Here is a 72,089-nt window from a genome sequence, read left to right on the forward strand (position 1 = left end):
CACATAATCTTTCCTTAAATCCAGCCCTACAAAGAATAATAGGTGGAATACAACAACACAAGGAGTGAAACTACACCATAGAAGAAACAAGAAAGTAATCTTACAACAAATCCACAAAAACATGCTTCCACCTCTAAGAATAAAACTAATAGAAAGTAACAATCACTTTACCTTAATATCTATTAATATGAAAATTAATATTACCATCATAACCTAATTGAATGAAATTCAAAAATATGAGGAATTAGAAATTGTCCGTTTTTCATTATGTTGTTCCTAATTTCGTAAATAGGATTAATAAGTCCAATATTGTATAATCCATATATTCTTTCTTCTTGTTTATACATAACACTGTATTGCTGTGTGCCACATAATGGTCTTGAAAACATGGTTCCCCTATCTCAGCCTCTGTATTAGTAGGATTGTTTATTTGATATTTTTACACTATACTATGGTTTTCAGAACAGCTTAAATTTTTCAAAACTCTTTATAAACCAAAATAAATGTAGACAATTAATTTGGGAGGTGGCTTATAAGAGAACAGCAAAGAGTGAGACTAAAGGCTTTGCTTGATATTTATTATTATTGTATAAATTCTGAAGAGGACTTTATAAGTTACTATTATTCTAAGGTGAATGCTTTTGATAAAACATCACATCCAATAAAACTGAATTCTATCATCAACTAACTTCTGTGACACTCTCCAAGCAGAAAATTCTTCATTGAAACAGTTGATCAATGACTTCATGGATAGACCATCTTAATAAACACCCATTCCATAAGTGAATGTACCCTGTTACATGTGGCCTGAGAATGACAACAATCACTCAAATCAAATAGCTTTGAACATAGCAGGAAATTAGTATCCAAAAATCATGCCTACAGTTCATTCCTTGCCACAGCAGATATATCAACTCTACCCTTAGTACTATGGAGGTAAAATACTTTGGTGATGTGAGGGACATTCAAGTACAGCCTTATTACAATGAAATCCAGTGTCCATAAATTGTTCTTCTTTTTTTCTTTTCTTTTTTTTTTTGTATCACAGTAAGCCAAGATTTTTTTTTAATTTTACAATTATTATATACTTTCTTCGTTTACATTCCAAAAGTCCCCTCCCGCCTCCCCCCTTACCTCTCCTTGATCCCCAACATACCTACTCCCACCTACATTCCCTAGCAGTACCCTGAGCTGAGGCATATAACCTTCACAAAACCATAGGCCTCTCTCCCCACAGATGGCCTACCAGGCCATCTCCTGCTACACATTCAACTAGAGACATGAGCTCTGGAGGTACTGGTTAGTTAATATTGTTGTTCTTATTTAGGGTTTCAAACCATCTCAGTTCCTTGGGTACTTTCTCTAGCTCCTCCATTGGGAGTCCTGTGTTCCATCCAATAGATGATTGTGAGCATCCACTTCTGTATTTGCCAGTCACTGGACTATCCTCACACAAGACAACTTCAGGGTCCTGTTAGCATAATCTGTAAGTCAAGAATTTTAAGATCTCCTAAAAACACAACAAACAAACAAACAAACAAACAACAAACAAACCAAAAGACTATTTATGTTCACCAAAAAAACTAATAGTGATATATTATTTTAATATATCATACAATTAATATATTTGCAGTTATTTAAAATTTATGAGAAAAAAGAATTTTCAGTATTGCTGCAGACAAATATATAAATTGATTGTTGTTTCTATCAAACAACATTTTTAATATTCATTTTTATTGTTACAATATTTTATAAATATTAAGGAACATGATAAAAAATGGAAGGTTGATAGGTTTTGAGTGGGCATCAGCTGGAAGAGTTGGGGTACAAAATAAAAAGAAGAATGTGATGTAAGTCTGTTTACTCAAAATATGTTTTTAGATGTTAACAAATTCAGATAAATTGAAATTATGTATATTTTCTTATCATAATGCAATAAAAATTAAATCAAAATATATTTCTAGAACTGGTGGGATTGCTCAGCAGTTATGAGAACCGGCTATTATTTTACAGTTCCTGAGTTCAATTCCCAGCAACAACATGGTGGCTTACTACCATATACTAAGTGATCTGATGACCCCTTCTTTCATGAAGGTGAACCCATAAAAAGAGGACTCATACATTTTAAAAATGATAGACTTAAACACATTAAAATGTTTCTATTATTATTATTATTATTATTATTATTATTATTATTATTATTATTATTATTATTAAAGTGTCTAACTACTTCCTTTCATTTCTTTCCACCAAACCAGCCTTGGAAATCTAATGCACAAGTAGGAAAACACTGCAAGTTAATGGGCGGAATGCTCTTGGGTACATGAAATACACACTAGACTAGTTGAAAAAATGGAAAAACTAGCTGTTAAGGGCAACTTTTGGTTAGGCAGTGTTGGTTCATGCCTTCAATCACAGCACTTGTGAGGCAGAGGACAAGGATTTTTGAGTTCAAAATCAGCCTGGTGTAAGTTCCAGGACAGACAGTGCTACACTGAAAAACCCTGTCTTGAAATTTAATAATAATAATAATAATAATAATAATAATAATAATAATAATAATAATAATAATAAAAGCACCTATTCTATGCAGAGGACCAGGCACAAAGCACCCACATTGTGGCTCATAACATATGCACAATCACAGTTTCAGAGAAACAGTGCTCTCTTGCAGCGTCCGTAGGCAACAGAGGCATAAGTGAGAGAGAGGGGCTGCTCAGCCTAGCACATAAGTGAGAGAGGGGACCTGGGCAGCCCAGCATATAAGTGAGAGAGAGGCCCTGCCCAGCCTAGCACATAAGTGAAAAAGAGGGCCTGCAAGGACTAACATCTAAGTGAGAGGGAGGTCCTGGGAAGCCTAGCACATAAGAGAGAGAAGGGCCCTGGGCAGTCTAGCACATAAGAGAGAGAGAGGACATGTGAAGCCTAGCACCTAAGAGAGAGAGAGAGAGAGAGAGAGAGAGAGAGAGAGAGAGAGAGAGAGAGAGAGAGAGAGAGAGAGAGAGAGAGAGAGAGAGAGAGAGAGAGGACCTGCCCAGCCTAACTCCTAAGTGAGAGAGTGGGCCTGAGTGGCCAAGCACATAAGTGAGAGAGAGAGGGCCTGCACTGCCTAGCACACTCTTCTATCAAGCTGAGGACTAGGAAAGTAGAGAAAGGAGAGTACCAGGGGTTGTAGGAAATCTGCATGTTCCCTTCTGAACTCTTAGGGCAGCATAGACTCTTCTGGTGTGCGTGTGTACATGCAGAAGTCCACATTATTAAATGTTTATGCACATAAATAAATAAAAAACCAAAAATGCTTACAAGAGCCTCTACAGCTGAAATTAAGTAGAGCCATTTGCTGTATTTCATATGTTACATATTTGTTCTGGATTTTCAAGTTTGTAAGCACTTGTCAACCAACAAACTGGAAATCATTTGTCTTAAAGCCAGTAGATTACTCCCACCTTCTAAAATCTCCCTTCAAAGTACTTGGTATTCCGTGAACGCATGCGCAGGGTGTATTCAGCCAATCAGCACAGTCCTTTGGTGAGACCTATTTGCTCCAGCTGGCATCACAAAGGATCCTCTGAGTCTTCTGTCTGGGTGTGGCCCCTGACAACGGTTTTTTTTTTTTTTTTTTTTTTTTTGCCATTGAGGAGCTAAGCACAGAAGGGTGCGGTTTGGAAGGTGTTCTCCTCTTAGATGAGCTGTAAGTGATAGTCTGCCCTGATCAGGGTTGTTGGACAGTTAATCGAGGTGTGACAGGGTGGGGAATCTCAGGCCCAGGAGCCCACTATGTGAGGAAAAGCCTCCTGATCGCCATTTTCTGTGGAATCTGAGGGTGAATGGAAGGTGGAGGACCATATTCATGGAAGAGGATCGAACAGGTCAGGGCCATAGAGAATTGGGAACCCTTGGAAGAGAAAAGCTTGGGGCCTGGGGATAGGATCAGAGAACCAGCTGCAGGACTGTGGGTCAGGGAACAGGGAGCCATTGGTGAGATGCCTTGGCGATTGTCCTGTGTGATATTCAGGATCCCTTAGAAACACACTGAGGATTCCTCCCTCCTCATTGTCTTCTCTATGGTGTGTTCCTTTAGTATAGACTGTATGAACATTGCAGACAGTAGAATGGCATAGGAAGATGAATGAAAAGAAGAAGAGGAGATAATTGTAAGAGATTCATAAGTCATTGGGGATGGATTCTGACCACAGATCTTTCTGTCTCAGTCTCCCATGTATTGGGATTAAAGACTTGCACCACCAAGTTCAGCTTTTTCTCTCAGTTTAGTTTCTGTAGGATGGGATCTATCTTTGTAGTTTCAGCTGGCCCGGCTTGGCCTGGCCTTGAACTTACAATCTTCAGATGTTTGAAATCCTCGGCTTCCCCAAATCCCTAATTTCTCCAATATAAGGTCTTTCTGTGTGGGTGGTGGTGGTAGTTCATGTTTTTTTGTAGACTTAGTGGTGGATCTTTTTGATATGAATATACAGTTACCATGTTCTTTATCTTTCTGGATAGAACTGTGAGTTTACGTTAGACTGAGATAAACTGGTAAACAGAATTGCTGATGTTTTGTTTAAAAATATTCTGTGGGAGATAGGACCAAAATTCAGATACCTCAAAGGTTAAAGGATGTTGCTCATCGTTTTTTGGGAGGAGGGGAGGACTCATATGTTGAAGGTTGGCCAGTTTTTGTCTCTTTTTAAACTGAGAAATGGCAGACTAATAATTTAGGTTCTAAAGGAGGTTTTTAAAGAAGTGAGTTAAAGAAGTTTTTAAAACAAGTTGTGAGGGAGAGGGACATGATAAATGGGATACACGGAGGAAATGGTACGGGTAAGTGTATATATATATGCATCACCATATTGAATATGTACACAGAACTCTCTGATAAAGGCAATTGATTAAAAATATACATGTTAAGTAAAAAAAGAAATGATCTTTCATTGAGCTAAAATAATTATTTGATTTTTTGTTATTTTTAATTATTTAAATGATAATTTTTAATCAGGTAACTAAGTTCTTTTTTTTTCCTTTTTATTTTTATTGTTTTTTTTTTTTAAACTAAGAAGACTACTGAGTTCTTATGAGAAGAATGGCTCTTAAGAAATTGAAGGTGATACCAAAGGAAGGTTACTTATTACTTTTGGACTTTGATGATGAGGACGATGACATAAAAGTTTCAGAGGAGGCTCTTTCGGAAGGTATCGCATTTCCAGTATTAATTGTGTCCTGCAGTTCATTAGACTTTACCTAGTCACCTGAAATGGAAGAAGTCTTTGTTAAGAGTTTACATATACTTCATTTCTAATTTTACCTATATCTCTCTATTCCTATATACAAGGTTTTGCAGCACATAAACCTACTCTTGGAACTATATCAGCATATGTTGAGAGAGAAGAACTTTCTTAATTTCACCTCAAGAAAAGACATGAACATTGTTCGTATAATATGTTTGCCAAACATGAATTTATTTCATAAAACTTGCAAATAAATTATTTCCTTTCTTTTTCTATTATAACTTTTCCTTATTTACATTTCAAATATTATCCCCGTTTCTAGTTTCCACTCCAAAAAATCTCCTGTCCTCTCCCCTCTCCCCCATCTCCCCAACACATCATCTACCAATTCCTAACCCAGGTATTCCCCCATACTGGGGCATAGGATCTTTACAGGAACAAGTGTCTCTCCTCCCATTGATGCCTGACTAGTCCATCCTCTGCTACATAAGAAGCTGGAATCATATATCCCATTATTTGTTTTCATTGATTGGTGGTTTAATCCCATGGAATTGTGGGGTACTTGTTAGTTCATGTTGTTTTTTCTTCTAGGGGCCTGCAAACTCCTTAAGCTCCTTAGGTATTTTCTCCAGCTCCATAATTGGGGACCCTGTGCTAAGTCCAAAGGATGTCTGTGAACATCCACTTTTTTATTTGTCAGGCATTAGCAGATCCTCTCAGGAGACAACTATATCATTCTCCTGCACCCAATCCCTTGTTGGCATCTTCAGTAGATTTGGTGGTTGTATATGGGATGGATCCCCAAGTGAGGCAGTCTCTGTATTCTTTTATTCTCAGCTCCAATCTTTGTCTCTGTAACTCCCTCCATGATTATTTGGTTCCCCATTCTAAGAAGGAACGGCATATCCACACTTTGGTCTTCCTTCTTCAGTTTCATGGGTTTTGCACATTTTACCTTGGTTATTCTGAGCTTCAGGGATAATATCCACTCATCAATGTGTGAATATCATGTGTGTTTTTTGTGATTGGGTTAACTCTCTTAGGAAGATATCATCCAGATCCATCCATTTGTATAAAAATTTCATGAATTCATTGTTTTTAATAGCTGTGTAGTAATTCATTAAGTAAATGTGCCATATTTTCTATATACATTCCTCTAAAGAGAGTCATCTGGGTTCATTTCAGCTTCTTGTTATTATACAAAAGGCTGCTATGGACAAAGTGAAGCATGTTTCCTTATTACAAGTTTGAACTTCTGGGTATAACCTTATCAGTTTTATGAGGTCCCATTTGTCCATTTTTAATCTTATAGCACAAGACATTGGTAGTATTTTTTTTCAAGAATATCCCCCCTTTGCCCATGTATTCCAGGCTATTCCCCACTTTCTCCTCTATAAGTTTCAGTGTCTCTGGTTTTATGTGCAGTCCCTTGATCGACTTAGACTTGAGCATTGCACAGGGGATGAGAATAGATCAATTTACATTCTCCTACATGCTAACTGCCAATTGAACCAACACCATTTGTTGAAAATGCTGTCTCCTTTCCACTAGATGGTTTTAGCTCCTTTGTCAAAGATCAAGTGACTAAAGGTTTATTTCTCTGACTTCAGTTCTATTTCATTTATCTACCTGTCTACCACTATACCTGTACCATGTAGTGTTTATCACAATTGCTTTGTAGTGCACTTTGAGGTCAGGCATGGTGATTCCACAAGAGGTTCTTTTATTGTTGGGAATAGTTTTTCCTATACCAGGTTTTTGTTTTTTGTTGTTGTTGTTGTTGTTGGTTTTTTGTTGTTGTTGTTGTTGTTGCTTGTTTGTTTTTTTCAAATTCCAGGAGAATTTGTAAATTGCCCTTTCTAACTCAGTAAAGAATTGAGTTGGAATTTTGATGGGGATTATATTGAATCTATAAACTACTTTTGGCAGAACAGCCATTTTTACTATATTAATCCTTCCAATCCATGAGCATGGGAGTTCTTTCCATGTTCTGAGATCTTGTTTCATTTCTTTCTTCAGAGACATGAAGTTTTTATCATATATATCTTTCACTTTCTAATTTAGAGTCACACCAAGCTATTTTATATTATTTGTGAGTATTGTGAAGGGTGAGTTTTCCCAAATTTCTTTCTCATCCTCTTTTTCCTTTGAGTAGAGAAAGGCCACTGATATGTTTGAGTTAATTTTATATTCACCTACTGCACTGAAGTCATATATATGGTTACGATTTCTCTGGTGCATTTTTGGGTCACTGATACATGCTATCATATATTCTGGAAATAGTGATATTTTGACTTCTTCCTTTCCAATTTGTATTCATTTGTTTTCCTTTTGTTGTCTAATTGCTCTGGTTAGGACTTCAACTACTATATTCAATAGGTATGAAGAAAGTGGGCAGCCTTGTCTAGTCCCTGATTTTAATGAGATTGTTTCATTTAGTTTAATGTTTCCTACTCGTTTGCTGTCTATTGTATTTTTTTTTTTTATGTTTAGATATGGGCCTTGAATTCCTGACCTTTCCTGGACTTTTATTATGAATGGGTGTTGTGTTTTGTCAAATGCTTTCTCAGCATCTAATGAGGTGATCATGTTGTTTTCGTCTTTGAGTTTGTTTCTATAGTGGATTAAGTTGACAAATTTCCATATATTAAACCATCCCTGCATTACAGGGATGAAGTCTACTTGACCATGATGGATGATCGTTTTGATGTATTCTTTTATTTGGTTTGCAGTGATTTTATTGAGTATTTTTGCTTCGAAATTCATAAGGGAAAATGGTCTGAAGTTTCCTTTCTTCATTGTGTTTTTGTATGGTTTGAATATAATTGTAATCTGGCTTCATAGAACAAATTCAATAGTGTTCCTTCTCTTTTGATTTTGCATATTAGTTTGAAGAATTTTGGTCTTAGGTCTCCATGTGTAAGACCCCGAAGATGGACCTCCTCTCAAGTCCAGTAAAGTCCCGGGATGAGCTGGCCAGCACCCCAATGACTTGAGAGAAATCGATACCTGATGCAAACTGCAAGAGTTTTTATTATCAGCTAGCTAAGGACAAACTCCTTCCACTGTGCAGGGCAGGGGCGTATGACTCTGAGATGTGACAGAAGAAGGTTTTTAATAGCTAGCTGAGGAATTGGGATGAGTTGGGAGGAGAGTTTGGAGGAGTTGGGAAGAGATGGGAGGAGTGTTCTTCTCTGCCCAGATGTCCTTGTCAAAACTCCAATTTTGAATCTCTAGCTGTAAGGCTCAGAAACCAAAAGGATTTTTGGTGGCTGTAGAGAACATAGAGTCTCTTTCTGGCTGTATTTTTATAAATCAGGGAAAACAATCTTGGAGAATGTCCAGGTGCTTTACCTTCCAGGGAGAAACGCTCTATGTTGTGGTCTCACATTTCCCACTCCTTCTAGTACATAGTTCTGATCTTATAAGTTAGAAAATTAAACCTCTGACCCAGCTGCCAAACAAAGCCAACATGAGGTCACAGCTTTAGGATATGTAAGATTGAGAACCTCAGAAGCCCATTGAATGAGACAAAAGAGCCTCTTGCCATTGGGAGGAGGGAGGGAGGGAGGTTCCTGTGCAGTGCCCACTGTGTGTGAGCAGTGCCAGGCCAGTGGGCCATGGCAGGCTGGATGCCAGAACTGGGCACATACTGGAGGTGTGGCAGCAGGGCTTGTGAGAATCATCAGGGAAAGTCCTTTTGATCTGAGTTCAAGTTTGCCAGAATGGTGGCACCAGACCAGGACAGGTACTCCTGTTTGAAATTTATGTGGCACCAAGATGGTTTCTGGTTCGTATGTTTTTTGTTTTTTTGTTTTTGTTTAAGTTTTTTATTGTGTTTCAACATTTCCAAGGCATCTTTTCTGACCAGTTGTAGGTCCTTCAAGTGAGCTAGTGGGAGTTCTGAAAAAGAAACATGAGGGTCAAACATTCCACCTGCTTCTGTTAAAGGGGGGGGGTCCCCAGTTGAGGAGTTCGAATGGTGTAAGTTTAAATTTCCCTGTGGTGTTCCATACTCAGAACAAGGTGAAGGGAAAAAGAGCTGCATAATCTTTTCTGCAGGTCTCTAAAACCAATTTAGTCAAGGTTTCTTTTAATGCTCTATTCATGTGTGTTTTTGAGCTTTACTAAAGTTTCTTTTATGAGTGTGGATGACATTGCATTTGGCGTATAAATGTTCAGAATTGGGAATTCATTTTGGCAAATTTTAACATTGATGAATATGAAGTGTCCCTCCTCTTTTTTTTTTTTTTGATAACTTTGGGTTGAAAGTCGAATTTATTTGATATTAGAATGGCTACTCCAACTTGTTTCTTTGTAACATTTCCTTGGATAATTGTTTTCCAGCCTTTTACTCTAAGGTAATATCTGTATTTGTCCCTGAGATTTGTTTCTAGTATGCTTGGTCTTGCTTAAACATCCTGTCTGTTATTCTATGTTTTTTTTTATTGGTGAATTGTGTCCGCTGATATTATGAGATATTAAGGAAAAGTAGTTGTTGCTTCCTGTTATTTTTGTTGTTAGAGTTGGAATGTGATTCATGTAGCTTTCTTCTTTTAGGTTTGCTTCAAGATCAATTTCTTGGTTTTTCTAGAGTGTAATTTCCCTCCTTATATTGGAGTTTTCCCATTATTACCCACTTGATGGGCTGGATTTGTTCGAGCATATTGTGTAGATATCGTTTTTTTTTTTTCACAGAATACCTTGTTTTCTCAATCTATTGTAAAATTTTTTGATGCATCTAGTAGCCTTGTCTGGCATTTCTTTTCCCTTAGGGTCTGTATGACATCTGCCCTGGATATTATGGCTTTCATAATCTCTGGGGATAAGTTAGGTATAGTTTTGATAGGATTTCCTTTATAAGTCACTTGACCATTTTCCCTTAGTGCTTTTAATATTCTTCTTTTTCTTTTCTTTTTTTTTTATTATGCATTTGGAGTTTTGATTTCTATATGATGGAAGAAATTTCTCTTGTGGTCCAAACTATTTGGAGTTTTGTAGGCTACTTGTATATTCATAGGCAACTCTTTCTTTAGGTTAGGGAAGTTTTCTTCTATAATTTTGTTGAATATATTCACTGTCCCTAAATTTGAAAAACTTACTTGTCATTGATACCTATTATCCTTAAGTTTTGTCATCTCCTTGTGTCCTGGATTTTCTCGGTGTAAATATTTCCTTTCTAAAATCTCTTCCAAAAATTTACATGGAGAGTTTTTCCAGATAAATTCAAATCGATAGTACTTTATTAACTATTACTTATATAGAATCCTTTCAAATGTTTCTGTTTTCTATTGTTAATACAGTAAAGAGCCCAGCATTTGATAAAAATGAGAATATATCGCCTCAAGCAGAAGCAGATGAAGATATGGGGTAACATTTTCAATATTTTTTGCCAGCTCAATAGATTACTTCATAAGTAGTGTTTGTATTACCTTCACTGGAGAAGTAGATTCAGGAAGATAGCAATACAAATCAGACACTGCTATATGTTGAGTTCAAGCCTAGCTTGAGGTCCTTCAGACCTTGTGATAACAAACACATAGCAACTAGTATAATATGACCACCTGCCTGAGATCTTCCAAGATATACACACAAAGAAAAGGAGAAAAATCATGAAAATAAGAGGGGGACCATCTGGCAAGAACAAGGGTCTCAGCAAGAGTGGGAGAGTAATGAATAAACTACTGTGGGTGTAAATGTATGAATTGGTAAAAGTAAAGGATACAAGATCACTTTGATACTCCACCATGTAATATATACATATATATATATATATATATATATATATATATACATACATACATACATATATAATATATATATCTACACATACATATACATATGTATATATATGTATATATATATATATATGACATTTGTTCTTAACCAAACATTATATATTTATTATAAATAATTAAAAGAAAGTTCTTTTTAAAGTTTTGTGTGGGTAAGAAAAATGCCTACCAGTCCACTATATTTCTTGCATTAATTTTTTTATTTTCCTTTCTTCACAGAGATGAAGTAGACAGTATGTTGGATAAATCTGAAGGTATGTGTTTTTGGAGGTATTTGCCTGTTTTTTAAAGAGGTCAGAAGAGGGCATCAGATTTCTAGACTGTATAGCAAAAGGGGATAATTTTGGGTTCACAGTAATTGTAGTTTCCTTTAAAACACATATGAGATAACTTCTCAGCAAACATTCAGAATGCAAGATTAGCTGAAGATGTAGCTCAGTGGTAAATCACCATTTAAAAGTGATGAGTTTCATCTTCAGTGGCAAAAATAAACAAACAAAAACAAACAAAGAAACAAAACAAAACAATAACAATAAAAACCCCAAAGAAACCAACAAATGCACCAAATTAACAAAAATCCTACCAAACAAGCAAAACACAGTTATAAGTCTTGCAAATGAAATGTTAGGTTGTCCAGTTTGCCAAATTAACTGCAAATTGTAAAATGAGCAAGAAACCCAGTTTGCTCTTGTAAGGAAACAAGCAAAACCAGCAATAAGCATTTTAGGAGCCTAAACTTAGGCATGATTAGAGAATAAAAAAAAATATACAGTGGCTACCACAAGAGAACAAACCTCTCAGAGGGGCTAGAGAGATGGCTGTTTTGGTAATGTGCTTTATTTGAAAGTATATAAATTAAGGAGGGGGTCTTAAATCGGCTTTAAAAATGCAGGCTGCAACCCAGTGAAAAGTAGTTGGAGACAGCTTGCTGGCTAGCCAGGCTAGTGGCATTGGTGAGCTGCAGATTCAGAGAGAACCTGTCTCATGTTTTAAATTTGGGCAGTCAGAGGTGGTTCATGCCATAATCCCAGCAGTTGGTAACCAGGGTGAGGTCCAGGACTACAACCCTGCCTTGAAAAAAAAAAAAAGGAAGTTGGAATGTGATTGAGAATGCAGCAAATGTCTATTTGTCGCCCTCTTATGCATACTTATACTGGAATGTATATACATCAGTTTTTTACAATACTCTTTATCTGATTTACACAATCCATTAAAATGATGGTTTTTGTCTTTTTGTTTTTTCTCTATGAGCAAATTGTCAATATTAAGAAAGTGTTATAATTTTGTAATCTCCACTGTATAGTACAAAGAAACATCTTTCAAGAAAAATGATCAGCACACCTTAAAAGACACAAAGGACAGGGATGGAAAGATGGCTTAGAAATTAAGAGCACTTGTTGTTCTTGGACAGAACCAAGTTTTAGTTCCTAGGACCCACACAATGGCTCAAAACCATTTTTAATTCTATATCCATGGGTTTTGGAATTCTCTTCTAGTTTCTATGTGCACCACACATGCATGTTTATAAACACAAACATGCAAAAACAAATTACTTAAATAAATAAAACAATTGAAAATTACAAACAACAGCACCTTCATCTGAAACAAAGTAGGAGAGTCTTGTTTGGGGTCCGTTTTATTTTAGCTTTCAAGTTAGTATTGTAAACTTGGAAAATGGAAAGCCTCTGGGTAGTAGTGGCAGCTAAAATACTACCTCCTTTTTGCTCTTCAATGACAGACGACTGATTGAGCCTTTCTCACCCTTAGTACACATGTGCAAACACTGCCAATCAGCAAGGGCCTTGGCTGAGATTGTTTTCCCGCTATCCAAACCCTGTTACCCAGTATGCTTTGTGGTAGTCATCAAGCCGAGTTCTTGTGGAAGCATGGTAGGGAGAAGTCTCAGTAGAGGTAGTCAATTGTCTGTTGAAAGATGATTAATACTGTTTGAGCTGGGGGCCTGTGTGGGGAAGAAGGTGGAGGGGTGGAGGTGTTACTTTAGGAGTAAGGAGAGGAGGTGACCCTCACTGGACTCAGGAAGGTACTGCTTCCAGGCTCACAATCAACTTTTCCCACTTAGTTCTCTGCTGAGAAAAACAGAGAACTTCGCTAAGGGCAGGGGTTTGAACAGAATTATCTTCTAACAGAAAGCAGGAAGGCCAGGGAATTGGAGACCCTGGAAGTCTTCTTGGGGCTTGGGGAGGTGAGGAGTGAGTAAATTGGAAGTCAGTTAGTGGAGCCAACAGACTAAAACCTTCTTTTAGCTGCTGCTGCCTGCCAGGAATTCATTAAAAACGAACTGAAAACCAGTCTTCATTTACCTCTACCTGTTGTTAAAATGGCAGATTCCCGAAATTTCTATGTATAGGCTCCAATTGCCTCAAAATACAGAGGCTCCTCTCAGCCTCAGAAGTGCTGGGACTTCAGACATAATTCAGGCCAGGTTGTTGTTATTTATTTGTTGTTTTGGTTTAGGACAGTAAGCTCTAACTCTATATCTCAGGATTGTCTGAAACCTCACCTGCAGCTTTGACTGGCCTTGAAACTGAAGTCCCCAGCCTTACAAATGTACCTGGGCCTGAGGAAATATGTGTTCTTTATTTTTTATATTTAAATTTTTGTTTGTTTGTTTGTTTGTTTGTTTGTTTTTTATTCCTTTTTTCCTTGTTGAAGATTGAAACCAGAGCTTCTTGCTGTAGCAGTAAAATATTTGTCCAGCCAGAAAAACTTTATATTTTAGATCTGCTTTAGATTTGTATTATGATGAAAAAAATTGAGGAGCTTGGTTATGATAAAAGCAACCATGATTTCATTTGGAGATTGAGATGCAAACACATTAACTCTAATTTATCAAAACCCTAGCAACAATGGGACCAAAATTTAGATCATCCTGTGATTGCATATAAACCCACTTGAAGTCACAGTTAAAGCCATCATATTAGGTGTGTGTGTGTGTGTGTGTGTGTGTGTGTGTGTGTGTGTGTTTATTTACATTTCAAATATTAGTCATTTCCTGGTTTCACCCCAGAAATTCCCTTTACCATTCCACCCTCCCTCTGCTTCTATGAGCATGTTCCCCCACCCACCAACACCCATGTCCCTGCTCTGGTATTTGCCTACACTGGGACACCAAACTTCACATGACCAAGGACCTCTCCTCTCACTGATGTTTGACAAGGACATCCTCTGCTATGTATTTAGCTGGAGCCATGGTCCCCCTCTTTGTTTGCTGGCTTCGTCCCTGAGTGCTCTGGGGGGAGGGGGGCGGTCTGCTTGGTTCATATTATTGTTCTTCCTGTAAGATTACAAACCCCTTCAGCTCCTTCAGTCCTTCCTCTAACTCCTCCACTGTGGACCCCATAATCAGTCTGATTGTTGGCTGTGAGCATGAGCCTCTGTTTTTGCCAACCTCTGGCAGAGCCCCTAAGGGCACAGCCTTATTAGGCTCCTTTCAGCAATCATTTGTTGGTATCCACAATAGTGACAGGGTCTGGTGTTTATATACGGGATGGATCCACAGGTGGGGCAGATTCTGAATGGTCGTTCCTTCAGTCTCTGGCCTGCACTTTGTCTCCATATTTCCTCCCAGTAGTATTTTGTTCCCCATTCTGAGAAGGACGGAAACATGCACACTTTTTTCTTCCTTCTTAAGGTTTATGTGGTCTGTGAATTACATTTTGGGTATTCTGAACTTTTAGGATAATATCCACTTATCAGTGAGTGCATACCATATTTTTTCCTTTGGGATTGTGTTACCTCATACAGGATGATATACTTTAGACCTATCCGTTTGCGTGTGAACTTCCTGAAGTCATTTTTTCTTTATGGTCACTATACATTTTTATCACTATTTCTCTATAATACAGCTTGAGGTCAGGGATGATTCCCCCTGAAGTTCTTTTAATGTTGTGAATAGTTTTACAATATCCTGGATTTTCGTTATTCTAAATGATTTTGCATATTGCTCTTTCTATCTTTATAAAGAATTAAGTTTGAATATTGATGGAGAGGGCATGGAATCAGAGCTTACTTATGGCAAGATAGACATTTTTACTAAATTATTTGGGACACCAATCTATGGCCATGGGAGATCTTTCCATCTTCTGAGAATTTCAATTCTATCTTCAGAGACATGAAGTTCTTGTCCTACAGAACTTTGACTTGCTTTTTTCGTGTCACACCAAGTTATTAAAATATGAGACTATTGTGAAGAGTGTTGCTTCCATAACTTCCTTTTCAGCCTGTTTATCCTTTGAGTAGAGGAAGGCTACTGATCTATATGAGTTAATTGTATATCCAATCACTTTGCTAAAGTTGTTTCTCAGGCTTAAGGGTTCTTTAGAGGATTTTTTGGGGGTCACTAAATATACTATCTTATTACCTATTAATAGTGATATTTTCATTTGTTCTTTTCCAATTTTTAACTTTTTGACCTCTTTTTGTTGTCTATTTAATCTGGCTAGAACTTCTAGTACTATAGTGAATAGGTAGGGAGAGAGTGGGAAGCCTTGTCATATATTAGTGGGATTGCATCGAGTTTCTCTCCATTTATTTTGATGTTGGATCCTGGTTTGCTACTATGTTTAGTTATGGGCCTTGCTTTCTGAATCTATCCAAGACTTCATCATGAAGGTGTGTTGATTTTTTTTAAATGATTCCTCAGCGTCTAATGAGATAATACTGTGTTTTTTTTCCTTGAGATTCTTTACATATTGGATTACATTGATGGATTCCCATATATTGAACCATTCCTGTATCCCTGGGATGAAGCCGCTTGATCATGAAGAATGATCATTTTGATGTGTTCTTGGATTGTGTTTAACAGGATGTTATTGAGTATTTTTGCATCAATATTTATAAGTTAAATTGGTCTGAAGTATCCTGTCTTCATTGGGTTTTTGTATGGTTTGGGTATAAGAGTAAATGTGGCTTCATAGAACAAATTAAGTAGTGTTCATTTTCTTTTGTTTTTGCATAATAGATTGAAGATTGTTGGTATTGGTGTTTCATTGAAAGCCTGATAGAAATCTGTACTAAACCCATCAGATACGGGGCTTTTTTTTTTTTTTGAGGGGGGAGCTCTTAATGACTGCTTCTATTTCTTTGGGGATTATGGGAGAGTTTACAGGGTTTATCTCAACCTGATTGAAATTTAGTACCTGACATCTGTCTAGATAATTGTCCAATTCATCCAGATTTTCCACTTTTCTAAGTTACAGGCTTATATAGTAGGATCTGATGATTTTTTTGGATTTACTAAGTATCTGTTGTTATGTCTCCCTTTTCATTACTGGTTTTGTTAATGTTGATATTTTCCCTGTGCCCTGTAATTAGTCTGGCTTATGTTTTATCTATCTTGTTGACTTTCTCAAAGGTCCAGCTCCTAGTTTGTTTGATTTTATGTTATAGTTCCTTTGTTTCCACTTGTTTGATTTCAGCCCTGAGTGTGATTAGTTCCTGCCTTCAACTCCTCTTGGGTGAATTTCCTTCCTGTTATTCAAGGGGTTTTAGGTGTGCTGTCAACCTACTACTGTATCTTCTCTCCAGTTTCTATTTAGAGGCATTCAGAGCTATGAGATTCCCTTTAACACTGCTTTAGTTGTGTTCCACAACTTTCGGTATGTAGTAACTTCATTTTTTTTTAAACTCTAAAAAGTCTTACATTTATTTATTTATTTTTTTTATTTCTTCCCTACCTGATTTATCACTGACTGGATTTTTGTTCACCTTCTACGTGTACATGGGTTTTCAATTATTTATATTATTATTTCAGATCAGCCTTAGTCCTTGGTGATTAGATAGGATGTATGAGATTATTTGGATATTTTTATATCTGTTGAGGCATGTTTTGTGACTGATTATATTGTTAATTTTGGAGAAGGCGTCATGAGGTGCTGAGCAGAATGGACAATTTTTGTTCTAAAATAAAATGTTCTATAGATATCAACTAATGTATTTGTTTCATAACTTCTGTTAGTTTAACTGTGTCTTTTTTTAATTTTTCTTTCCAGGATCTTTCCATTGATGAGGAGGGTTGTTGAAGTCTTCTGCTATTATTGTGTGTGGTGCAATGTGCATTTTGAGCTGTACTAAAGTTTCTTATATGAATATGGATGCCATTGCATTTGGACTATAAATGTTTAGAATTGAAAATTCATCTTGGTAAATTTTAACTTTGATGAATATGAAGTGCCACTCCTTGTCTTTTTTGATAACATTGGGTTGAAAGTCAAATTTATTTGATATTAGAATGGCTACTCCAAATTTGTTTCTTTGGAACATTTGCTTAGAAAATTGTTTTCCAGCCTTTTACTGTGAGGAAATATCTGTCTTTGTCCCTGAGGTTTGTTTCTGGTATGCTGGGTCTTGCTTACACATCCAGTCTGTTTGTCTATTTCTTTCTAATTGGTGAATAGAATATGGTGATATTAAGAGATACTAAGACAAAGTCTTTGTTTCTTCCTGTTATTTTTGTTGGAATTTTGTTCATGTAGCTATCTTCTTTTAGGTTTACTTCAAGATTAATATCTTGCTTTTGCTAGCATGTGATTTCCCTCCTTATATTGGAGTTTTCCCTTTATTATCCCTTGAAGGGTTTGGTTTGTTCAAAGATATTGTGTAAATATTGTTTTTTCACGGAATACCTTGTTTTCTCAATCTATGGTAAAATAGTTTTACTGCATATTATAGCTTTGGCTCTTATTTCTGCTCTCTTAGTGTCTGTATGATATCTACCGTGGATCTTATGGCTTTCATAGTCTCTGGGGAGAAGTTAGGTGTAATTCTGATAGGAATTCCTGTATATGTTACTTGACCATTTTACCTTACTGCTTGTAATATTCTTTCTTTGTTTTGTTCATTTGGTGCTTTGATTAATATATGATGGCAGGGATTTTTGTTTTTGTTGTTGTTTTTCTGGTCCAAACTATTTGGAGTTCTGCATGCTTCTTGTATGTTCATGGACATCTCTTTCATTAGGTTAGGAAAGGTTTCTTTTATAGTTTTGTTGAAGATATTCACTGGCCCTATAATTTGGAAATCTTACTTCTCATCTATACCTGTTATCCTTATGTTTTTTCTTCTCCTTGTGTCCTAGATTTCCTGGATGTACTTAATTTTAATTAATTTTTAAAATCTGTTTCAAAAACTCAAAATGGGCAGTTTTTCCAAAGAAATTCAAATTGATAGTACTTTATTAACTATTACTAATATTGCATACTTTCAAATGTTTACATTTTCTATTGTCAATACAGTAAATAACCCAGCAATTGGTAAAGATGAAAATATATCGCCTCAAGTAAAAGGAGATGAAGACATGGGGTAATATTTTCAATTCTTTTTCTTTTTTTCTCTTTTTTTTTCTTTCTTTTTTTTTTGCCAGTTCAATAAAGTACTTCAAAAGTAGTGTTTGTGTTACCTTCACTGGAAAACTAGATTCAGGAAGATCAGCATTTCAATGTCAGATGCTGATATATGTTAAGTTCAAGCCCAGCTTGGGATCCTTTAGACTTTGTGATCACAAACACATAGGAACTCATACAATAGGACCACCTGCATGTGATCTTTGACACACTCAAAGAAAAGGAGAAACATCATAAAAATAAGTAGGGGACTATCTGGGGGAAAAAAGGGTCTTGGCAATTGTGGGAGAGTTATGAATAAACTCCTTGTGGGGTGTAAACGTATGAATTGTTAAAAGTAAATAATTCAAGTTCAATTTGGTAGTCCACCATATATTTTATATGCATATGACATTTGTTCCAAACCAAACATTATATATTTATTATAAAAAATTAAAGAAGGTTCTGTGTAAAGTTTTGTGTGTGGTAAAAAAAAATGGCCTACCAGTCTACTATATTTTTGCTTTAATTTTTTATTGTTCTGTCTTCACAGACATGAAGTAGGCAGTATGTTGGATAAATCTGGAGGTATGTGTTTTAGAAATATTTCCCTGTTTCTTGAAGAGGCCAAACGAGGGAAACAGATCTCTATAGAACCTATAGCATAGGGGGATAATTGTAGGCTTCACAGAAATTATAGTTTTCGTTAAAAAATACACACAGATAACTTCTCATCCAACATTCAAAACTAAAGATTAACTAAAGATGTAGCTCAGTGGTAAAGCACCATTAAAAGTTATAAATTTCATCTTCAGTGGTGAAAACAAAAACAAAAACAGAAAACCAGCAAAAAAAAAACAAACCCAGCAAATTAAAAAAAAAAAAAAAAAAAAAAAAGCACCAAAGAAACAAAACACAGCAATAAGACTAGTAAATGAAATGTCAGTTCGTCCAGTGTGCCAAATTAGCTGCAAATTGTAAAGTGAGCAAGAAAACCAATTTGCTGTTGTAAGGAAACAAGCAAAACCACCACTAAGCATTTTAGGAGCCTAAACTTAGCCATGATTAGAGAAATAGAAAAAGAAACCAAACAAACAAAAAACAAACAAACAAAAAATTGCAGTGTCTATAGCAACAGAACAAACCTTGAAGAGTGGCTAGAGAGATGGCTGTTTTAGTAAAATGTTTTTCTTGAAAATAAAAGTGGGGGCCTAGAATCCACTTCTAAAATGCAGGCTGCCAACCAGTGCTGAGTAGGTGGAGACAGCTTGCTGGCTAGCCGAGGTAGTGGCATTGGTTAGCTGCATATTCAGAGAGAACCTATCTCAAGTTTTAAGTTGGGTCAGTCAGTGGTGGCACATGCCTTAATCCCAGACGTTGGGAGGCAGAGGCAGGGAGATTTTTGATTTTGATGCCACCCTGGTATACAGGGTGAGTTCCTGGTTAACCAGAGCTATACAGATAAACCCTGACTTGAAAAAAAAAACTGAAAATGAAAAAGAAATTTGGAATATAATTGAGAATAAAACAGATGTCTATATCTGGCCTCCTTATGCACCCATATACTGAAATGTATACACTCCATTTTTATCCTGAAACTATTTATGATTTACACAATCCATTAAAATTATGTTTTTTTTGTTGCTGTTTTGTTTGTTTGTTTGTTTGTTTTTCTGTTTCTGGAAATAGACAACATTAACAAAGTCATTTTTTATACTCTCCATTATATAGTAAAATTAAACATCTATCGTGAGAAATGGTCCAGCACACCTTAAAACACACACAGGATAGGAATGGAAAGATGGCTTAGAAATTAAGAACACTTGTTGCTTTTGTACAGAACCAAGGTTTAGTTCCTGGAACCCACATAATTCTCAAAATCATTTTTAATTCTAGATCCAGGGATTTTGGCATCCTATTCTAGTTTCTAGGGGAACTAGTCATACATGTTATATAAATACAAACATGCAAAAACACTTTAGTTTAAAAAAAAAAAACAAAAAAAAAAGAAACAAAAAAACAAAACAAACAAACAAACAAAAAAAAACAATTTAGAGTTACACAGAACAGTCCCTTCATCTGAAACAAAGTAGGAGAGTCGTCTTTGGAGTTCATTTTATTTTAACTTTCAAGTTAGAATTGCAAACTTAGAAAATGGAAAGCCTCTGGGTAGTAGTGGAAGTTAAAATACTACCCGCTTTTTGAAGCTTTAATCACAGATGACTGAAAGAGCCTCTCTTACCCTTAGTACTCATGTGCAAACACAGCCAATCAGCAATGGGCTTGGCTGAGATTATTTTCCTGCTGTTCAAACCCTGTTACCCAGTATGGTGGCTACAAAGAGTTCTTGAGGAAGCAAAATTCTTGAGGAATCATGGTAGGATGAAGTCTCAGTGGAGGTAGTCAATTGTCTGTTGGTTAATCCTGGTTCAGCTAGGGGTCTGGGTGGGGATGAAGGTGGAGTTTTGGAGGTGTTTCTTCAGGAGTAATGAGATTAGGTGACCCTCACTGGACTCAGGAAGTTGCTACTTCCAGGTTCACAATCGACCTTTCCCACTTAGGCCTCTGCTGAGAAAAACTGAGAACTTCACTGTAAGTGCAAGAGTTTGAACAGACTAGCTCCTAGCAGAAATCAGGAAGGCCAAGGAAATGGAGACCCTGAAAGTATTCTTGGGGACAGGGGATGTGAGGTGTGAGTAAACTGGACTTCACTTAGTGGATGAAACAGACAAAACCCTCTTCTGTGCAACTGCTTCCCACCAGGAATTTATTAAAAAGAAACTGAAGACCAGTCTACATTTTAACGTGTTGTGAAAATGCCACATTGCCGAAATTTCTATATATAGGTTCCAAACTGCCTCAAATACTAGAGGCTTCTCTCAGCCTCAGAAGTGCTGGGAATTCAGACATAATTCAGACCAGGCTGTCTTTATTTATTTGTTGTTTTGGTTTAGGAAAGTAACCTCTAGCTCTATATCTCAGGATTGTCTGAAACCTCAATTGCAGCCTGGACTGGCCTTGTACCTGAAGTCCTCAGCCTCAGAAATGTAATGGGGCCCGAGGAATCATGCCTTCTTTATTTTTTATATCTAAATTTTGGGGGTTTTTATTTTTCATTCCTGAAGATTGAAACCAGAGCTTCTTGCTGTAGCAGTAAAATATTTGTCCAGCCAGGAAGAATTTTATATTTAAGATTTGTCTTAGATTTGTATTGTGATGAAAAAGGTTGAGGAGCTTGGTTGTGATAAGAGCAACTATGATTTTATTTGGAGATTGAGATGCAGACACATTTACTCTAATTTATCAAAAAACTAGCAGGAATGGGAAAAATTTAGATCATCCTGTGATTAGATGTAAACCCACCTGAAGACACAGTTAAAGCCATCTGTGTGTGTGTGTGTGTGTGTGTGTGTGTGTGTGTGTGTGTGTGTGTGTATTTATTTACATTTCAAATATCAGCCATTTCCTGGTTTAATCCCAGGAAATCCCTATTCCATTTGACACTTGCTTTGTTTCTATGAGCCTGTTCACTCACCCACATACTCCACCTCCCTACCCTGGCATTTGCCTACACTGGGGCATGGAGCTTTCACAGGACCAAGGACCTCTCCTCCCACTGATGTCTGACAATACCATCCTCTGCTCTATATGCCGCTAGAGTCATGGGTGCCCCTCTTTGTTTGGTGGCTTAGTCCCTGAGTGCTCTGGTCTGTCTGCTCGGTTCATATTGTTGTTCTTCCTGTAAGGTTGCAAACCCCTTCAGCTCCTTCAGTTCTTCCTCTAACTGCTCCCCTGGGGACCCCATGATCAGTCTGATTGTTGGCTGTGAGCATCAGCCTCTGTTCTTGCCAAGCCCTGGCAGAGCCTCTCAGGAGACAGTCATATTATGCTCCTATCAGCAAGCACTTGTTGGTATCCACAATAGTGACTGTGCCTGGTTTCTGTATATGGGATGGATCCAAAGGTTGGACAGAATCTGGATGGTCATTCCTTAAGTCTCTGCCCTGATCTCCACATTTCCTATCAGGAATATTATGTTCCCCATTCTAAGAAGGACTGAAACACCTACACTTTTGTCTTCCTTCTTCTTCAGCTTCATGTGGTCTGTGAATTACATTTTGGGTATTCTGAGCTTTTAGGATAATATCCACTTATCAGTGAGTGCATACCATGTTTTTTTTTCCTTTGAGATCACACAGGATGATATATTTTAGATCTCTCCATTTCATGAAGGCATTGTCTCTGTACCATTACCATACATTTTTTTAATCACTATTTCTGCATAATACAGCTTAAGGTCAGGGATGATTCCCCCTGAAGTTCTTTTATTGTTGAGAATAGTTTTGGGATATTCTGGAGTTTTGATATTCCGAATGGTTTTGCATATTGCTCTTTCTGTCTCTACGAAGAATTGAGTTTAAATTTTGATGGAGAGTGCATGGAATCTGCAGATTGCTTTTGGGAAGACAGCCATTTTTACTAACTTAATCTATGACCATGGGAGACCTTTCCATCTTCTGAGATTTTTCAGTTTCTTTCTTCAGAGACTTGAAGTTCTTGTCATAGAAATCTTTCACCTGCTTGGTTTGAGTCACATCAAGGAACTATAATTTGTGACTTTTGAAAGGTGTTGTTTCCATAATTGCCTTTCATCCTGTTTATCTTTTGAGTAGAAGAAAGGTACTGTTTTGTTTGAGTTAATTGTATATCTAGCCACTTTGCTGAAGTTGTTTTTCAGGTTTATGGGTTCTCTGATGGAATTTTTGTGGTCACTTAAGTATACTATTTTATTATCTGCTAATAGTGATATTTTGATTTATTCCTTTCCAATTTTTATTCCTTTGACCAATTTTTGTTTTCTAGTTGCTCTGTCTAGAACTTGTAGTACTATAGTGAATTGGTAGGGAAAGAGTAAGAAGCCTTGTCTAGTCCTGTCTTGTCTTATTTTAGTGGGATTGCATCAAGTTTCTTTCCATTTAATTTGATGTTGGCTTCTGGTTTGCTTCTATATTTAGGTATGTGCTTAAAATTCTTAATCTATCCAAGACTATTATCATGAAGGTTTGTTGATTTTTTTTCAAATAATTTCTCTTCATCTAGTGAGAACTGTGTGTGAATTTGCTTCAATATATGTGTGCATGTTTGGATGTGTGTGTCTGTGTGTGTGTGACAGATACATATATATGTATCTGATGAATCCGATTGTTTCATAACTTCTCATTAGTTTCACAGTGTCTCTTTTTCATTTCTTTTTTTCCAGGACCTCTGCGTTGCTCAGAGTGGGGTGTTGAAGTTTCTCACTATTATTATATGGGGTACAATATGTACTTTGAGTTCTAGTAAAATTTCTTTATGAATTTGGTTGCCCTTGTATTTGGAGCATAGATATTCAGAATTGTGAGTTCATCTTTGATGAATTATCCTTTGATAAGCATGAAGTAACATTACTTACCTTAAAAAAAAAAAAGTACTTTGTGAACCTCCTCTTTTCACAGTAGGCCCTCTTGACTACTGAGCCTTTTTTGTAACAGCTTTGAAGGAATTTTAAAAGGAAAAAAAATAGATGTAAACATTTTCACAGTTCCATGTACTCATAGCTAAGTGATATGTATACAAAATTCTGTACATGAAACATATTTTCATTGATCCAGTGCTAATTTTATATTAAGTCAGTTTCTTTTCTAGGAGTCTTCTGTGCTTCCTTCTTTATATGGCACAGTGCAAAACTGAATTCTTTAATGTAACCCTTATAACTTATTTTTAAATTTTATGTTATGGTTATTTTTTTTTTCTTTCACGTGTGTATGTGCACAACTAGTGTGTCTTGTACCTGAGGAAGCCAGATGAAGGCCTTGAATCCCCTGAAACTGAAGTTATAGGTAGTGAGCCACCTTGTGTGTTTTGGTACTCCAATCTCAGAAAGCTGGAAGGGAACCAGTGCTCTTAACTGCTGAATCATCTCTCCAATCCCTTCATTGTTTTTTTTTTTTTTTTATGAAATGAATTATGTAACTGTAAGTGGAAGACAACTTACTAAACAATGAGAGAATGATACTCAGATTCTAAAGTATCTGTTTTAAATTATATGTAACTGAATGCTAAGTGAGCTTTCTCAGAAGACAGTAACTTGTCTTTGAGATATGGTGTCATTATGTAGTTCAGGCTGGCCTGCATTTTCCTATTTAACCTATGCAGTCTTTACACTGGAAATCTCCTGCTTAAGCTTCCAATACTAGGATCATACACACACAAAAAAACATCTTTACATGGCTTACTAAACAATGCTCCTAATACCTATTTTTGGACTTATTTATGTGTATTAGTGTTTTGCTTACAGTTATATATGTGCACCACATGTGTACCTGTTTTTCAGATATCAGTTGATTATTTCAGATACCTGGAACTGGAGTCAGATAGTTGTGAGCCACCATATGAGTGCTAGACACCAAACCTATGTCCTTTGCAAAGAACAGGAAGTACTCTTAACTGCTGAGCCATATCTCTACCCCCATGAAACAATATTATATTTTTAAAAAATAATATTTTGCTTCTTTCAAGTTACCCATTTTACCAAATTATTTTTTTTCAACTGAAGGATTTGCTCTATTTAGAGGAGGCAGAATAATCATTTAATAATCTGATTTTGTCTAGTACTATGGATGGTGAGAATATTAAACATGTACACCGAAATATAGCTTCATCCTAGTTACTGAAAGCTAACTGTGCATGCTAGAAAGGTACTAAACATTTTCTGAAGCATTACAATTTTCATGAACTGCAGCAGTTACTGATCAAAAGTTCCTACCATAATTTTCTTCAAGTGTTTTTTTAAAGGATATGTTCTGAAATATAATTACCAATTCACTTTAGAAATAATTTTATTTTGATTAAAAAAAAACTTGAAGATCATTGTTTTAAACATAGATTTTAACATTTTTATCTATTTTTATTTATATAGGTATTTTGCCTATAAGTATGTCTGTGAGTCATATACATATGTACCTGGTGCATGCAGAATTTAGAACAGGGCATCACATCCCCTGGAACTGGAGTTGGAGGTATTTGTGCACATTATGTAGGTGCTAGGAATCAAACGCAGGTTTGATTCTGACAGGGTCTCATTTGTAGCTCTGTCTGTCCTGGAACTCAGTATATTGACCAGCTTAACCTGGAATACACAAATATCTCTCTGCCTTTTCCTCCAGAATACTAGGATTAACATGGGAACCAATATGACCGGTTGCCCTCTTATTTTAATTGAATATTTTAAACAATGGGTCTAACAGTTCCACAGTCAAGTTTGTTCTTTCAGTTGCATCATCTTTTTTAGATTTGGAAAAGAATTAGCCTTTATTAAAAGTGTTTCCTTATGAAGAATTAAGTATACTTTTGATCCTTTGTTTTGTGCATTTGTTCTTTTGAAAACTGTTCTTGAAGCTCAAAATTATTTTCCTTACAGAAATTAAAATTCAGATAAGATTAGATATTTCTTATCCAAAATACATGGACTGTTTTTTTCTATGTTGTGGAACATTTCTGTAGACTTTACAGGTTGAACATCCTTCATCTGAACATACCAAACCCTAAGTATTCTAAAGTATGAAGCATGTTTGTGATATCTATCATTTAATTTTAAGTTTCCATAGCATTATTGAATGAAATTTATCTATATCTATTTTTACTTGAATACATGGAATCATCTAATTTTTCTTCAAAATGACTCTTTATTTTTAATATAGATGACATTTATAAGACGCTTCACATAAAGAGAAAATGGATGGAAACTTATGTCAAAGAATCTTTCAAAGGCAGCAACCAGAAATTAGAAAGATTTTGCAAAACGAACGAACGAGAGAGGTAGAGTTGTTATATTTGTAGGGTCAAATGTGTATCATTTTAAAAATTATATGTGGCTGCAGTTTAAAAAAATTATATCATGTCTGATTCTTTAGTAAAAATGTGTGGCTTTGATTTTGTCTAAACAGTTAACCCTATAACATCATGCCTTCAAGCAAACTAAATCTAATTCATAGAAATCTATGAAAATTTTATTTTCTGCTTTAAGTCAATGTTAATGAGATTTAAATTTTAATTTACATTCATTGTGGAAATACAGAAGTCTTGCACATAGTCTTAGGAATGTAATTTATGGATTATTATGTTTAACAATATTCAAAAGGAACAACTACAATTACATATGCAGACAATTTGTATATTTTAGTTGACATGTTTTGCACTGTCTTTACTAAGGCAATGTATGAAAAATAAATTAGAACTTATATTTGGTAGAAAATAATGAAAAAAAAACCACATTGAAATATAATTAAATTTTGTACATGTATATATATATATATATATATATATATATATATATATATATATATATGTGTGTGTGTGTGTGTGTGTGTGTGTGTGTGTGTGTTACGTGTGTGTTGTGTGTGTTTATATTTCTTTAATTTTGAAAAGCTAAAACGTAAATGAAAACCTCTCTGATAATATGTTAGCGGAAAAATCTATAATGATTTCCCATTAGATATTTTATACTGCTATTTTTCTTTTTATAGTATGAAATGTTCAATTGAATTTGTTCTGAGTGTTCATTTTCATATTGGTATGAAATGTGCCTGCTTTTGTTACTGTGCTTTACAGGAAGAACATCAACAACAAATTTTGTGAGCAGTATATAACTACATTTCAGAAGTCTGATATGGATGTACAGAAATTCAATGAAGAAAAAGAAAAATCAGTGGTTGGTACCATAAAAAAAACTTAATATTTAACCTAGTATTACTAAGTAGGAATGGAACAACTAGCCTTGAGTTGAGCATATGAAACTAAATTAAGTTCCATTATCTATCTATCCTTGCTTCTGTTCTAGTCTTACTGAGATATAAACTATTGATTGCATACTATATCAATGAAAACGACTAGGCATTTTATGGTATACCAGATCATAAATTTTCAAGAGGCAGACATTTGCAGAAAGATCAAGAGATGATTACCAGTGACTACAAAAAAAAAAAAAACAAAAAAAAAACAAACAAAAAAACCACAATATATCAGAGTTCAAAGAAGAGAGAAAGCTTATTTATTGGTTTCACCTGGACTCTGTTGTTTATATTAAAAAACCAACTCAATTTGGTAAATCAGTTCTTACAGTCCTAAATTTAGTAAAGATTTAGTAACAACAGAGGATGGAAACAAACAATCTCAACAGCCCTGGAAGAATTTTCCTGTGGAAGAATATCAGCAAACAATTTTAGATCACGTCTCCATTACTCTACCTGTAGAGTCATCACCTGGTTTCCAAGTAAGATCTGAGACAACGATAATCATATTAACTATTTTATTTTATTTACTGGTTAATAGTTTGGAAAGTATTCAATTTGAAAGGAACAGCAAATTCATTCTTGCCTCAGAAGGCATTGAGGAACCTGCCATTATGAGTCAGTTCTGGAAAGAGATAGGAACTAAAGATAAGTAATAAATACTCCAATTGAAGACAGTTTTTAAACATTGGACTCTGGATGACATTTCAAGGGAAAGTGATCATCCCTGTAAATAAGGAGTCTAAAGACAGAACAGCAGGGTACTTCAAAATTTGTAATTCTGCATATGGCAGCTGGTGAGAGGGAGCCAGTAAAGGAAGAGAACCACTGGTAGAAAGAAAACTACCATGAGTGAAGGAAAGTTTTAAAGAAGAAAAGATCCCTAAATGTGTCATATGCTGCATGTGGGCCCAATAAGATTGATTTACAGGGCTGGAAGATGGTTTAATTGGTAATCTTTCTCCCGTGTAGGCATGGAGACCCCAGCTTATATTCCCTGCATTGGGATGAATGCCCACACCACCACCAACAACAACAAAATAAACAACAACAAACTAGCAACACTAAAAACAAACCACCACCACAACAACAAAAAAAAGTTGGTGTGGTTGTGAGCATTTTAAAACAACCAATCTCAGATTTAGTTCAGAGAAAAGAAGATCTCCAGATCTTTGTAGCCAGCAGGTGTAGCATAAATGATGAGCTCTAGGTTTAGTGAGATTCTGTCTCTGAAACAGTACTGTGAAATCAAAGATGACACCCAATATTAACCCTTTGTCTCCAAATGTATGCAGGTGCACTTTTTTTAAAGATAAGCATTGCAAATTAGAGGTAATTTTACTTAATTATGATGATTTGAGTGCAAATGTGAGGTAAAAAATTGATCACAGTGAATAAAGGGCAAAACAGGATTGTAGTAGCCCAAGGTGAAAAGGTGTAAAGGGCTTGTCTTAATTTTTTTTTAATGCAAATTATCATGGTTGTGCGCAACCCTAAAGAATACAATGAGAACTTTATGTTACTACTTCTATATGTTGCTTGAGATTGGAATCTAGAGAAAACCAATCTAAGCTTCCAAGACTAGGATTTTACCGAGTTCATGTATACATGGTGCATGCCTATAAACATAAGAACTTGGGAGGCTAAGGCCAGTCTGTGCATTATGAAAAACTCTTTCACATTAAAAAAAATTCCTACCCCACAATTGGTAGCATAATGTTATTTCATATTATTGTAAATATATATATATATTTAGTCAAAATAGTTGTTAAAATTTTAAATCAGTTGGAAAACTATTCCTTTTAACTTTCATATAGAATTATTTTTGCTCACATAAATGTTTTAGTATTAGATATACATTTAGTGTTTTATTGTTAGACTGCCATGCATGTTGCATGGCAGTAACAACAAAAATAAACAGAATTGTTATACTAATGTTTTCCTTTTACATTTGTAGAATAGTTGTCAAAAAGAACAACAAGCATTGAAACTGTCCAAATGTAGTCAGAACCAGACCCTGGAAGCAGTTAAAGAAATGCATGAGAAGTCCATGGAGGTATGTTGCACATGGTCCATAAAATGACCTTAGGAATCTAAATATGTTTTAATAATCATAAAGTTTTAACTACTTATTATTTTGAATTATTTCTTACTGAAATGACTGCTATTATCCATAAAATCCTAATGGCTTTGTATGAATTATTAAAGATATAAAATGATAAAATGGGAATTTGACCTCAGATGTACCTCATACTTTAATAACACTATAATTATCCTGCTTTATTAAACATAACCCTAACACTAACCCTAATCCTAATCCTGACCTTAACCTTTACCCTATACATCATCTGCACAGAATCTTTCATATTTGTATCATGGGTAATTTATTTAATAAGAGGTACTTTTCTGTTTTAGGTTTTGATGAACTTGGGGACCAAGAACTAAGATATGCTTTTTGGAGTAGATGGTGAACTGAGAAAAAAAATGTCTATGTTTGAAAGAGCCATCATGGAGAATAATCTGAAGTACTCTTCTACTTTCCCATCTTCAGAAAAATGAAGCATGAAAAATTTTCACTTGCTGGTATATATATAAAACAAATAAAAAAATCTCTAACTTTTTTGTTTCCTATGAAACAGAGTTTTAAAGTTTCTTTAATCCTTGTTATTCTGATGATTCTGAGAAGGAAGTTAATCCCAGTGATGTGATTACAAAGTTAACTAGCAGTTATACCTTTAGAGTTAAAATAGAACTTCTTTATTTTTAAATATCTTTAATCATTTTCTTGTTTAAGTGTAAGTGCATCTTTATATTAACTTCCAAAGGAAATCTAAATGAATATGTGAATGGTATATAGTCCCGTGGACTGAAATTCCACACACTAATATAGTTGAATTATTTAAAATTTATTCTTATACTTTTTTTAAAGTCGAGATTTTATTCTTCTCCTAGTTCCCCCTCTTACTGTTCCACACCCCATATCTCCTGCCTATATGCCCCCATGCTCCCAGGGCCCCAAGCCCACAATCCCCATCTCCAAGAGTATGTCCCCACCATCCTGTCCCCTCTCCACCAGACCTCCCTGCTCCCTGGGGCCTGAAGTCCCTTGAGGATTAGATGGACCTCATCTGACTGAGTCCAGACCTGGCAGTCCTTTTCTGTATATGTGTTGGTGGCTTTATATCATCTGGTGTATGAAGCCTGGTTGCTGGCTCAGTGTCTGAGACATCCTGGGAGGTCCAGGTTATTTGAGATTGTTGGTCCTCCTACCGGGTAGACCTCTTCCTCAGCTTCTTCCAGCTTTTCCCCAATTCATCCACAGGGGTTCCCAGCTTCTGTCTATTTGTTGCATATAAATTTGAGCATCTGACTCTTTCACCTGCTGGTTTGGTCTTTCAGAGAGCAGTCATGATAAGCCCATTTTTTGTGAGCACAGAATAGCATCAGTAATAGTGTCAGGCCTTGATGCCTCTCCTTGAGCTTTATCACAATTTGGTCTTGTCACTGGATCTCCTTTTCTTTAGGCTTTTCTCCATGTTTTTTCCTTGCAGTTCTTTCAGACAGGAACAATTCTGGGTTAGAGCTTTTTACTGTGGGATGGTAACTCAATCTTTCCACTTGATGTCCTGTCCCTCCACTGGAGGAGGACTCTACAAGTTCCCTCTCCCCACTGTAGGGCATTTCTTCTAAGGTCCCTCCCTTTGAGTCCTTAGGGTCTCTCACCTCCCAGGTCTCTGATATAACCGAGGGTTTTCTCACCTCCTACCTCAAAAAGTTGCCTGTTTCCATTCTTTTTGCTTTTCCTCAGCACTTCAGTTATGTTCCCCACACACATAATACCTGATCATGTTCACCTTCTTGTCCCATTTCCCACCCAGGCTCTTTCCTCCCCATCACTGTAGTGATTTTTTTAACCTTCTTAACATTTAAAATTGTTTTCATTCATACAGATAATTGAAATTTATTTATTTTTTGATTCATTATCTTATTAGTTTCCAAAGGTAAGAGATACAAATAAAGAAGGTACATTGGGTTGATTTTATTTCACTTCATTTCATTTTTGAAATAGGCACATAGTATGTTGTGTATTGTCCAAGAAGTTCTAGAATGTTTAGGTTCCAGGTGATCTCAGCATTCCATGTAGGTATTATTACAGGTATGTGACAACATACCTGGCTTATATTGTTCTTAAGAAAGTAGTCCCACAAAAATTTCCTATAAACACTTTAAAATTAACATTGCTCTCAGAGATGAAAATATTTCCTGTTAACTTACAAAATTCATAGAAAGTATATTTCTTTCTTGAAAGAAACTAAACTGCTAACTTCAAGGCAGGATAAAAGGACTGATTAGCCCCCTCTCTCTATTCTAGGCCCAACCTCTCTGTTCCCATTGTTCTTGTTTCTATAGCTCTGTCTCTCTCTTTGTTTTCAGCTAGCCCTCTATCTGTTCTTTGCCCCACATTTTTCTGACCTAATGGTTTTGTTTCTGCCTCTATGCCTCTATACCTCCCCCATTTCCTCACTCCTCTACCCTCTCCCAATCATTCCCTTTATACCAGGTCTGTTCCGTGGTGTAATTTCTGAAGGTCACAACATGCATGGGTCCAGCAAATGTATTCCCTTGCTATGTAATATTTCATAACACTAACACATTAAAAGCAACTGACAAAATCTATAAATATTAGTTTGAGACATGGATTTTTGTATTCCCAAAAAGGAATCAAAACAACATTTCATTTGGCTTGGCCTTCAGATAAATTCAGATAACCTAACCTTACCTAATCACTAAGAATGCTAAATTATGCACTTGTTTTTCTCCTTGAAACAATGTATGTCCATCAGTGCCCTTTGACACAAATAAATCCACAAACTTGCTCCATTGACAAGAGCATTGCTTATTTAATCCTGTGATAACAAAAGCAGGTGCAGCAGGAGCAGCATCTGCCCTAGGTCCTCTCAGGAGCTCTTTCTTTTATTCTCTCTCATGAATCACTAGAATTTCAAACAAAAACTATCTGCAGCTGGAGCAGACATGAGATTAAAACAAAACAAAATAAAAAAAAACTACACATATAACATTGCTGGGTTTTTATAGGAAGCAAAATTCTCATACATTTTTTCCTATAAGGAGGATGGAGGATCCTACAACTCAGAAGCAAATAAAACTTCCAAGTTTTAGGAAGCTCAGAAAGGGCTAGGTTTGCTGAGGCCCTCCCAAAGGCAAGAAAAGAGGAACACAATTGCTGGGGTGATGTTTCACCTACCTCTTCCTGGTAAAGAGAATTCAACACAGTTGAATTCTTTTCAACAGCTTAAGAGCAGGAATGCCTCAATGCTACAGGAACCCCAGGAACCCAGGGAGGACTGCTTAAATACACCCCAGCACTGGGGAGGGCTATGCGTCCTGCTAGGGTTGGTCAGTCTGCAGACATGTTAATTTGCATGCACCCACTCAGGAGGGGTTGGTGCCAGATTTGGTCTAGCACCTGCTCAGTGGTGTTGTTTACTGCGATGGTGTACCGGAGACCAGCACCATCTTTTAGGTGCTGGCTGCCTACAGCATGAACAGATTTTTTTTTTTTAACTACTTGCTTGGACTGATCTTCCCCTGCTTTGTGGGCCCAGCCTGCTAATTCTGTTATCTACTGTATTTGTCTGACTCATTTGGGATAAGGATTTACTTGGACCCAGCTTCATTTGTCACATCCACTTTTCAAGTATAAAAAAAAATCACATACTCCATCTACCAACATGGGAGACATTATTTTTTGATATGCAGTTTTCCCCAACAGTGGAATGACAAGACGACCAGAGCCATCCCTTAGGACAGGGACAAATGATCCAAAAGTTACTATTCTCTAACCTAGGACAACCAGTGTCAATAATTTTATATGTCTCTGCAAACCTAGATTATGGCTGATCAACTTCATTGAGTCAGTGGTAGCACTCAGAGTGGGCATACAGGCTAAATGATAACTATATATGTGAACATCCTTCAACTCTGGCCAGATGTACCACTAAAGCCCATTTTTACATTTCCTACTGGAAGCACATCTTATGAACAACCTGGCACTACAAGTGCAAAAATGGTGCTCCTTCAAAAGGAGCCTTCTGCATCAGACTGTCAACTAGGGACCTGGAAACATTCTAATTTCAATATCACTAACTTAAGAAACCCCTGACAGAATACTGGCTGGCAGATTGGAAAGGGCACGATCACAGGGTCTGTGTTAAATGTCAAGAGAGTTTCTATCATGCATTAAGTGACATCCAGATCTTCCATTCTTTTCATGAGGAAATAAAAATTAGCCCATTTCTCATTGCTCCCATAGCAAGAAATCTGTTTTTGGTCCTGTTGTCACAGACCCTCTGGGTCCCTCTTTCTGCATGGAAAGAGTCACTAGTCCGAGATGGGCAAAGAGTCTGCGAATGACAGAAAGATGAACACGTGAGATTGTGTACTATCTGAATGTCATTTGTCAAATTGAGCATCAAACTTTTTATACACAAGAAAATAGGGAAGTTAGGTGACACATTGGCAAAGTACAAATGAGGTTACTGGGTGCTTAATGGCTCTTACACAAAACAGAGGAATATAAACACAAAGACAGGCAGGAACTGGTCAATAAAACAACTGAGACAAAGTCAGCCCTATCTAAGGTCACCTAAAGTCTTAGAAGCCAGGTGTGAGGTCTTACACTCCTAGGGCAATGGCTTTCACACCCAAGTCTTATTTCTAATTAGGGAGTTTGGCTCTAGCTAACTATCTCATTACCCTAAAACCACAGCCAGATCTACTGCCTAAACCATTGTAAATTCCTGTATGTGGGAGTGATTTGGCTTTTATTCTAAGTGATAGTTTAATACCAAAGGCAATTCTGAATGTCACTGAATAGGCAACATTGAATTCCAAACCCATGGTCAGCTCAAGGACTTTCTAGGACATTGGAACACTGGCAAAGGCTTAGCTATGTCAGAAATCAATCTTAAAAGGCACTTATAATAAGATATTACTAAAAGAGAGCACATGGATCTGTACACCAGACTAACAAGGGGATAGGGTATGAATATGTGGGTTATGAGAATGCCAAAGCTCCAGGAGTTGAGTTCATTTTGAAACTCTTTGACTCATGAGTGCTTCCAGGGCTCTTGGACTGCCAAGCAGACTTCACTACAGTGTGCATGTGCGGCATCCTGGTAGACACTAGAGTCCAGTAGCTAAGGGTGTATTTTGGCCATGCATGTGAAAAAACTAACATGGAAGAACTATGGCCTGGATAGATAAAAAAAAAAAAAAAAAAAAGAACTGGATTCCTGTAATCCTTTGTATGAGACAAGGTTCCCCGGTCCTGCTACAAATCTTGACTCACTAAAACTTCAATTATTGGGACTAGGAGTGGTAATAGCACATGTGTTTAAACCTAAGCACTCCAGAGTCAGAATCCTCTGTGATTTTGAGGCTAGCCTGGTTTACACAGTGTGTTCCAGATTACTCTGACCTACATAATGAGATCCTGGACAAAACCAAAACCAAAATTGAACTAATACTTAAGTTGTTGGGGAAAACTGACTTACCTAATGGAAGGGTGATTTAAACTTCAGCTGGAAGCCCCACATGCCTGGTCCAAACATTCTTTAGCAGTCACTTGGGAAATTCAATGGTGTGGATTCCCAAACCACTTTGAAAAAAACATCTATTCCTTGTCTAGTTTCTCTAATCTCTGACAGGACCGAAAAAAAATGTCAATGCAGGTATCAGGTACCATGCCCTTTGTGGGCTATACTGGATATGTTGGGTACACAGCCTCGATTATACTTTTTCTCACCTAATCAGGATTGTGTGTTTTGGGGACTAGCTGTACAATTTTCTTCCTGTTCCAACTTACCAGAGGGGACCATTTAGAAATCTAAAGTACTAGCCAGGTGGTGGTGGCACTCGACTTTAATCCCAGCACTTTGGAGGCAGAGGCAGGCAGATTTTTGAGTTCGAGGCCAGGCTGCTGTGCAAAGTGTGTTTCAGGACAGCTGGGGGTATACACAGAAACCCTGTCATGAAAATAAAAAAAAAATCTAAAGTACTGGTAGTCGCAAAGTAAATGGTGTGCCCTTGAAATTGGCAACTAAAAATAAAATGAATGGCAATCTGAGTGTAAAATTCATTAACATGATCCAGCTACCTGGACAGAGTCCTGAGGCTACCAAACTCCCATGTATATGTGAAACCATATTAGCAGTATAAGACACAGTTTAAATAATTATTAGTATAATATTATTTTGTGACATAAAATTATTAACTGTACAATACAAGAAACATTGAATTTATTACTACTATAACTCCAAAAGCCCTTAATATACATTTGTATAATAGTATCCTCAGAGGATTGAAACCTTCCACCCTACAGGAAGCTCCTTAAGCAGAGAGATAAACAACTCAAAAGAAATCCAGGAAGCTCTTTAAGCAGGAAGGCAAACACCTTCAAAGAGCTTCAAGGAGTCCCTCAAACTGACAAAAGTCAGTAGGCTTCTCCCTGCCAGAGAAAGGAATAAAAGCCGAGAGTCCCTCTCATATGCAGAAAGATGAGGTACAAAAGAGAAATATGAGGCCAAGGCTTAGAGCATTTCTCCCTGGAAGGTAAAACCCTGGACAATCCCCAACCTTGTTTTCCCAAATCTCTAAAATACATTCAGAAAGAAGCTCTTTGTTCTCTATAGCCAGCAAAAAGCCTTTTTGTTTCTGTGCCTTACAGCCTGAGATGTGATAATTGTAGGAAGACCTATAGGGATATGGAGATAGAGAGGATATGCAGACTACTCCCCACCCATAGCCAAGTTTACTCCCAACTCCTCCCAACTCTCCCCATCTCCTCCGAACTCTCCTCCCAACTCCTCCCAATTCTTCATCTAGCTGTTAAAACCCCCTGTTCTTACTGCTCAGGGTCAAACTCCCCTGCCCTGCAAGGCAGAAGGAGTTTGTCCTCTGCCACAGGCCCTCTGGTCTCTTGTGCCTGCGTAAGAAAGGGTCTCTAGAGTAGATGGGCAGAGATAAGATGTAGTGACAGACAGTCGAACACGGAGAATGGTGTTGGATCTGAATGTATTGTACTGGTTGAGCTTTAGACTTATATAACAACGAATTATCAGAGGATACAAATCACAAAAATACAAGATACACTGAAATTCACCAGTTACAGCAGAAAGGAATTTACAGGGACTAATTAAATGTTTATATTAGGGATAACAAGCCCTGTCTAGGATCAGCCTAATGTCAGGCAAGAATTTCACACTTTAAGGTTAAAAGCATCAGGGGGTTGTTAACTCTTGACAGGCCTTAAGAGTAATGTGCTATCACAGAGCTCTAAATTCTTAGGTCTAATAAAATTTATCTTGTCTGGAGAGTTTCTCCTTATCAGGGTAGTATATCAACTTATACTTGACATGGAATGAAGCCTGTAGTAAAAGATTTCTATCTCAGTGAGACTTTTAGTCTCTATCTGTAAACAGCTGAGTAAAATGGCAAGTGCTTAATTGTTTACTGAATGGGTTAAGTTCCTTGCTGCTATCTGGAATCTAAGAACACTGGGAAAAGGCTTTAGCTATGTTAGAATACAATCTTAAAAGGCATTTACTATAAGGTGATGCTTAATAGAGTGCACGTGAATCTATACACTAGATTAATGTGGTGGAAATTTGAATATAATGGGTTAGGGAAAGAGATGCCATAACTCTGGGAGGAAAATTTCCCTGGACTCTTATCCTCGTGAAACAGCTTCCAGGCTTTTTGCCTGACAAACCGATCCAAACTGGAGAGTTGGCTTTCGCCAGAATATCCAGGAGGAGAGTCCTAGAAATTCATTTCTCATGAGGAGCTTTTTGGCATTTCTGCCTCACAAGCTGACTCCACCAGAGTATCCTGACAGTCCTCAGCTAGATTTAGTAAAAACTCTTGAATTTGGCATCAGGGGGGGTTTTCTCTTGAGTCTTTGGGGTGCTGGCCAGCTCATCCTAGGACTTGAGTGGAGGCCCAGCTTTTGGTGGTCTTACATGTGGGTGTTCATTTGCTGAGATTTGTGGCCTACCCCAGTTCTCAGAAATCCCCGCTGAGAGGTAAGATCCTGCCTTTGTCTATGTCTTTGTCTATGTCTTTGTCTGCAGGCTTTTTTTGAATTTTGTATTCTTAGTTTACAGTAGCCTGTGCACATGAGAGCAACAAATTCCCTGTCTGGGATGGAGGGGAGGGTTACTGACAGATGTGTCAGGAGTAACTGCCTGCCAACCTGGGAGACATCCCAGATGGTCTGAGGGAGCTCCAGGGATGCCTGGGTATTTCCCATCGGGGAGCCAATTGAGACTGTGCTCACTCACCCGTCTGTTTCTGTTACTAGGTGCTAATTGAGGGGTGCTCACTCAACCATCTGTTTCTGTTACTGTGTGCCAATTGAAAGGTGCTCACTCAGCAATCCATTTCTGTTACTGGGTGCCAAGTGAGAGTGTGCTCACTCAGTCATCTGTTTCTGTTACTGGGTGCAAAGTTAAGAGTGTGCTTACTCGGCTGTCTGATTGGGTACTGGTTGCAGTTATCGTAATTTATTGTGTGTATATCTTGTTTGTCTCCCTGAATGTGACTCTGACAATGAGACAGACTCTTAGCACTCCCCTCGTATGAGTCTTGTGATTTGGACTGAAATTAAGACTAGGATTCACAACCCGTCTGTAGATGTCAGAAAGAGATTTTGAAGAACTTTCTGCTATAGGGAATGGCACGCTTTTGGTGTTGGTTTAACACCAGAGGACACTCTTGATTTGATTGTGATTTCTGCCCTTAAAAATGTTGTTTAGGCAGAGGGGACCAGGGTCTCAACCAAATCAAGTGCCATAGAATCTCATCTAAAAAAATTTAGCCAAAGATCCCCCCCATCCTTGTTGAAACCTTGAGTTCAGTGGAAAAAGCCAGACTCCTGAGACCTAACTCTCTGCCACTCAGAGAAAAAAAAAAACTGAGATAAAAATAGTGGAGTCTGAACTGCAACCCTGGCTCCCACAAAGATATATCCAGAGTTAGAAGAACCTCCACAATGGCATAACACCCTACCACCATATCCCCAACTCGTCCCCTCCCAGACCTCTCAACATGTCTGAGGTGCCGCTGGAGATGTGGGGGTGGGACCAGCAGCTGGAACCTGAGGCTGTTGAGCTCGGAACCTAGAGGAAACAGACTGCACAGTGCTGCCTTTATATACTTACGGCCCTCCTCCATCAGAACCCAGACAACTGCAGTCCCTTTAGTACTGGCCATTTTCCTCTACTGATCCTATAATTTGAAGGCATATCATGCCCCCTTTTCTGGAAATCCCTCTAGCCATACTCATCTAATGTAATCTCTCATGTTCTCTCATCAGCCCACTAGGGATAACTGTCAACAGAATTTGAGCATTCTTTTCACCACAGAGGAGAAAAAAAAGATACTGCTGGAGGCAAGAAAGAACATGCTAGGGGTCAATGAATGGCTGTCACATCTTCTGAATGAAATAGATGCAGGCTTGCCTCTGACAAGTCCTGACTGGGACCCTGAAAGTCCTCACAGTAGGGGGCAGTTGACAGTTTTCCTCTGGGCTCTAGTAACAGGGCTGAAAGGAGCTGGCAGGTGCCCCACTAATTTGGCCAAGGTAAGAGGGATCCTACAAGAGGAAAAGTAGCACCCAGCAGTGTTTTTTTGAGCACCTCTTAGAACCATACAGGCCTTACACTCACTTTGACCCTACATCAGAGGGCCAGCAGGCAGCGATGGCCATGGCTTTCATTGGCCAGTCTGCTTCTGACATTAAAAGGTTACAGTGTCTATAGAGTCTGCAAATATTATCTTTGAAAGATCTGGTTAAGGAGACAGAGAAAGTGTACTATAAGAGAGAGACTGGAGAAGAAAAAAGAGAAAGAGTAAAGAGAGAGTCTGAAAAAAGATAAATTATACGAGATAGAAGGCTGTAAGAAATTTAACTAGGGTTTAGACATAATTCCAGGTGATAAGGAATATTATAGAAAGGGAGGAGGATGTAGGCATACAGTGTACCTGGGTAACACAGCACCAAGAAGATGTCAAAACTCCAGAGGACCTTCGCAACCACCTCTAGATAAGGACCAATAAAAAAAAATGGACACTGGGCAAAAGACTGCCCCCCCCCAAAAAAATAGATATAAGTCCTCCCAAGGTCCTTAACCCAGATGACAATGCCTAGGGCAGATGGGCCTCAGGCCCCCCTCCCCGAGCCTAGGGTAATCCTAACTGTGGAGGCGACCACAACATATTTCCTTGTTGATACCAGAGCAGAATTTTTAGTCCTGAAAGAGCCACTGGGGAAATTGAAGAACAAGAAAACTGTAGTAATAGTGGCTACTTGTCAGAATCCATACTCTTGGACCACTGATAATAAAGTTGATTTAAGAAGAAGCCAAGTAACTCATTACTTTCTCATCATTCCTGAATGCTCCACCCCATTGTTGGGGAGAGACTTACTATCAAAATAAAAGCCCACATAAGTTTCTTTTCAGAAGGAACTTCAGTCTCTTGGATTCCACCATCTCTATAATTTTAGCTTGAAAATCAGAAAACTAATATAGATAAAGTGAGCCTCAAACCTGTTAGAGAAAAGTTCTAGAAGGGAACTGGTTAGAGAGATATCCTCAAGCCTGGCCAGAGACTGCAGGTATAAAAATGACAAAAAGGGTGCCCCCATCGTTGTGATGCTCAAAGCTGGTGCGACTCCTATTGGGGTATGATAATACCCCATGAACAAAGAGGCCTTCAAGGGCATCAGACCTCACCTCAAAAGGCTCTTAGAACTGGGTGTTTTATTCCCTTGTCAGTCTTCCGGGAATACTCTGTTGCTAACAGTTAAAATTCAGGCTTCGCCCCGGGAAAGCAGCTAAGAGGTGACCCGCTAGGGGCATACTGGGCAATAAATTTTACTGACGTTAATCCAGCCAAGTACAGTAATAAATATTTATTAGTTTTTTTAGACACTTTTTCAGGGTGAATGGAAGCCTTCCACACTAAGAAGGAGACCACCAATGTCATGGTAAAGAAGATATTAGAGGAAATTTTCCCAATATTTGACATCCCTAAGGTAATTTCATCAGACAACATCCCCTCCTTCGTTGCTCAGATAAGACAATTGCTTATAGACCCCAGATTTCAGGACAGGTAGAGCAGATAAAGAGAACATTAAAGTAAACCTTAACTAGATTGGCTTTAGAGACCAGCAGAAAAGATTGGACAACACTCCTAACCTTCGCCTTGTTCCCAGGGAAATTTATACTTACACCCTTTGAACTCCTCCATGGGAGACCTAATGAAGCAGGGAGAATGTTTGACCTGGTGTTCCTTTTTCCCAACCCCTGCCAGCTCACTTGAAGGCCCTATAACTGATCAAAAATGATTCCTGGGAATTGCTGAAAAAAAATCAAACAAAGACACACAGACACACAGACACACACACAGACACACACACACAAACAAACAAACAAACAATACATAGGTACCAGGAACCACAATGGGACCACATCAATTTCAAATAGAGCATCCTATCCTGGCCTGACACCACCTTTCTAACAACCATAAACCCAGACGAAAAGGACCCTAACTGGTGCTTGTGACAAGCTCTGCTGCTGCTCCTCCAGCCTGTGTCTGGCTCCTCCTATTGGCCCCACCGAGGCCCACTGACCCAGCCCTGCTTGCACTAACTGGCCTTGGCTCAGGAACTGAACCTCCTCCTTCCATCCCACCTCTGGTGAGAAACTCTTTAGTCTCATTAAAGCGCTTCTGGGGCTCTCAATGTAACAAATTCTGAAGATGTGACCTCATGTTGGCTTTATTTGACAGCTGGGCCAGAGGTTTAATTTTCCTAGTTCTAATATTAGAACTATTTACTAGAAGGAGTAGGGTATGTGAGACCCTGTCTTATAGCATTTATCCCTGGAAGGAAGAGCCCCTGGACATTTCCCAACCTTTTTTTTTCCCTTGATCTCTAAATAAACATCAGAAAGAAGCTCTTTGTATTCTATTGCCAGCAAAAGGCTTTTTGTTTCTGTGCCTTACAGCCAGAGATGCGATAATTGTAGGAAGACCTACAAAGATATGGATATAGAGAGGAGGTGCAGACTACTCCCCCACTATACCCCCACCTATAGCCAACTCTCCTTCCAACTTCTTCCAATTCCTCAGCTAGCTGTTAAAGTCCTGTAATGTTACTGCTCAGGGTCAAACTCCCCTGCCCTGCATGGCAGAAGGAGTTCCTCCTCAGCTACCTGATAATAAAACCTCTTGCAGTTTGCATTAGGTGTGGTTTTCTCTTGAGTCTTTGGGGTGCTGGGCAGCTCATCCTGGGACTTGAGTGGAGGCCCAGCTTTGGGGGTCTTACAGAGTCTTGGTGAAGTTGAGACTAGTTGTCTGAAAGAAGCAGAAACAAGAGGGAGCTGGAGCTACCTTGCCTGGAAGAGGTTTAGATCCACTGAGCTACATTGAAAGGATTCTCTCCAACCTGTTGAGCTGTCTGCTCTATTCTCCAGGTTCCCGTTTTTGTGGACCATAGTGGGGTGGGTTTGGTGGTGCAGCTGTCCCTGAGTCATTTCTGCTCCTGTAAGTAACCCCTCACACTTATTCCTGTAAGGAATCCCAGTAAAACTCATTCATCAACCAATTTGGAATTCAGCAACATTTATAGCATAACCAGTTCTAATTCCACCACAGTTAATGCAATAGCCAACATTTGGCCTTAATTATTACAGATTGATTATTTTTGCTTGTTTATTGTGTATAAGAATAACTCAGTGAAATTCTACCTTTCTCCCATATGGATTCAGTCCTTGAAATCCAGATGCCAGGGAGCAAAAAAAGAAATTTGACTTGCTGAGCCTTCTTGCCAGCTCTGATTTTGCCAACTTTAATGCTTATAGCAGAAACATGGCCTAAAGTCAAAATATTTGTATTTATTTATTCAAATTCATTTGTTCATTTAATATATTCGTGTGTGCCTATTCCCATGCCACAGTACACAGGGTTTTTGGGCATTGCAGTTTTTAGTGTCTTTTTTGGGGTTCTATTTTTTTAAGGTTATTTTAGAGTTTTAGGTTTTTTTTTTCATTAGTTTGTTTTATATTTTGTTTCTTTGTTTCATTTGTTTTTTTAGTAAGACTTCTTGAGTTCTCTTTAGAATTTTAGATTTTTCTTTAGGGTTTGTAAAGTTTTAATTATGTCTTTTAGGATTTTTTTTAAGGTTCTTTCATATAAAAAATAATTTTAGGGTTTCCTCAGTGTTTCAGGCAACTTTTTAAAGACATGTTTTTGTTGTTGGTTTTTTTTTTTGTTTTTTGTTTTGCTTTTACAATTTTTAAGGTCTTTTTAGGGTTCTTGAGATTTTGGGGAATTTTAGGGCATTTTTAAAGTGTTTTTAGAATTTTTAATGGTCTTTTTAGAGTTCCTGTTTTTTTGTTTGTTTGTTTGTTTTGTTTTGTTTTGTTTTGTATTTTTGTTTTTTTTTGTTTTGTTTGTTTGTTTAAGTATTTTCGGGTCTCCTTTCTGTGATGTCCAATGGCTTTAATCCCAGCATATGGCAGGCAGAGGCAGGCAGATTTCTGATTTCAAGGCCAGCCTTGTCTAAAAAGTGATTTCCAGGACAGGCAGAATTACACAGAGAAACACTGTCTTGAAAAACCATAAAAAGTATATAGATAGATAGATAGGTAGGTAGGTAGGTAGGTAGGTAGATAGATAGATAGATAGATAGATAGATAGATAGATAGATAGATAGATAGATAGATAGATAGATAGATAGATAGATAGATAGATAGATAGACAGATAGATAGATAGATATAGATAGATAAGATAAGATACATAGATAAGATAGGTAGGTAGGTAGGTAGTTAGGTAGGTAGGTAGGTAGATGATAGGTAGAAAGGTAGATAGGTAGATAGATAAATATAAAGTATTTTAGGTTATTTTAAAAGCTTTTTAGGTCTCTTTTAGTGTTTGGTTAAAGATTCTAAAGTGTTTTAGGGTTTTCTTTTTTAAGATTTTAGGAGTCTTTTAGGGAGTTTTAAGTATTTTAGAGTTTTTAGGATGGGGGCTTGAATGACAGGGATTTTATGTAGGGTTTTAGTTTTTTATGATTTAAAAATATTTCTGGATTTTTTGGGATTTTAGGGTTTTCTTGAGGTCTATATTTGGAGAGGGATGGATGTTTCTTGATTTCCTTTGAATTTTAAAGTATTTTAGGGTATTAGGGTCTTTTAGGGCTTTTAAAGGATTTTAGGATTTTTTTTTTAATTTCTATTTTTTTAAGGCTTTTGTTTTGTTTGTTTGTCATTGTTTATTTTATTTTATTTTTTAGAAATTTGGTATATTTTGTTAGGGCTTTAGGGTCATATATATATATATATACATATACATATACATATACATATACATATACATATACATATACATATACATATACATATACATATATACATATACATATACATATACATATACATATACATATACATATACATATACATATACATATACATATACATATACATATACATATACATATACATATACATATACATATACATATACATATACATATACATATACATATACATATACATATACATATACATATACATATACATATACATATACATATACATATACATATACATATACATATACATATACATATACATATACATATACATATACATATATATATACATATATATATATATATATATATATATTTATTTATTTATTTTCTTTTTTGGTTTTCTTGATTTTTTTAAACTTTCAGTGTTTTTTGGGTCTTTTGCAATTTTTATATTTGCCTCTCACCATTTGTTTATCTCAGATTTTTACTGGCCTTATTGTTTCTGACTGGATCCTGTTCCTCCAACGAGCTGATTATGAACTGGTTGTGGTGGAGCTTCCGGGAATCAAAGTTGTCGATGGTTGTGGGACTGGATCTGGAGCAGTGGCTCTGGCCCAGGCCGAGTTTTCGGCCAGAAGGAAAATGTATCTCTACCAGGGCAAGACAGATATGGTTTGCTTTCACTGGGCCCCTTGTGGTCCCAGGTAGGCACAGTATTGTGGCAAGTGGTATCTCATCTGTGAGCTTGGCTATGACAGACCTCCTAGTAGTCAAGATATCTCTGTATGTGGGAGGAGTTCTGGAGCACCAGCTCTGCTGCAGGGAAGAGTTGTGGCATCATGATAAAGTCTTATCCCTCTGGAATGATAAGACAAAAAAAGCTTTCCTTCTACTAGTTGCCTTGGTAATAGTGGTTGATCACAGCAATAATACAGCAATTGCTAACTCCCCTTTATGTTCATTATGATAAGTAATATATTAGGTTTTCTATCTTTCTGCAAGAGAATACTATCACTCAACCTTACACATGCACGAAATTATATAAAAATGGCCTCAAACCCGTATGAGAGCAAAACTATGTTAATTACCTTATTCCAAATCTGTGTTAACTCACCTAACAAAACACTCTCCTTCCATCCATTTTCCTCCAAATGCCTTGATTTCAGCTACTGCTACAAACACACCAGTAGTGACCCACCTGACAGGCCGAAAAGCCTAGACATGGTCCCGAGGCGAAAACTTCACGGAAACTTAATCTCCTGTATTCATGGTAACCTGTATAATGAATGTTCCAATGTCCTTGCTTTAGTCGGTAAATGGATCTGTGTGCTTTCCCTTAATATTGCTTTTTTGTAAGTGCCTCTAAGGATTGATTTTGACATATTGCTAAGTTAGATACCTCACCTAGGAATTCCTGTCCTAGGCATTCCTTGAGCAAACTATGGTCTTTGAATTCACCAAGGATGCTGCCTATTCAGTGACATTCAGATTTACCTCTAGTACTGTAAGAGAGATAATGAAAGAAATCAGGCATTACTATCTGTTCCACAGAGTTAGAATTCTCAGGGCAAACTACTACCATATGCAAGAATTTACTATTATCTAGGAATAAGAAAGGTTGTGTTATAAGAAGAAACCAGAATAGATAATTAGAACTATAGATATTTGAGCTTCAAACATACACAGGAATTTGCAATGACCTAGGGGCCCGAGGTATTATATGATAGACTAGAAGAGGAACTATTGCAAGGGCACAAAACCATTGCCTATGACTTCTAAGATTAAGCAAACCTTAGGGAAGGCTACTTTTGATCCCAGTTTTTAACATTGAATTTTATCCCAATTGGTCCCTGCCAGTCCTTTGTAGGCATTCCTCTATTTTGTGTAAAAGTCACTTATAAGACTATTGCTCCCTTTGAGACAAATTACATTCAGATCCACACTCCTTTGTGTCTTGTCTGTTTCTCAGCCTCTCTTCTTGTTAAATCCTTGCCCACCTTTACTCAGAATCCAAGATATGCCCATGGAGCAAGGACCCAAGTGAGGTTTGTCTGTGGCAAGCTACCTTTCAGTTGACTAAAATTATATCATATATATATATATATATATATACACTCCAGCTCTATTCAGGTACCGCAGGAGAAGGCATTAGATCTCATTATGGATGGTTGTGAGCCACCTAGTAGTTACTGGGATTTGAAATCTGGACCTTCAGAAAAGCAGTCAGAGCGCTCAACCACTGAGCCATCTCACCGGCCCTATATACCACATTTCATCTATTAAGTTCATAATGGAAAAGAAACGGTTCCATTTCCTAGCTATTGTGAATATTGCAATAAACATGCATTGAACATATATCAGATGTAGGACGTGGGATCTTTAAGTATTTGTCTTGGTGTGTGACAGCTAGACTATCTCATAAGTCTAGTTTTGAAAACCAGTGTACTAATTTACACAGTGCTGCCCATGTTTACATACCACCATGGATACATATGGGAGAGGAAGTAGTCAATTGATCCCCATTTGTAGAAAATGCAATCCTGTCCTTAATAGTTTCAACAGAAAACTTATATACAAACAGTTTCAGCAAATTGGAGTGATACAAAGTCACATTAAAAAATCAACATATTTATATATGCCATCAATGAACTTGCTGAGAAAGAAATAAAGGAAGTAAAAGCCAATTCCTAATAACATTTTTTTAAAAATAATAGGAGCTGGGAAATAGTTAAGGGGATATTGTGCTTGCCACACAAATGTGAGGAAAAGAGTTCAGATAACCCAGTACCCAGTGGTGAGTGAGTGTGTCTGCTCACCTATACTCTGAGCAGAGGAAGACTGGAAATCCTGGGTCAAGCTGCCTTGCTAGACAACCCAAACCCTGCTCAGTAAACAGAGTGAAAGTCATCAAATTACACAGCTTTAACATGTGGTCTGTACATGCACATGCACACACATGAACATATACACTTACATATATGTACAGCTTCATACATGAAAAAACATTATATATACATGCCATTAAGATCCACCTCAATTCTCCCTCATCCACTCTACACACACACAAACACTCACACACACACACACACACACACACAGAGAGAGAGAGAGAGAGAGAAAGAGAGAGAGAGAGAGACAGAGACAGAGACAGAGAGACAGATAAAGATAGACAGAGACACAGAAAAACAGAAAGACAGAGACTGAGAGAAAGAGAGAAGGGATGAGGAGGAGTCATAAGAAGATAAATTGTAAGAAAACATTAAGACAGGACAAACAAGAGTGTCTTACTTTTCCACAAAACTCTGCTAGAAGAAATAGCATAAAAGCACAATGGTGTCATCAATACAGCTCCAGTCATGAAAAAGAAAGTACACCAAGGCCCTATTAAATATCCAAACCAACATTTTGTTTGACTGACTTCCAGTGTCAAGCTTTTAACATGCCAAATGTCAAAAGATATTAATTTAGTTTACAAAAAGACTTGGTCTTATGTCTTTCCTGGTCATTCAGTTGTTTGTTCATGTAAGAGAATAAACTTAAGAAAAGGAATAGATTTTAAAAGCTTTATTAAAGAATATTAATTACTGTGTTAAATGCTACAAACCTATTCAGTTATTTTCATTATTACATTTACAATGAATAAAAGTCATTTTATTTGAACATTATAATGCTGTTATTAATAATGATATGTTTAAAAACATATCCAATATTTAGAAAAATTCACAGAAAACTTTTCAAAACATAAGTCAAGTAATCACCTTCATAGATTTAATTTCAAAGTGAAAAATTGAACTTTCTTTTCAATATCACCATGCTTAAATCAAGCATTTCTCCATTTATAAACCACTACTCATTTTGCCTTTATAGATTATCTGAAAGAAACATAGTAACAGTAACTTAAATCCAGAAAGCTATTTTGTTCTGACATTAAGATTGCACAGCTAATTCTCAAAATGTGTATATTATCTGAATCGATACATATAATTTCCTACCCATTTTACCATGCAGCAAGTTCTTCATGCCTAGCAGGATTGTTCTGTTACTTAAATTCAATGTTTTCAGAGATAGCAAAAGACCAACTAGAAATTCAGATAAGAATAGTTAATACAGAATTAGCCAGGAATACAAGTTACCCCAGATTGTAGGAGAAGAGTGGATATTCTGACAGCAAATAGCTTTTAAATATAAACTCCTGAGATAAGTTGGAGTTAAAAAAAAAAAAAGAGAGGGGGTGGTAAAGCATTCAAGAATTCCAAGAAGAAAGAACTTATGGCATAGCACTGAGGCAATGGCACAAGGAAATAACTGGTTGATAGAAAGTGTCCCTGAGTTTCTGAATGATGCAAGCCTTTATTGCTGCATAGCCAAAGGGAAACAGAAATCCTTCACAAAAATCAAAGAGAGGAGCCAATAAACACCTTTCATCCAGCAAGATCAAAAATTGCTCTTAGAAAACTGGCAAAGTGTACAAAACAGGCAAAAAAAGTTTCTGTGTCAGTAAAGTAGGATCTTCACTTATAGCCTCAATTTTACACTTTCTCAGTGTACCAATTTCTATAAAACATGACCTTTCAAAGAATCAGCTTGACTAAGTGTTTAATAAACAATCCTGTGCAACTATATTCCAGCTGCATCATTGGACATAAACTGAATTTTCCATGTGTTGCCACTGATGTGAGCCATTATCCTGTTGTGCTTCAGGAGATTTATATGACCTTCAACAAGCAATCCAAATATGAAAATGAATAAGAACCCAACTTGCTAACTGTGACAGACAAAACAATTCTTTAAGGCCACTAGTGCTACATTCAGGAGTCCAACTTTGTCTGTGTTCTGAATCTAGTCAAAAACAGTTAAAATATTGGAAATAAAACTTGCATCTGCACTATAAATAGATTACTGTTTTGCCCTTATTCTCTGAACAATAACATGTTAATTGCACAGTAATATTTCAGTAAGTATTAGTCATTCAGAGATGTCTTTCAGCATCCAGTTAGACTCACAGTTGTCACAAATTTATCTAGGAGAGTTCGTTTTTAAAATACAGAATAATATCTGTGATATCAATTCCATGCATTCTTTGCTCTATTCAAATACTATCACCAGTTCTTTCCCTAGCAAGTATGCCAGTGTTTGTCTATCCCCATAGCCTCTGAGGAGGAATTGTATGGATAAAACTTACCCATTCATTTATGAGATGGAAACTGACGTCACTGAAAATCTCACTGACTACCACAGGTTATAGGGATCTATCCTGGTGTAAAATGGACTTGAGATCACAGCCTCCTAAGAACATGTCCATTATTTCATATCATGCTCTGACTTCAACAATTCCTTGTCATGACCCCTTAGAGTGGGCACCAGACCAGGTAGCACTCTGAACCCTAAAGAAGAGAGTCCTCGGGGTCCTTCCTCATTCAGAAACTTTGGACGATTGCCGTGCTACCTGAAGCAGAACTGCAAAGTGAGGCAGCCTAGGATTGGCCAGTGCAAGAACAAGGACAACCAATCTACAGGTTCCAGATTGGCCTGTGCAGGCAAGAGGGTAGCCATTATCTAGGCTCGGGACAGGCCCGAGAAGGCATGAGGACAGCCGTTCTCAAAATTTGCTTGATTCCTGAGGCCACTGTTACTTATATTCTGTGCGATTTGCCTTACGATATGTCCAAAATTTTCAGGAGAGAGCATCACTCTTAAAGGATGCTGCTTCATTGTTTCTTTCTGCAAGTCACCATTGGCAAGTCCATTCCTTGCCCCTTTAAGGGTCAGTCGCCCATTTCATGTTTCTTGAACAATTTTCTTAATGATTAAATGGCAAGACATGTGGAGAGATGGCAGCGAGCCTCAGCACAGACTTGACCCTATGACCACAGACCACAGGTTTCCCTGCTTCTAGAGCCTGGTACTGCCTTCAGTGTCGCCCAAAGAAAGGTGATACCCTACCCCAATCGGGGAATAGCCTGGGGCCCACTTCACTGACCCCCAGCTGTATTTAACACCTTAAGCCAACAGGGGAAGCATTTGACCAGCAGAGACCCGAAGGACTTTGTGCCTCCAGGGCTCCTTATACAGAAACGGCACAAGTTCAGGTGCCTAAAGCCCTATGAAGACCACACATTCAAAAAAATCTGATGCTCATGTTGCAGACGAGCTACAGAAACCCAAAGCTCTTATAAAGCGTTTAGCCATTTACACGACCCTGGGCCCTCTGAAGGAGCTAAAAGAGAACAAAAAAAAATGATCAGTTACACTTTCTCTGATGTTTCCTGAGTTCATGAGTAACCCACTGAGCAGGGTACCAGACAATCTGTTTTACCACCTTCCACCAGAAAATGAGTGGCCTCATCTGCTGTGTCCATGCATAGATAGGTGAAAAGAAGCCAGCCTATGTCCACTGGGTTTGAAGAACCTAGGGATTTTGACCAGTCGGGTGCCAGAGTGCCTGCAGCATCTTCCAAACACAGGGCTGGAGATACCAGTCACAAATTCAAAGAAGATAACACAGTGCCTGGGCCATCGTCTGCTGGACAACATGGACAGGTAATTTCCCCACACATTCAAGGTTCCCTACACCCTTCCCAATCTAACCAAGGAGATCTGGGATCTTCAAATTCTCAGGGCAGGTCCTTATGCACCAAAAAGTTTTGAGAACTAACGCAAAGTTTCCAAGACTCTATGGGACATTGCACATCTGCCCAGGCATCCCATAGACTTCCCACGTGTGCTTAAAAGAAATTCATAAATGCCTCCTCTTCCAGAAGGAGTTCAAAAGTTTGTTCCCTACCCTACATAACTGTATTCTTTCCAATTCTCCTCCAAAGCATTTTGGAGAAGAACTCTCTTGTCAAGCAACAGGCCCCATCAGACAAAGAGGGCTCCAAACCTTCTTCGCCTAACGGTAATGTCAGTGATGTCTTATTAGTCCCTAATGCATCAAGTCCCACCTCCTCTTCCCAGGAGAATTCAACATGTTTGACAGATGCCAAGGCGGGGCAGAGAGCTAAGTCCTCTCAAAATGACAGCCAAAGATGTTCCCTTTCTCCCCCAAAGTGCCATATGCAATCTGCTTTTAGTAAAATGAGTTTGAGAGCGGACCCTGCTGAACAAGGGGGTTTCAAAACTTCCCCATTAAACCAAGAGGGATTTCAAAGTCATTTATCATTATAAAATGGGCTCATGTCATCTCTTACAGTAAAAGGGAATTAAATGCACAACTTCCTAAGTGAGCCTCACACAGCTCATACCTGCCCAAGCAGAGAGAAAAAAATTCCACAAGGAGCTCAAGTACTTTGCCATTCATGGAATTGCACTTGAGTGTTCCACACATACTCAAGATGTGGTAGAATCACTTAAGTCCTCCAAAGGGACTCTACTTTACTTCTGCACAAAGTGAACTAGAACCATAGGCAACTTCCCCAGGGGTTATGATAAATTCTCATTCTGTCAGGGGGCCAAGAAGATTATCCCCCTCTATGGAACAGATTCAAAGACAGTTCTTAAGTTTTCTCTACCACAGAAAGGAAGATTATATCATTCTCCTGCTATGAAATGTGACACAAACATTGTCATTCTAGTAGAAGACTGAAAGATGCTCTGTCCAAACAATGGGTCTTCAGAAAGTCCTGATCTGATCAAGAATTATTCAGATATCTCTTATCAGCCAAAAGAGCCCTCTTGATTTGTCAGCAGGCCCCAAACACCTGAGAGATTATTCCAAAACACTTCCAGTGAGCTAAACAATTTCAATATTTGTCGTAGAATACACAACTAAGAGGATATCACCCTCTCAGCTGCCACTAGGCACACTAGAGGCTGTGAAGAATTCCCCATATATGTCCAAGTTTCTAGGATTTCCAAAACCTGTACAGGACTCTCTGCATACTACTCTATCACATAAAGGGACTGTAGGACAGGATAAATCTACAGAAGAGAGTTCTAGCCACAGTCCCATCTTTAGAAATGGCTCATGGATATGATACATCTTCAAAAGATGTTCTAGGACAGATCCCATCTGTAAAGAAGGGTCTGGATCCAATCCTATGTGAACATGGTGCTATCGGATGTGATTTGCACGCACAGGAGTCTGTAGCATCCTGTACAGCCCAAAGAAGGGAATTCCATGTATTCTACCTGTGCACAAGAATTCATATGATCTCCCCAAACTTCACAGGAGACTATGAGAACTTCTCTATCTCTCAAGAGGATCAGCCCTCTTCTCCAAATACACATTCTTATCCACCTGCACAAGGGCTGTTGGTCCTTCTCCATGCCTGCATAAGTCTCCATAATATATTCCAAATGCCTGAAAAAGCTCTGGATTTTACTTCATCTTCCAAAGGGCCCTTGGAACCTGTTTGCCCATCAAGTAGTCTATGACACCTGAAATATCTACACAGAAGTTGTTATCCAATTCTCTAGCTGAAGAAAATTTTCTTGGAACTTCCACTGTTACACAAGGAGGTCTAAAAATTTCACTAAATGCCCATGAGGCTCTTAGACCTTTTACACATGTCCATGAAGCTCTAAGAGAGGCCACATCTACGCAGGTATCTCTAGGGCCTTCTCCTAATTCTGAAGCTATTGTCAAGACTTGTACATATACACAAGGAAATTTAGACCTTCACCATCTGTGCAAAAGGTCATATGTCTATCATATCTGAACAGGGTGCTTTACAATTATTTCCATCTACCCTAGAGTGTTTATTTTCCTTGTCTTGTCTGGTTGAAAGCAGTAGACATTTGCCCTCTACCAAAGTGATCCACAGGCATCCAGTTTCTAGGAATTAAAAAAAAAAAAAACAAAAAAAAAAACAAACAATCAAACAAAAAAACCAGGTTAATTGTTGATCCTTCTGAAATAGGACACTTCAGAAATTCTGTTAAAAGGTAATACTTGCATCATGTCCTGCTGAAAAAAAAACAAACAAAAAAAAACATCAAAAGCTACAACTATTCCTCAGGTGAGTCCCACAACATCTCTATCCAAAATACCTTGAAATGTTCAACAAATGACCAAGGGACTGTGGAAACTTTCTTGTCTACCCAAGAGCATGTTGCCCACTTACATACCTTATAAACAGACTCTGCATTCTTCAATATCTACACTAGGGTATTTCCATTTGCAAAGAAATGTTGAAATGTCATCACTGGCACAAGGAACACTAGAGTCTTTATATCATCCCACAAGGAAAGGTACAAAATACAAATCAGAATAAGACATTCTGTGACAGTCTATATCACCACGGGGGACTGTAGAACCATCACAAAGTAATACAAGGGCTTTAGGATCTACTCAACATGCTCATGGGAAGGCTCAAATATTTCCATCTACTCAAGGAACTGAGAAACATTCTTTGTCTCTTAGAGGGGCTATGGGACTACCCAAATCTGAAACTAGGCCCTAAAAAATTCACCATCTGAACCAGGACCTGAGAAAATTTTCAGTTTTTTTTTTTTTTTTTTTTTGGGAAGTCTTCTACACGTTCTCTATTTTTGTAAGATACCCTGTGACATCTACCATTTGATACAGAGGTTCTTACATCTTCTCCATCTAACCAGGGGACTAAGAAAACATTGTTATCTTCCAAAGGGAATGTGAAACCTTCATCAACTGCAACACATGCTCAGAAACCTCCATGCACAATGACGGGAACTTTAACAAATGTCAGATGTAACCAAGGGCCTCTAGAAGATTCTGTTCCTGTCCAGGTGAAGGAGGGATTTTTACTTCTATCTCAGGAATTCTAAGAGCATTCAGCACCTTTCCAAAAGAAGCTATGGTACTTGTCACACATGGTAGAATCTCTAGATACCTTGCCATCTTTCCATGGGACTACAAATCCTCTGCCTTCTACAGAGGTTATGTGACCTCCCAAATCTGAACCTAGGAAGTCAGAAACATCTCCATCTGAAAAAAATTCTTCATCCACCAGGAAAACTAAAAAAAAAAAAAAAAAAAAGAAAGAAAAACAAACAAACAAAAAACAAAAACAAAACAAAACAAACAAACAACAACAAAAAAAACATTGTTATCTTCCCAAGTGACAGTGAAACCTTTGTCTTCTGTACCATGTGCTCAGAAATTTCCACAAATTACATCAGGTACTCCAACAACTGTGAGATGTAAACAAGCAGTTCCAGAATATTCTATACCTTTCCAGGAAACTTTGGATTTTTTGCTGACGATTCCCGAGGTTTCTAGAACATTCAGCATCTTTCCAACAGAAGCGAGGGAACTAGTCAACATGGTAGAATCTCAGGATACCTCACCAATATTCCAAAGTACTACAGTCCCTTTGCCACATCCCTCAAGTCATACAGGATATTCACAACCTGACCAATGATCTCAGGAGAATTCTTTAGAAGTCCCAAGGGATCTAGCACCTTTGAAGTCTACCAAATTTTCATATCTGTTGAGGCATGTCTAGGCCTTTCACTATATGCTCAACAGTCTATCCAGCAGTCATCATCTTCCCAAAAGATTCTGGGAACCTCAGAGTGTGCCAAGTGTATTCATTAACATTTTTCTTTCGTCTCAGGTTCTTTGGGAATGTATTCATGTGTCCTATGGATGACAGGAACATTGCTACAAGTCCCAAAGCCTATTGGACATTCCTCACCAATACAAGCATGTCAATCCCCTCCACCATCTATGAAAAGAAACTGTGACAACTTGTATTCACAAGCAACTCTTGTAGCATAAATCTCTCCATTGTTCTCACCATCTACTCAGGTGAATGGACAAGCTTACCTCAATCAAGAATCTACTTTGGGACAGCCCATAGCTGCCCAGGGAGTTCAACAACTTTTGTTGTCCAGCCCAGGTTATAAAGAAAGTGACAAGCAGGAAATAGGAATTTTTCCATCTTACCAAGTACTTCTGGGAATTTCCTTACCTGCAGAGGGAATGGTAGGATCATGACCATCTGTACAAAGGGTTCTGGGAACTTCCCTATCTGTCCAAGAGTCTCTGTTCACACCCAAACAAGAACCTGTAGGTACTCTGCATCTCTAACAAAGTCTTTCAAATATCAATCTACACACTAGAGGGCTCTCAAATTTTTTCCATGTGCTCAACATACAATGTTCATCATGTTCCCCACACTAATGAACCTCTCCTTTCTAGCCAGAAAAATCAGAAGAAATTTTTATATTTGCCAGGTTATCCAGAACACTACCTATCTGCACCAGATGGTCAGGGGCATATAATACCTACTCGAGTAGCTGTAATACTTTTGCTTACTTCTCAAGGGCACAAGAAAAACTTAACAATTGCAATGGAAACTTTGCATTTTCAAAGTTCTTTGTCATCCATTCAAAGGAATCCATTACCTTTGTCAGATTCCATAGGTATATTGGAATTAAGACAATGTAAACACACAGAGACTTTTTTGGACCCTTTGCCTCAAGTGAAGAAGGATGCCAGATCTTCTAAATCTGCTTTCCCTACTGTAGGAAATTAGTCACCATCACCTCGAGAACCTGTGAGACATTCATCTTTTCCTAAAGGAGGTATAGAAATGCTCTCAACTGGTCTAGGGAATCTAGTACCTTTGCAATCAATCCAGGGGCCTTTGACACTTTATATCTCAGCCCAGACAATGACACATAACTCAGGATCTGCCAATGGGGTTGTACTGCATTCAGCTTCTTCCCCAGCAGTTTCAGAAAGAAATGAATATTCTCCATTTACCCAAGGGACTTCAGAAAGTTCCAAAAGATCTGGATTGCATCTGGATCTTACTACATCACTACTGGTAACACAATCATCTTCAAGATTTGAACAAGGAATTGTGGAAACTTGCTTATCTGAACAAGGGACTAAATTTAAAGAAACATCTATAGGGTTGTATGCTTATGCTCAGGATACTATGGGGCATTCTTTATCTGCACAAGCCACAGTATGAAAGTCCATGTCTGCAAAGCAGACTTGGAAACTTTGGCTACCACTACAGGACCTTTGGGGTCTACACAAGTGACTCTTGTAGTCTCAGAGTCATTGTCATCTGATCAGAGGCCTCTGGGAATTTATTTAACTTCAACGGGAACTCTAGGCTCTTCGTCTTCCATAGAGGCTTTTGGAATATCCCTTTCTGAGCAAGGGTCTCTAAAACAGTCCACATCAAAATTAGGGTCTGTAGAAACTGTGACATCTTCTCCAAAGACTGTGCATCATCCAACATATTGCCAGGAAGCTATGAGATTTTCTCCTCTTTCTAACATTTTGGACAAAAATCTCCAGCTTTTTCAAGGTTCATTGGTCTGTTCCTACCTCGCCAGAAATCTCAAAAATCAATTTCATCATTCATCACGAGATGTAACATACTCATCATCTGTACTAGGTACTCAGGATCACCCTCTTTCTAGTCTAGAGTTTCAAGGATATTTTCTGACCTCTCTAAAGTCTAAGGAATGTCCCACAGCTGCAAAGAGAACTTTGACTATGCAAATTTCTTTGTCATCCATCCAAAGGTATGTAGAACCTTTGGCAGAATCCACAAGGATATTGGGAATGGGACAATGTAAAGACACAGAGACTACTGTGGGCCCATTGCCTCAAGTAATGAAGGATATAGAAACTTCTCCATCTGCTTTGCCAATTCTATGAACTTTGCCACCATCACCTCAAGAACCTGGTAGACATTCATCTTTTCCTAAAGGTGGTGCAGAAATATTTCCATCTGGTCCAGAAATTCTAGGACATTTGCAATCAGCCCTGGGGCCTCTGGCACTTTCCATCTCAGCCCAGGCAATGACACATCACTCAAGGCCTACTGACAGGGTTCTACTGCATTCAGCTCCTTGCCCAGCTATATCAGAAACAAATGAATATGCTCCATCTTTCCGAGAGACTTCAGACACTTACAGATGTGCTGGACTGCATCTGAATCTTACTACATAGCTACAGATGACACCATCATCTTTGAGATCTGAGTAAGGAACTGTGGGATTCTTGTCTATCAGAAGAAAGGTGTCTGAAAGTGACTAAATCTAAAGAAAGTACTATAGGGTATTCCACATCTGCTCAGGCCACAGAGGGGCATTCTTTATCTGCACAAGCCATAGTAGGGAAGTACATATCTGAACAGTTGCAATTGGAAATTTGCCTGTGCAAAGTTCTTTGTCTGGGCACACTGTGCAGACTGTGAGAACTTTGCCTCCCACTCCAGGACCTTTGGGGTCTACCAAATATACTCAGGTGCTACCAGGATCTGTGTCATCTGATCAGAGGCCTCTGTGAGTTTCTTTAGCTTCACAGGGAACTCTAAGTTCTTCATCTTCCCAAGAGGCCTTTGGAAATTTCTGTTCTACCCAAATGTCTCTAAAACTGTCCACATCTAAACAAGGGACTGCACAAAATGTTTTATCTGCTCAAAATAGTTTGAATGCTCCAACTTCTTTGCAAACAGATATGGGATTTTTTCCAACTTACTAACATTTTGCATAAAGATTCCCAGCTTTCCCAAAAAACACTGGAATTTCCCCACCTAGTCAGAAATGTCAAGTATCCATTTGTCCTTCACCATCATATGGAGGACATTTCACACCTCTACTAGGTGTTCAGGAGCATATTGTACCTATGTGGTTTTAGAAGCTTTTCCATCTTTTCAAAAGCCCAAGAAAATTTTCAGGACAGAAGAGGGAACTTTGCACATACAAAGTTATTTTTTCTTCAACCATATAAATCTGGAAAATTCAACAGGTTTCACATGGATATTGACACACACACACACACACAAAAAAAAGACTCACAGAGTAGTTTAGGGCATTTGCCTGGAGTGATAGAGGATATAGAACCTTCTCATTCAACTTCAGTGACTCTATGAACTTTGCCACCATCACCTCCAAAACTTTTAGACATTCATATTCTACACAAGGATGTGCAGAGACTTTCCCATTTGGCTAAGGGTATCTAGCACCTCTGAAATTTACCCAGGGGCCTCTGAAACTTTCTATCTCATCATAGGCAGTGATGAATACATACCAATGATATGAATGTTCTTCTAATTCTCTACGTCTTTCCTCCTCAGAACAAGGGACTCCAGCATCTTCAGATTCTCCTCTTGGAGGTGTGAGTCCCTGCCTCTCTGCACAGGAGACCTTATGTCTTTCCACATGTCCACAAAGGTCTACCCAAGATTCTACATGTTCCAAAGGCTTTTAAATCCTTCTTTACATAAACAAGGTATAGGAACTCAGTCCACATCTACATACTATACAGTAGAAGACTCACCAACTTCCCAGCTGTGTCAGGGATATACTGACCCTGCTCCAAATAAAGCAAGGACTTTTAGATCTATCCAAGGACCTCTGAGTATTTCAGGAACTGCATAAGGCTCTATAGAACCTTTGCCATCTCCCCAGGGGACTCTAGGATATTCATCATTTGCATCAGGTGGACAATCTTTTTCAACAGCTACCCCAGGACATGTGATATGCAGTGACTCACCAGTGTAACTTGCAATTTCTGTCCATCTTAGTTCCTCACTTTTTTCCTTAAGCATTTTGAATCCATTCATTTACACATAATCACTCTAAACCTACAGAGGGGTCTTAAACTTCATGCTACAGACCAAATTATTATTTGATTACTCCACAAATGGTCCAACAAACAGATCCATATGCTTCAGATGCTTCAGGATCTACTCATTTTTCCAAAGGAGTCATGGTAATTTCTTTATCTGGACAGGGAACACTATGACCTGTATCATCTGCCCTAGAATCTTTGACAATGCCCTCATCTGCTCAAGTGAATCAGAACCTTCTTTATCTATTCTAGAAGTTGTAGGCCCATGCCTGTCTTCTACAGGAAAATCTGGAAGCTTGTCATGTACAAAAAGCAAGCCAGGAATAGCGAATGTTTCTCCAGGAGCTTTGGAAATTTCACTATCTACCATAGTGAGTCTAGGGTTTCCTTTATCTGTCCAATTGGATTTGAGTGATACAACCTGGATTTTTTTCCTCAGAGACTTTCTCTGTATGCCCATGGTATAGTAGAACTATCAACACCTGCACAATGACCTTCAGACACTTCCTTTTTATCACAAGAGACCCAAAAACCCTGTTTGGAAAAAGAGGCTTTAGGTTATTCACCATCTGATCCTAAAGATCTTGGACTTTTTGCCGAGAACAAATTATAAACATGGCCATGTATGCAAAACCATTCAGATATAACACCTGTCACCAAAGAGATCATAGCATCTTTGTCATCCATGCAAGATACTCTCAGATAGATGGGTGGATGGATGGATGGATGGATGGATGGATGGATAGATGGATGGATGGGTGGATGGATGGATGGATGGATGGATGGATAGATGATAGATAGATAGATAGATAGATAGATAGATAGATAGATAGATAGATAGATAGATAGATAGATAGATGGATAGATAGATGAGATAGAAGAGATAGATGAGATAGATAAGATAGGCTGAGAGGTAGAGAGGTAGATAGGTAGATAGATAAAATATACTAAATATAAAGCACTTTAGGTTATTTTAGAAAGCTTTTTAGGGCTTTTTTAGGGTTTGTTTAAAGATGCTAAGGTTTTTGAGGGTTTCCTATTTTTAAGGTTTTAGGTATCTTTATGGTGTTATAAGTATTTTAGAGTTTTTACAATTTTAGGGGGGATTGAATGACTTAGGGACTTTATGTAGGGTTTTAGTTTTTTATGATTTTTAAAATAATTTTGGATTTTGGGGGGTTTTAGGGTTTTTTGGGGTTTATTTTTTGGGGGGTTGGATGTTTCTTGAATTCATATGGATTTTAAGGTATTTTGGGTTATTAGGATTTTTTAGGGCTTTTAAAGAATTTTAGGATTTTTTTTAAACCTTCTATCTGTTTTGTTTTGTTGCTGTTGTTTGTTTCTTTTTGGCTTATGGGTTTGTTAAAGGTTTTAGTTTTTTTGGGGGGGGCTCTTTTTAGAGTTCTAGAAATGTGTTTGTCTTTTTTTTTAATTTTGGGATATTTTGTTAGTGTTTTATGTTCTTAGTTTTAGAATTTAAATGTATATAGTTTTCTTTTTTAGGGTTTTGTTGATTTTTTAAAGCTTTCAGTGTTTTTTTGGGTCTTTTCCAATTTTTCACTTGCCTCTTGATATCTGTTTATCTCAGATTTTAACTTGGCTTATTGTTTCTGACTGGATCCTGTTCCTTGTATGAGCTTGTGTACTGGTTGGGATTCAGCTACCAGGAATCAGGCTGTCTAGGGTTGTGGAATGGGATCTTGAAAAGTGGCTCTGGCACAGGCCAAGAAGTGGGCCAAAAAGAAGATGTGTCTGTAGCAGGGCAAGACAAATAGGTTTTGCCTGCACAGGGACCCTGGAGGTCCCAGGTAGTCCAGGTATTGCTGCAAGGGGTATCTCATCTGTGAGCTTGGCTATGACAGATCTGGTAGTCAAGGTATCTTTGTATGTGGGAGGAGTTCTGGAGCCCCAGCTCTGCCTCAGGGCTGAGTTGTGGCATCATGACGAAATCTTATCTCTCTGGAATGATAAGACAAAAAAAGCTTTCCTTCTACTAGTTGTCTTGGTAATAATGGTTTATCACGGCAATAATACAGCAATTGCTATACACCATTTTATATTTTTTATGATATGTATTCTACTTTGTTTTCTATCTTTCTCCTAGATAATAATATCACTCAACCACACACATGCATGAAAATATATAAAAATGATCTCAAACCCGTATGAGAGCAAACCTATGTTAATACCCTCATTCCAAATCTATGTTAACTCACCTAACAAAACACTCTCCTTCAATCCATTTTCCTCCATGCCTTGATTTCAGCAACTGCTACAAACACACGAGTAGTGACCCACCTGACAGGCCAAAAAGCCTAGACATGGTCCTGAGGCGAAAAATTCATGGAAATTTAGTCTCCTGTATTCATGGCAACATGTATAATGAATGCTCCAGTGCCCTTGCTTTAGTCGGTAAATGGATCTGTGTGCTTTCTCTTAATATTGATTTATTGTAAGTGCCTCTAAGGATTGGTTTTGACATATTGCTAAGTTAGATTCCACACATATAAATTCCTCTCCTAGGCAGTCCTTGAGCAAACCATGGTCTTTGAATTCAGTAAGGATGCTGCCTATTTGGGTACATTCAGATTAACCTCTAGTATTGTAAGACAGACAGTGAAAGAAATCAGGCATTACTAACTGCTACATAGAGTTAGAAATCTCAGGACAAACTACCATATGCAAGAATTTACCATTATCTCGAAATAAGGAATGTTATGTTATAAGGATCAAGCAGAATAGATACTTAGAACTATAGATAGTTGAGTTTCAACCATGCACAGGAATTTACAATGGCCTAGGGTGGAGGGGTACTATATGATAGACTAGAAGAGGAACCATTGTAAGGGCATGAGACTCTTGCCTATTGCTTCTAAGATTAAGCAAACCTTGGAGGGGGGCTGCTTGTAATCACAGTTGTTAACATTGAATTCTATCCCAATTGGTCCCTCCCAGTCCTTTGTAGGCATTCCTCTATTTTGTGTAAAAGTCACTTATAAGACTAGTGCTCGCTTTGAGACAAATTACATTCAGATCAACCCTCTGTTTGGTCGTGTCAGTTTCTCAGCCCCTCTTCTTGGCTAATTCTTGCCTACTGGTACCCAGAACCCAAGTTATGCCAATGGATCGAGGACCTAAGTGAGGTTTGTCTGTGGCAAGCTACTTTTCCTTTTACTAAAATTACATCATATATATATATATATATATATACATATATATATATATATATATATATGTGTGTGTGTGTGTGTGTGTGTGTGTGTGTGTGTGTGTGTGTTTATGTGTATGTGTATGTGTATGTGTTTGTGTATATGTATATACATACACATATACATCAATACATATACATATATATACATTATACACATATACACACATACATATACACATATATATATGTGTGTGTGTTTGTGTGTGTGTACATATGATATATATGTACAGCTTCATACATGAAAAAACATTATACATACATGCCATTGAGATCCACCCCCATTCTGTTTCAGCCATTCTACACACACACAAACACTCACACACACACATACACACACAGAGGGAGAGAGAGAGAGAGAGAGAGAGAGAGAGAGAGAGAGAGAGAGAGAGAGAGAGAGAGAGACATGGAGACTTGGACAGAGATGGAGACAGAGACAGACAGAATAAATTTGGAAATCACCAAGACAACAGTGGATTTTTCTATTACACATTGCAATAAGTTAAACCAATAAAAGCATATTTGTGAAAATGCTCTAAGGAATCTTATTGCTTTGTACTCTGACAAAGAAAATGAACAGAATTTAAAAGCTTTATTAAAGAATATTAATTACTGTGTCAAATGCTACAAACCTACTATTCAGTTATTTTCGTTATTAAATTTACAATGAATAAAAGTCATTTTGTTTGAACAACTTTATACTGCTGATATTAATAATGATATTTTTAAAAATTCACAGAAATCTTTTCCAAACACAAGTTAAGTTATCATCTTCAGAGATTTAATTTCAAAGTGAAAAATTGTAATTTCTTTTCAATATTATCATGCTTAATGCAGACATTTCTTCATTTATAAACCACTACTCATTTTGCCTTTATCGATTATCTGAGTGAAACATAGCAACTGTAACTTAAATTAAGAAAGCTATTTTGTTCGGACATTAGAAATGTGAAGCTAATTCTCAAAAGGTATATATTATCTGAATTGATACTTATAATTTCCTACCCATTTTACCATGCAGCAAGTTCTTCATGCCTAGCAGGATTATTCTGGTACTTAAATTTAATGTTTTCAAAGATGTAAAAAGACCAACTGGAAATTCAGAAAAGCACAGTGAATACAGAATTATCCAGAATACAAGTTACCCCCTATTGTAGGAAATGAGTGGATATTCTGACAGTAAATGGCTTTTAAATATAAACTACTGAGATAAATTAGAGTTAAACAAAGAAAAGGGGTGCTAAAGCATTCAGGAATTCCAAGAAGAAAGAACTTATGGCATAGCATTGAGGCAATGACACAAGGAAATAATTAGATATTAGAAAGTGCCCCTGTGTTTCTGAATGATGCAAGACTTTATTGCTGTGTAGCCAAAGGGAAACCGAAATCCTTCAGAAAAATCAAAGAGAGGAGCCAAATAAACACCTTTCATCCAGCAAGATCAAAAACTGCTCTTAGAAAACTGGCAAGGTATGCAACAGGCAAACAAACTTTCTGTGTCAGTAAAGAAGGATCTTCACTTATAGCCTCAATTTTACACTTTCTTAGTGTATCAATTTCTATAAAACATGACCTCTCAAAGAATCAGTTTAACTAAGGGTTTAATAAATCATTCTGTGCAACTATATACCGGCTGCATCATTGGACTCAAACTGAATGGTCCATGTGTTGCCACTGATGTGAGCCATTTGCCTGTTGTCCTTCAGGAGAATTATATGACCTTCAACAAGCAATCCAAATATGAAAAAGTAATAGGAACCTAACTCACTAACTGTGACAGACAAAGCAATTGTTTAAGGCCACAAGTGCTTTTTTCAGGATTCCAACTTTGTCTGTGTTCTGAATCTAGTCAAACACAGATATAAGTATTTGAAATAAAACTTTCATTTGTACTATAAAGAGATTACTAAAGTTCTGCCCTTATTCTCTGAACAATAGCATATTAATTGCACAATAATGATATTGCAGTAAGTATTATTTAGTAATTTAGAGATGTCTTTCAGCATCCAGTTATCACAGATTTATCTAGGAGAGGTTTAAAATTCGAAATAATATCTGTGATATCTATTCCATGCATTCTATGTTCTATTCAAATATTAACACCTGTTCTTTCCCTAGCAAATATGCCAGTGTTTGTTTAGCCCCATAGCTTGTGAGGAGCAAGGGTATGGATAAGCCTTTCCCATTCAGTTATGAGACAGAAACAAACATCACTGCAACACTCACTGATGACCTTAGGTTAGAGGGATCTATCCTGGATTAAGATGGACTTCAGAGCATAGTCTCCTAAGAACACCATGTCCTTAATTTCCAACCATGCTTTGCCTTCAACAATTCCTTGTCATGAACCCTTAGAGTGGGCACCAAACCAGGTAGCACTCTGAACCCTAAAGATGAGGGTCCTCTGGGTCCCTCCTCATTCAGAAATTTTGGATGATTGCCCTGCTAATATGAGGTAGCTCAGGACTGGCCAGTGCAAACAGGAGGACAGCCAAACTGCACGCTCCAGATTGGCCTGTGCAGGCAAGAGAACAGCAATCATCTAGGCTCGGGAATGGCCTGAGAAGGCTTGAGGACAGCCTTTCTCAAACTTTACTTGATTTCTGAGGCCACTGTAACTTATATTCTTTGTGATGTGCCTTCTTATATGTCCACAATTCTCAGGAGGGATGCTGCATAAGCGTTTCTTGTTACAAGTCACTTTTGCCAAGTACATTCACTGTCCCTTTAAGGGGCAGTCATCTATTTAATGTTTCTTGAACAATTTCCTTAATGATCAAATAGCAAGACATGTGGAGAAATAGCAGTGAGCCTCAGCCCAGACTTGACACTATGACCACATACCACAGGTTTCACATCCTCCAGTGCCTGGAACACCCTTAAGTGTAGTCCAAAGAATAGTGATACCCTACCGCAACTGATTTCACAGCCTCCATAGCCTTGGACTCCCTTCACTGTCCCACAACTGGATTTTACACCTTAAACTAACAGGGGAAGCAGTTGGCCAGCAGAGACTCGAGGGATTTTGTGACTCCAGGGCTCCATATACAGAATCGTCACAAGTTCAGGTGCCCAAAACCCTATGAAGACGAGAGATTCAAAAAAAAAAAAAAAAAAAAAAAAAAAAAAAAAAAAAAAAAAAAAAAAAAAAAAAAAACCTGATCTCATGTTACAGAAAAGTTACAGAAACCCAAAGCTCTTATAAAGCATTCATCCAATAACAGGACCCTGGACCCTCTGAAGGATCTAAAAGAGAACATAAAATGGACAGTTACACTTCCTCTGAGGTTTCCTGAGTTCACGAGTAATCCTCTAACCAGGGATACCAGACAATCTGTTTTACAGCCTTCCACTAGAAAATGAGTGGCCTCATCTGCTGTGCCCATGCATAGACAGGTGAAAAGAAGCCAGCCTATGTCCACTGGGTGAAGAACCTATGGATTTTCACCAGTTGGATGCCTGAATGCCTGTAATATCTTCCAAACACGGTACTGGAGATGCCATTAAAAAGTTCAAAGAAGATCACACAGTGCCTGGGGCATCTTCTGCCTACTCTTCTGCTGGCCAACATGGACAGGAAATTTCTCCAAACATTCAAGGTTCCTTACACATTTCCCGATCTAGCCAAGGATATCTGGGATCTCCTAATTCTCTTCAAAATGCTCAGGGTCTTTCCTTATCCAGCCAAGAGGTAATGGAACTATCCAAATTTTTCCAATACTCTATGGGACATTGAACATCTGCACAGGCATCTCAAAGACTACTCACTTGTGCTGACAGTAAAATCATAATGCCTGCTCTTCCAGAAGGCTTTCCTAAAGGTTATCCATTACACTACATGACTCTCTTCTTTCCAATTTTCTTCCAAAGCATTTTGGAGAAGAACCCTCTGGTCAAGAGGACCTACAACAGGAGTGTAAGTCACATAAAGGGGGCTCTAAACCTTTTCCCCCAAGGGTAATGTCAGTGATTTGTCCCAAAAGTATCATGTCCCACATCCTTTCCCTAGCAGAGTTGAAAATGTTTGCCAGCTGCCAAAACAGGGCAGAGAGCAAAGTCTTCTCTGAAAGACATCCAAAGATGTTTCTCTTTCCCCCCAAAGTGTCCTATGCAATCTGTTCCTACTAGAGTTATTTTGAGACATGACCCTCCTGACCAAGGGAATTTCAGTCATTCTCCATGAAACCAAGAGGCCTTTCAAAGTCCTCTACCAATAAGAAATGTGCTCACATCATCTATTTCAGTCCAAAGGGAAATACATGCAATCACAATGTCCCAAGTGAGCCTCACACCTCTAATAAATGCTCAAGGAAAGAGAAAAATGTCCACACCTACACCAGGAGCTCAAGGATATTTGCCATTCCAAGAATAGGATCTTGGAATGGCAAATATCCTTGAGAGTTCCATACATACATAAGATGTGGTAGAAATTCTGAACTCTAAAGAAGAGGGTCCTCAGCATCCCTCCAAATTCAGAAAATTTGAGCTGCCCCAAACTTTATAGGAGACTATTAGATCTTCCCTATCACCTCAGGAGGATCAGCCTTCTTCCCCAACTAAACAAGATACTATAGATTCTTACCCCCCTACACAAAAGCCTGTTGGTCCTTCTTCATGCCAGCATAAGTCTCTAGAAATTTTCAAATGCCAAAAATCCTCTGGGTTCTAATTCATATTCAAAAGGCCCCATGGAAGCTGTTTTGCCCATCAAGCTGTCTATGACACCTGAAAATTCTATACAGAAGTTGTTATCCACTTTTCCATCTGAAGAAAAGTTTCTTGGAACTTCCACTAGTACACAAGGAGGTCAAGAAATTCGACTACCTACCCATGGGGATTTTATACCTTATACACCTATCCATGATGCTCTAAGGAGATGCCACTTTCATTAGTAGACAGGGAGGTAGTGAAATTTCACTACCTGCCTATGAGGCTCTTAGATCTTTTACACTTGTCCATGATGCTCTAGAAGAAACCATATCTACACAGGTATCTCTAGGGCCTTCCCCTCATTTTAAAGCCAAGGTTAAGACTTGCACACTTACAAAAGACATATTAAGACCTTCCCCATCTGTGCAGAAGGTCATAGGATTTGTGATATTTGAACAAGGTGCTTTACAATTATCTCCATCTACCCAAGAGTGTTTCTTTTCCATGCCTTCTCTGGTAGGAAGTAGTAGACATTTTCCCTCTACCAAAATAATACAGTCATCCAGTTTATAGAAGAAGAAAAAAAAAACAGGTTAAGATTTGATCTTTCTAACAAAGGAGACTACAGAACATTTTCTAAAAAAAAAAAAAAAAAGGGGGGGGGAGACTTGAAAAATCTCCTGATGCCAAAGAAACATCAAAAGCTACAATTTCTCCTCAGGTGAGTCTCACATCTTCAGTCTACCAAAGGGCATGTTGGACAATCCATATTTCCCCAAAAAGGCTCAAGATTATCTAACCAAAAGGCTCTTATGTGTTTACTATCTGGCCCAGGAAATTTCTTCATCTTTCTCAAATGATGCAGAACATTTTGACCATGCTTAAGGTAATTTGTCCTTTTGCAAATCAGACTTCAGGACTACACAATCTCCTTTGTGAAATCAAGGGCCTGAGGGAAAGTCCACATCTAAAAAAATCATCTAGAACTTGTCTTTAGCCCAAACACACCAGAAAATTTTCATATCGTCTAAAGTATCTAAAAACGCTTCTGACTAAAACATTATTGTTGTAGGATATTTACCATCTGCTCTAGGATATGTGAGACCATCATTATTTAACCATGGGCATCTAGAAACTTTGTCACCTATGCAAAGGTGTTTTGGTTTTTCAGGATTTTTCCCAGTATATCTGGGTGCCCATGGAACTACAGAACTTTGTCATCTGGCCAAGGTGTTTAGAAAAATATTCCATCTTCAAAAAGTTATTCAAGACATTCACTCCACCTTCCAGGAGATCTGGATCTTTCCTCATCAGCACAATGAGTTTCAGGACATGGAATCTCAACTCATGAGTTTTCAGGAATTTTGATGTCCTTGCAAAGGCCTGTGGATTGTTCCACAACTACCCAGAGTACAGCTGCTACTTCACCAAGTACTCAAGAGAATTTATTACCATTGTTATCTCTCCAAAGTAAACTCAAAACCTGCCAACCTGCCCAAGAGATGGTAAGAACTTTGCCACTTAGACCAGGATCCCTGCCAATTTCCCCTTCAGCCATTGTAGCTCCTGGACCCAAACAGGTGGCTTCAGAGCCTGTGAGCCTTTAACCATTATATCATGATATGCCATCAAATTTTCCCCACATTCATGGAGTTCTAGATTTATCTCAGTATGACTCAGATTCTCCCCTAAATGTAATGTCACTCACCCAATGGCAACAGGGAACACCCTCATCCTCAGAATGAAGTGTAGCACTTTTGTCTTCTGTTCAAGGGAGTGTGGGAATATCCTTAACTGCACAACAGACTCCAGAACTCACCACATCTAAACAGGGAACTCTCATTTTCTTTCTTGACCAGGTGATATGGCAACTTCCTCATCTTCTAAGGTTTATAAAGGACATTTGCCATCTGTGGATGTGGATATGTGGACATATTTATATCCTCAGAAATCTCCAGGACATTTGAAAAATGTCTCTGTTTTTCCAAAAAACATGCTCTCTGGCTAGGATCCTGTAGCAATTTCCTTACCTGCTATTGCTACTGAGGCTTTGGTATCATCATCATCATCATCATCATCATCATCATCATGCCAAGGGCATCAAGGTTTTTTGCTATCTACCTAGGATGGTGGAAAAGACTCACTTACTGCACCAAATGCTCAGAAAATTTACTCATTTTCTTCCCAGGCCTTAGAAACTTTGGTAAATATCCAAGGACCACTGCCCACTTACACACCTTCTAAACAGACTCTGCATTCTTCACCATCTACACTAGGTATTTCCATTTGCAAAGAACTCTTCAAATGTCATCACTGGCACAAGGGACCCTAGAGTCTTTTATATCATCCCAAAAGGAAGGGACAAAATACAAATAAGAAAAAGACATTCTGAGACAGTCTATATACCACCGGGGACTGTAGAACCATCAAGACGTAAAACAGGGCCTTTAGGATCTACTCAAGGTGCTCATAGGATGGCTCAAATATTTCCATCTAATAAAGGGGCTGAGAAACATTCTTTATCTCTTAGAAGGACTATGGGACTACCCTAATCTGAAACTAGGACTCTAAAATTTCACCATCTGAACCAGGACCTGTGAAAAATTTCAGTTCTTTTCAGAAGCCTTATACATTTTCTCTATCTATGCAAGATACCCGATGACATCCACCATCTGAAACAGAGGCTATGATATCTTCTCCCTCTACCCAGGGAACTAAGGAAACATTGTTATCTTCCAAAGGGAATGTGAAACCTTCATCATCTGCACCACCATCATCTCCTCACACTACAACAGGAAATCTAACAATTGTCAGTTGTAAACAAAGACCTCTAGAACAATCTGTACTGTCCAGGGGACTTAGGGTTTTTTAGTTATACCACAGGGAAATTAGAGCGTTCAGCATCTTTCCAGAAGAAGCTAGGGCACTCATCATACATAGTAGAATATCTGTATACCTTGCCATGTTTCCAAGGAACTACAGATCCTTTGCCTCCTACAGGGGTTATGCTAACTCCCAAATTTGAAAATAGGAAGTCAGAAAAATTTCCATCTGAAAAAAGATCTTCTTCATCCACCAGGACATAAAAACAAACAAACAAACACACACACACACACACACACACACACACACACACACACACACACACACAAACCCCAAAAACCAAAAAATCTCAACAACATTGTCATATTCCCAAGTGAAAGTGAAATCCTCAACTTCTCTATGATGTTCTCAGAAACTTCCACAAACTAGCAAACTATATCAGGCAATTCAATAACTGTGAGATGTAAGAAAACAACTCTAGAACACTTGATACCTGTCCAAGAAACTATGGGTGCTTTGCCATCTTTCCCAGGGTTTTTTAGAACATTCGGCATCTTTCCAAAAGAAGCTAGGGAACTCAACACACATGGTAGAATCTCAGGAAAACTCACCATCTGTTCAAGGGACTACAGGCCTTTTGCCACATCCTTCAAGTCATATAGGACATTCACAATATGACCAATGATCTCAGGAGTCTTATTTTGTAGTCCCAAGGATCTAGCACATTTGCTATCTACCAAACTTAGCATATATGTTGAGGCTTCTATAGGCCTTTCACCATATACTCAACAGTCTTTTGATCAGTCATCATCGTCCCAAGAGATTCTGGGAATATCAGATTCTGCCCAGTGTACTCATAAACATTTGTCTTCATTCTCAGGTTCTTGGGGAATGTCTTCATGTATGCTAAGGGCAACAGAAACATTGCAACATGTCCCAAAGCCCCATGGCCATTTCTCACCAACACAAGCTAGTCGAGCCCCTCCATATCTTTGCGGACACTTGTCACAACTTCCCTATATCCATAAGCAACTCTTGAGCTGAATGTATCTGCACAAATTTCTTCATTACACTCATCATCTACTCAGGTGTCTGGACAATCTTACCTGAATTCAGAATCCATGTAGGGACATCCCATAGCTGCCCAGGGAGTTGAAGAAATTTTCCCATGTAGCCCGGAGACTCTAGGTTACAAAGAAAGTGATAAGCAGGAACAAGGACATTTCCAGTCTGTTCAAGTACTTCTGGGAATTTTTGACCTGCAGAAGGAAGGTTAGGATCTTTTTCATCTGCACAAAGGGTTCTGGGAACTTCTCTATCTGCCTAAGGGTCTCTGTACACACCCAAACAAGAACCTTTAGGTACTCTGTCTTCTCTACCAAATTCGTTCAAACATCCATCTAATTACTAGAGGGCTCTCACATTTTCTCCATCTGCTCAACTTACAATGCTCATCATGTTAGCCACAGACTAATGAATATGTTCTCTCTAGCCAGGAAAATCAGGAGAAGTTTTTTGTATTTCCCAAGTTATCCAGAACACTACCTATCTGCACCAGGTGGTCAGGGATATTCACTATCTATCACTGTAAATGTAGAACATTTGCTAACTTCTTAAGGGTAAAAGAAAAATTGCACAGTTGCAATTGGAAATTTGCATGTGCAAAGTTCTGTGTCATCCATCCAAAGGTATCCAGAACCTTCGACTGATTCAACAGGTATATTGGGATTGGGACAATGTAAACACAAAGAGACTACCATGGGCCCTTTGCCTAGAGTGAAAGAGGATGTCAGATCTTCTAAATCTGTTTTGCTTACTCTAGGAAGTTTGCCATCATCACCTCAAGACCCTGGCATACATTCATTTTTTTACTCAAGGAGGTGTAGAAATATTCCCATCTGTTCCAGGGAATCAAGTATATTCGCAATCAATCCAGGGGGCCTGACACATTCCATCTTAGCCCAGGCAATGACACATCACTCAGGACCTGCTGAAGGGGCTCTAATGCAATCAGCTTTTTCTCCAGCAGAATCAGAAGCAAATGAATATTTTTCATCTTTCTGAGGGACTTCAGACAGCTCCAGATGTGCTGGACTGCATCTGAATCTTACTATATCACTACATGTGCCACCATCATCTTTGAGATCTGAGCAAGGAACTGTGGGATTCTTGTCTATCGCAAGAAAGAAGTCTGAAAGTGACTAAAACTAAAGACATGATTCTAGGGTCTTCCTTGTATTCTCAGGGCACTGAGGGGGCATTGTTTATCTGCACAAGCCACAGTAGGAAAGTACATATCTGTAAAGCAGACTGTGGGAACTTTACCTCCCACCCCAAGATGATTGGGGTATATGCAAAATACTCAAGTGCTACCAGAATCTATGTCAATTGATCAAAGGCCTCTGGAAATTTCTTCATCTTCACAAGGAACTGTAGGTTCTTCATCTTCCCAAGAGTTTTTTGGACATTTCTGTTCTGCCTAAGGGTCTCCTAAACTGCCCACATCTAAACAGTGGACTGCACAAAATGTTTCATAAGCTCAAGATAGTTTGAATGCTCCAACTTCTTTGCAGACAGTTATGAATTTTCGCCAACTGTCCAAAATTTTGCACAAAAATCCCCAGCTTTCCCAAGGGAAACTGGACATTTCCTACCTTTCCAGAAATCTCAAGAATACTTTTGTCCTTAACCATCAGATGTAGGACATTGCCCACCTCTACTGGGTTCTCAGGAGCATCTTGTACCTCCTACAGTGGTTCTAGAAGCTTTTCCATCTTTTCAAAAGCCCCCAAAAATTTCCAGGGCAAAAGAGGGAACTTTATGCATATAAAGTTATTTTTTCTTCAACCAAAGAAATCTAGAAAATTCAACAGGTTTCACAGGGATATTGTCACAATATAAAGAATCACAGAGTATTTTAGGACATTTTCAAAGAGTGAGAGAAGATGTAACATCTTCTCAGACTACTTCATCAGCTCTAGGAACTTTGCCACCATGACCTCCAAAACTTAATAGACAATAACATTGTACCAAGGAGATGCAGAGACCTTCCCATTTGGCCAAGGGAATCCAGTACCTTTGTAATCTGCCCAGGGACCTCTGAAACTTTCTATCTCAGCATAGGCAATGATGAATACATCACAATATTCTGAATGTTCTCATAATCCTCTGGGTCTTTTTTCCACTTAACAAGTGACTCCAGCATCTTCTGATTATTCTCATGAAAGTTTGAGTCCCTTTCTCTCTGCAAAGAGGACCTTATATCTGTCCACATGTCCACAAAGGTA

At 38.0% G+C, this 72,089-nt stretch overlaps 1 protein-coding gene across 1 annotated transcript; it reads left to right on the forward strand.

The window, feature by feature from the left end:
* Positions 1-5,071: 5,071 nt before the first annotated feature.
* On the forward strand, positions 5,072-29,633 carry Gm20920 (predicted gene, 20920). Its single transcript, XM_017318760.1, has 9 exons — positions 5,072-5,189; positions 10,529-10,595; positions 11,240-11,274; positions 18,274-18,340; positions 18,914-18,948; positions 26,100-26,217; positions 27,010-27,109; positions 29,146-29,244; positions 29,604-29,633. The coding sequence occupies exons 1-9, from the start codon at positions 5,072-5,074 to the stop codon at positions 29,631-29,633; spliced, it is 669 nt and encodes a 222-aa protein (XP_017174249.1).
* Positions 29,634-72,089: the final 42,456 nt, after the last annotated feature.

The sequence above is a fragment of the Mus musculus genome, chromosome Y (assembly GCF_000001635.26).
Source record: "Mus musculus strain C57BL/6J chromosome Y, GRCm38.p6 C57BL/6J".
NCBI lineage: Eukaryota > Metazoa > Chordata > Mammalia > Rodentia > Muridae > Mus > Mus musculus.

Coding starts and splice junctions, on each gene's coding strand:
- Gm20920 (XM_017318760.1), top strand. CDS start 5,072: ATGAGAAGAATGGCTCTTAAGAAATTGAAGGTGATACCAAAGGAAGGT. Junction 11,275..18,273: donor TATGTTGGATAAATCTGAAG/GTATGTGTTTTT, acceptor TTGTCAATACAG/TAAATAACCCAGCAATTGGT. Junction 27,110..29,145: donor AAGAAAAAGAAAAATCAGTG/GTTGGTACCATA, acceptor TTACATTTGTAG/AATAGTTGTCAAAAAGAACA.